Source organism: Pholcus phalangioides, unplaced genomic scaffold (genome assembly GCF_987345545.1).
Source record: "Pholcus phalangioides strain wild (caught in Gottingen) unplaced genomic scaffold, Ppha-v1.0 ptg000015l_1, whole genome shotgun sequence".
NCBI lineage: Eukaryota > Metazoa > Arthropoda > Arachnida > Araneae > Pholcidae > Pholcus > Pholcus phalangioides.
The window spans coordinates 62,674,550-62,727,313 of NW_028301608.1; the positions used below are offsets into that span (position 1 = coordinate 62,674,550).

Consider the following 52,764-nt stretch of genomic DNA (forward strand, 5'->3'; position numbering starts at 1 on the left):
CACACATACAAATGACAATCCTTTTGGCGATAGTTGATGATGTCCCGTATAGATCTTGATTTCCCGTATTTTTATCGAGGATGTATGGTCTACCTAGATATGTACTGAATAGTGTTGAGTTTATTGATACTTTTCTACCGGAACACATTTCGTGGGATAGAGGTTGTGCACCCCTGTTTCAACATGAACGTACGCGATTCAAGTAGTTGATAATTAAAAGTTAACCTTCTAGATTCTGTTTGTAAATAATAACTTAGAGGGACGACAAGTCTCAAGTTCATGTGTTTGAAAACAAAAGCGTCACGATGAATAGGCCACCACTACCTCACCGCACACCAACTCCGGTCATATAGCCATATGGCATTTTTTTACTGATAGAGTTGGGTCGGAAATGAAGGCACCATCTATCGGTAGTCATCCGAAGTTCAACGAGAAAGAACTTGTTATCAATGTTCTTTCCCCAGGATCGACTCCGTGGATCTGACGGAAATTTTCATGGTGGTAAACAAGCATCTTATCATCGGAAAAGTTTCTAGATGAATAGGCCAAGACGGTAAAGACTAACAGGGCATTGTGACATCGTGAAGATTTTTCCTGTTTTTGAATTTCAATCACCTACTGCCAAGGGTGGCTCCGGGGCTGTGTGACTGCTCTGGGTGCCCCGTAGAAGCGGGTATCGAATCCGGGATAAGTAAAAAAAAGTAGAAAAATCTGAGAAAAAAGAAATTTTTTGTCTGTAAAGGGAATATAAGTCCACCGGTTCGAGCTTTAAAGACTAAATAGCCAGCGTTAGATAGTGTTAAATAGCCAAATAGACATGCACAATATTAAGGATTATGCATGCGAAAATCTGTGGATTTCCCGGGGCGTTATTCTAGTGCGGCTTATACACTGGAAAGGCACTTAAAATTGTTTCGCAAAGGAGAGAATTTTGCCTCGAATCATCCCGCCAACTGCAATACTGGATATGCGTTTAAACATGGACGTTCATGCGTTCATGCAGAAGTTTGAGAATTTTTATTCACGGTGGACCCATTTTAGAACAGAAACACGTATGGGTTTGACTCTTTCCTAGTAGAGTTATTAGATTGGTGCCCGTTGCACTTTGACTTTAACTTGATTAATTTGATTCTTCTTTTTACATAATTTTTAATTTCCTTTCACTATATGTAATCTTTGAAGTATCAATAAATAATGGTTTTGCCGGAGATGCCCTGGACGGGGGTACCGAAGAGCTTACGTTGCTTCTTGCGACAGAACCTAGGTGTCTCGCGGTTTCTCCAGTCCGGGACCCCGAAAAATCAGGACAAAATGAAGAAATTTCGAAAACTTATGAAGACGTTCACAATGACGCCAAAAATGTTTCTTGTTCTCACTGAGATACAGCCATTTGTCTTCCATATTTGGAAGTGAAGCTGGTAACTGCTTGAATTATCATATTATGTAAGTATCATGCAGGTCTGCCTGCTGTCTGCGGAGAGTCTTTTCTAATGGGAGACTGGTTCACCTTCACGAATCGAAGTTGGAAAACCGCAGAAAACCTGTCGTTTACTGCTATTGCAATATTACTGCTGCAGTGTACAAACGTTGTAGCGATGCTTTTGTGTGTTAATCTAATTAATTTTTTCCTCTTCAGTGATTTATATACGATAATATATATTTATATAAAATTTTTTTTTTATAATTATACAATGGGTCCGTGAACCCCTGGGGGCCCAGGCACCCCCTATACACAACCCGCTGTATTATTTTAAGGGGCATGTAAATTTTTAGAGATTTGTCCAGCCCTGTTAATAACCCTAATATTTTCATACTTTCTCAAAAACAAATTAGTAGGTAAATTATCTTTAGTTTAGAAGAGCGACTTATTTTGCCTGGATAGCAAGGGGATATTGGGTTAGAATCCCGGTGGATGCAACCGACGTTTCTTCAAAATACGGGACGTTCTAGCAACATCCAGTCCTGATATTTCTACACTTGTGATTCCACTAATCAATCAATCAATGTAATCAAGAAAAAAGGATTTGTGAAGATGAATCATACACTTTAAGGTAGGTGTAATATTTTCTTATTGGAGAAGAGACCGCCATGCTTCTGCTCCGGAATATATTTCTGCCTTTTTTTTTTACTTCTTCAGAACTCAAGTCCAGAAATAAAACTCTGCGGGAAAAATGTTAAGAAAAAGATTCTTCATCTCAGCTCTCGAGGAAAAAGTTCTACTGTGCTATTTATTTGAGAGCATGCGCCATGTTGCGTCACATGCGACTCAGTTTCAAATCGTGGGTGTTTCCTCTTCTTCTTCGGCTTTTCTGTTTCTCGTCTATTATCGTCGACGATGATGACGTACGTAAAAAAAATATACATTTAAAAACATAAAACCAACCTTGAACGGGGTTGAAAACGGACGCTATGTTGAGAAGAGCCATCTGCTGAAGACTGATTATGAATCGGCCGATGATCGGTAGAGTCCGGGAAATTCTATTCGTTTGAAAAGCATTGCTTTCAAACTTACTCATAGTATCTGGTAAATTATCATTGCTATAAGAGTTATTTTTAATATCATAACTTATCCCGACCCATACGGGGGGGGGGGGGACATCTATCTTCTCAATGTACTAAAACAAATCACATCCTACCACAAGAACACCATTAACCCCTCGCGAGCAGCAATTTGGTGTCCCTGGGGCTTACAAGTATTTTACATTAAAGGAAAAAAATTAGCATATTATTACTTTAGCATATTGTAAGCATATTATTGCAAATGAACCTATGTTTGCTGTTACGAATTATGTATATGCAGGTTTAGGATAAAAAACAACTTTTCCCGAGTAGCAGGGCTGGGCAAATCCCCGACATGTATCAGGGACGTAGAAAATTTGACCGGGCATGTATTTTCAAGACCATTTGCCCGACGCGGTAATACAAGAAAAACAAAAATTTAAGCACTTCGTTTTTTAATGTTTCATCCACGATAATGCAAATATATGTTCTTATACACGTGTAAAATTCCACTAAAATGCTTTCTTTGGCAGCCAATGACACAAATGTGTTGTCAACGTATTTTGATCTATATTTTACGGTCCTAATATTTAGCAGCACAGTGTGGTCATGAATTCTCATATATACCACAATCGAGCTAGAATCTTTAGCGGGTACTCAGGCCAGGATTTTTTGCGGGTCTTTCTATAAAATTTCTCGGTTAATTTTAACTCTTCAGTACATTTAACTTATTTGGTAAAAATAGTAATAGGATGCATTTAAGAAAGGATGATTAGACGTCCCGGTTTTCGATCAATAAATACCACTGTCCCGAAAAATGCTCTTTCGGAACAATTATTTCTCCCAGATTTTCTCCGCCAAACGAAGACTCAATAAAGTCATTATTTTCAAGAATTCATTAGTTATGTTTTCACCTTTCTTGGTAATTCAAGAAAGCATGGATGAATTGGTTTTTTTTTACAATATTTTTAATGCGAGTCAAAACATATATTATATTACCTTTAACATATATTATATAATGAAAGTTTGAATTCCATTCTCTTTCCTGTACTAATAACTTTTTTATGAAAGAAATAAAAGTACACAAATAGGATTACCATATTCAAGACTGAGAAATGAGGACGCCTGCTCACGCACCCTTAGTGACATCACTTATCAAAACTTCCCAATAGATAACGCTACTAATCCGATCAATAAAACTGGCCACAGCACCAATTTTTCCCAATTCTGAAACTGAACCACTAAAAAAAAGCAGAAACAGAAAAAATTGTGGGAATTTTGACGGCTATTTGTGAATGCGTGGAAAAAAAACACAAAAACACTCGTATCAATGAAGAAATATATGTTTCAAAGTGGAAAAAAAAAGAAGAAAAATTTCTCTCCAGAAAAAACTTAAAATAATTCCGGAAACATATGAAAAGGACAAAAAGGTGAATTTTCCGAAACGTAGGAGGACGCTTGAAATGACATAAAAAAGATGGATATGTCCTCCTAAAGCAGCGGTTCCCAACCGGGGGTACGCGAGAGGCCGTTAGGGGGTACGCGAAAAGAAAATGGTAATGGCGGTCATCCATCTAAAAAAGAACAAAATAATTAAAAAACATTAAAAAGAATTTTTAAAAGTAGGTAGAAGTTTTTACTAATATTGCGAGTTGTAATATATTGGCCTTCCCTATCAATAAAATCTTCTATAACAGAGGGGTTTTGCCCGCTGGAAGATTCGGCCTTCCCTCCTCCCGCCCAAACTATGATCGGGATTCGAACTCCATCCTTTCGACTCACTTTTCTTCGGTGTTTTAGATTTGATTGTTGGCACATGCCTGGCTGTGCATAAAAGCGAAGAATTAATTCGTGTTGTGTTTAACTTTTGTTGTGGACGTTTGTATTCAGGCGTGTGCGTGTTATTCCCACAATTTTCCGCGTCAACTTTTCTCATATTTTGAATCTTCCAAAAGTGATTCTACCAAAGCTACCGAAACCTCCTACTACATTAGCTATCGTATTGCGAGAAGAGAAAAAAAATCACACTATTGGTAAAAATATGATGTCAGATGCATGTTTGCAGGGGAAAGTGCTCTTATAATGAGTTTGATACCTCTGTCAAATAATACGGTGTCTCGAAGAATACAGGACATGTCAGAGCACAGTCATAAGTCATGTCAAAGGTTGTGTCTATCCAAGTCGACGAAAGTATCGGCGTTTTGCGCAATATTCTGTGCTACTTGTAATTGCTAAGCACTTGAAAGAGAATTCGAAGTAAATCTTTTTATTTGTCACCCATTGAAGGGGTCGTACGACTGTTAAAGACTTATTTGAAGCAATTAATCATTATTTCGTTGAAAAAGAATTCAATGGTCAAAATGCATTGGGCTCACAACAGATGGAGGAAAATCCACGGAAGGTTGCTGCTACTCAGGCCGTCGTGCACGCGTGGCAGAAGTCGCCCCCAAAACGAAATGGACTCACTGATATATTCACGGCCCTGCAACGAAACCGTTGCCTGCAAATTTGCGAAACGTTCTTGATGTGAGCGATCAAGGTTTTCAACTTTGTCAAGGTGAATCCTATCAAATACAGGCTGTTTGAATTGTTGTGGGCAGTCCCGTCTTAACGCACGGCCCGGGGGCCTCAAGAGAAGAAGGGCCTCACAAAAATGAGATCTGGTTGAAATTTTCCAGATTGTACCTGGTAGGGTCTCAGAAAAACCACTTGGCCCGAGGGCCCATGATGCTCTTAAGACGGCCCTGGTTGTGGGAAGACATGGACATCCTTCACAACGCTTTGCTTTTTGTACACGGAAGTTACGTGGCTGTCTCGGGGTTAAGTCCTGATGTTGCTGTTCGAACTTCGGAACGAGGTAGCCCTTTTTTTAGGAAGTGTTTAAAACACTTCACGATTTGTTGTGACAAGCCGAGCTAAATTTAACAGTCGGCCACTTGGACGGATTAAAATCCTCGTTTGAAAAATATTTTTCAGAGCCGGAAATGGGTGATCGGTGGACATCTAATCCTTTCAAAGAAGACTATTTTGAACCGGCTTTTGATTGTCGATTCCAGAAAAGGATAAATTGCTAGAGCTCGCATCAGATACCCCTCTGAACATCCTCTTCAATGACGGGATGGTGAACTTAGTCAGTTTTTGGGCTTGCCGCGGTGACGAATACGTTGAACTTTCTAGGAAAGCCATAATGTTTTTGTTGCTGTTTGTTGAACGGTCGTTTTCTTCATATACCTTTTACATGAAAAATAAATATAGAAGCAAATTGAACGCAGCTCCGGCTTTGAGTTTGTATTTATCCTCTTTTGAGCTTAATTTTCCAAAACTTTGTAATTCAATACAGTCCCAAACATCACATTAATTTTTTCCCAATCTTTGTGTTAGTTAGTTTGCTTACTTGAAAAATAAAAAAAGCTAAATAATGAAAAGAAAATGGACCATTTAATTTAATTCAACATGTACCTTTTTTTTTACGTTTTCCGAAAACTGTAATGGGTGAAACAGATTAGGTGGGGGGGGGGGAAGTCCGGAGGATTCGGGATTGGGGGTACGCGGACTGAAAAAGGTTGGGAACCACTGTCCTAAAGGAAACCCTAACCGTATAAATATTGCTTGGATGACATGATTCCTGCTGCCGCCTATATCAGAATAACAGAATTCAATTTATTTCGTCGTTTCCTTTCTAAGGCGTTTTGAGATCTGCTGCCACCTATTGCGTAAAAATAAAACTATCAGTTATAATTTAAAAAAAAAATTATTGTTGGTTTTAAACCGATGCAGCATGAAGACAAACAACATATGGTATAAAATTATATATATATTTTTTGTTTTTATGCTGCACGACGGTGAAAATTTTATGCCCGAAAATATCAACATCGGTGTAAAACCAACAACCATTTTATTTTGAAAATTATAAAACATAGCCTTAATTTTTATTTAATAGGTGGTAGCAAGAGAAATCCAAAACTTAAACTTTCGCGCATTTATAATATAGCAAGGTATAAAATTCATAACGTTTTAGACGAAACTTTTACCTCCTAATATTTTTTTTCAACGGTTCGCAAATAATCTCTTCCATTCATGCCTGTTTGCGAAAATCCGGTCTGCAAATTGCTAGTTGTCACTAAAAACGATGGCGAAAGAAATCAAAATTGCCAATCAATGCTAAAATCACAGAAAAATCGTCAATATCAAGACACGAAAGCACTACAGGAAATTGCAGTGGATTTCAATAAATTCTAGTGAGAAGGAAAACGCGTTACAAGAATGTGTGTGTGCGTGCGTGCGTGTGCGTGTGTGTGTGTGAGAGAGACAGAAATGTGAGATGATGAATACTCATATTTATAATATAATTTATACGTTGAAAAAAATAATTTTAAACCTGATTTCAGTGAAGAATAGAAATTCAAGTAGGATTTGTTAAAAATACAGGGAAGAAACGGGAAATTTTTATTTAAGGAGCCCAAAAATAAATGGTAAATGCAGAACCGTTCCGGATAAAACAGATTATATGCCCATCATATGTATAAGAGTTTCATAGTATTCCAGTTTTCTCATAACCCCCCCCCCCCCACATCCTGCTGTGATCATTGGTGGGGGTCCCCTCTATGGTGAATTAACAGTGTGAAAAAACAAAAAATGATAAGAATCATCCTGGTACAGGGCTGAAGTCAACCGAAATAATCCCCATAGAAACCGACGATTACAAAGAAAATTCCAGTAAAACAGCTAACCTTTATAACCTTTAATTTTGATACTATAGAAGTTTACTTTTCCGCTGGCAGATGTCAGCACGTTTTCGTTGCAAAATTGTATAAGATAGAGTAATCAATTCCAAAACTTTCACCAACAGTCAACAGATGGCAGCATGCATGCAGTAATCGTAGAAAATAATCAAATCATAAGTATAATTATTTTAGTTGTATTAAATATACATTATATTACGCATAACAATAGATCAGTCTGGTCCACCTTTGACTAAGGAGAGGCACGATGATGATTGCTGGAGTGGGTTGGGGGCACCATGGCATTGTGATGATGATGATTAAGGCAAGTCATATACAATATACACATATGCGGTTGTGAGCGGTTCTATCTATCTATCTACACATATGAGTTAGATCAGTCGGGTCACCTTTGACGGAGGAACGGGGGATGGCGCGCTCTTCCTTCGAGAGACGAGCTCTTCACCCATTACGATACCCCATATACGGATAGATCCTTTTGCAGATCCTTCTTTCTTTAAATATTATTTGAAATTTCCTAGTCTATAATGTTGAACTCCTCTCGATACAACAATCACTATTCCGCTTATGTATGTACATGTACAGTTTATTTGTATTTTATTGTATTTCTCTTTCTCTTGTGCATCTCTATAATTGGGCTGCCTGTTGAGATGGTATAAATTAGTTATTCCCAACGTGGGCGTTAACGCCCCCTGGGGAGAGACTGTACATTCACAATAATCCTTCACTATAACCCCATTTTTTATTTTAAGCAGCTTTGCGAACAAAATTTTTTAGGTAGCAATTACAATGTGTCGTATTTAGGATTAACAGAGGTAAATAAGTTGTCGCCAAGAGAGCATGAGCATTCATCCACATTTCGCAGTTTTCGAATCTGTAGCTGTGTGGGCGTCGTGTGCTGGATCGTGCTGTCATCGTGAGGATCCAGGTTCGAACCCCACTGACGCACAGTGGTGAGGTTGACATTGGTTTTCTGCGGTTTTCCGTTGCGAGACGTAAATGTGTGTGTGTGAGCCGGTCTTCCATTTAAAAAAGTCTCTCTGCATAGAGCAGACAGATCTTCAACACGATACCAACATAACATGAAGGTTTACGTACTTACTTCAAAATGTAGAAGACAGATGGCAGCACCAGAAGGAACACGGAAGAGTCCCCCCCCCCCCCGTATCGATTCATCGATTCGTTAGAAATTCCGTAGAGGAATTGTACGAGGTGCATGTACAGTTAAGTAGTGACGGTAGCAGTTTTCGAATCTTTTCCACCCAGTTTGAATGAGAGATTCAGGGGAAAAAACTACTTCTTATAAAGCTAATGTAATATTGATTAGCTCTGTAAAACAGGTTACACTATAAAAATTTGACAAAAGATCTTTTAAAAAACTTGAAAAAAAAAATACAACCAATAAGTCTATTGGTTACATTCTCTTGTAACCGATACGATTATTGTTTGCATGTTTCAAGTTATGTAAAAGAACTTTCTTAAAGCTTGTTTTACAAGGTTTCAAACGAATTCAATTTCGCAACTGCTCTGCATTAACAAAAAAAAAAGTTTATGACTACATGGTGCTGACATCTTCCGCAGAAAGAAAAAAGTAATCTGAATCCTCTTTGTCCGCGAAATCAGGAGGGTGATATAGCTCTTCAACTCAATTTGCTTTAAAATTCGTTAATTTTCTTTTATTAAAAAATTTATAAAAGCTTATTCTTAGAGTTTATTTTTAAAAAAAACTTTGGAGTAATTAAAAACGTGCTCGGAAACAAAAGTATCAATTGATTCTGATGAAATATTACGAGTGTTTTCGTATACCCTGCCTTTGAACTTTTTTTCTTTTTTTGAATTGAATAAAATGCTGTTTTTTTGTTAATGTGGCAAAGATGTAAATACATATAAACTGTGATATCACAATCATTTCAGATGTTCTGAATTTACATTAATTTGATATACAAACAAATGGAAAATGCATATGCACATCTGTGAGCACTGCTGGAGGTTGTGGTAATCAAAATTTAGTTTATAAAAAGAGAATGAAAAAAAAATTAGGGGGGAAAAAATGACGTTTTTTTTTATTTATTAAACCAAGACGCGAAGAAGATGAAAGCTCGGTCAGGGCCATCTTAAGAGCATTATGGGTTTTCGGGCCAAGTGATTTTTCTGAGGCCCTACCCCCTCCTAACCAGAACATGGCCTGCCACTCTATCTCAACGAAGAGATTCAAGCAGGTGATCAAAGACCTGGGCCATGCTGGAAAAAATGCTTTCTGAGGTCCTTACCTGGCAAATTTTCGCAAAATTTCAACCAAATCTCAAATAAAGACGCTCTATTCCGTAAAAACGGAACGTGTATTTAATACAAAGTATTAAGATTTTTGCGAGTGACGCGTAGTTTATACGATCTTGATATATTGGCCAGCAAAAATGTTACCAACCCAAGTAATAAATAATCAGTAATACAATGATAATTGGATGTCAACTAATCATAAAACAACAACCGGTCCTAAACCTTTCAGATCTATATATGTTTCTCAAGAATTTTGGACCTGTTAAGTTTTTTCAAAGATGTCGCTCTCGATAGAACGAATATTTCGTCTCTGCCAGCAACAGTTGTTGCCATAGCTAAATTTTTCTATTACATTCATAATTTTTTTTCGTTGGATAATTTTGGCACGACTTTCACAATTTTGTTTGTCTCCCTTTTGAAGAAGCGTATCTGAAATTACGAGCGTGTAGATGGCAGTGATTAGTTGATACACCCTCTCCATGTGTTTCGCCCTCGTCAATCTACGTGGTTGTTATATTGGATAGTCTGAGATGTGAATGGTAGATATTATTCCAAGAAAATTTTGGCGAAGAATTGTATTTCGTTCGTCGCTAGTTAGCCTCTATTTTTCTCATTTGTAAAACTGTATCATGCACTCCCATTAATTTACAGAGAGTCTGTGTTCCTTTTTACGAATACAAAATAGAAACGTGTGAGTTTCAAGACGTGGCTGTCATTATTTTTATTTCATTTTATTAAACTTTGAATACAGTACTAACTTTAGCTCAAACACATGAATCGAATACAAGACAAACAAAACTTGAAGCATGATACAAAAAGAGTATTAGCCAGTCATCTGGCCAGTTTATTTCTCCTTTTTTCATTTTTTAAAAGTTTGAGGACTTCATATCATGATCTTAACTGTGTTTTTAACCACTTGACGTACAATATTTTGGCAACAAATTTGGATTGTCTTCATTTGACGAATCGTGATTAATCTGGTAACCTCGTCTTAACCTAACCACCGTTAGAAAAAAAAGATAGGAAAAAGTGTAATGTAGATATAGTAAATAAGATAATTTTTTTTTCGGAATCCTCTTTTCACCCTCACCCTACGTGCTCTCTTCCGCTCTTACATGCATATAGTGGAAATATGCATTACATGTGGAAGAAGAAAAAATTATTAACAGGAGTATAGGAAGAAAGGATAGAAAGAAAAAGCAACTTCAGAGAGAGAAAGTTGATAGGATTGCTATGAAGCAGGCATCTTCAACCAGTTGCTCGCGAGCACCACGGAGCTATCTTAAGCACCCAGAGCGCTCAATTCTCGTGTCCGATTTCGTGGTGGCGGGCACTTGATCAGCTTCCCAAGTAAGCATCTTGTACAAATTGTATTGAAGGATTGAAATCATCCTGATTTCATGCATTGCTATGTCAGACTTGTTGTAAGGGTGCTCTTCATTTGATGATGGGTACAGACAGTGCTCGTGACTAGGAAAAGGTTGAAGACCACTGCTATAAAGTTTCGCGATGGTGGAGAGAGAGAGAGGAAAGAAAGTTTATAACCCTTTAACCGGCATAGTAGAAATCACTGAACCCTCTGTAAAATGTCATATCTTTTCTTCTTTTTTTATGAAGTAGGAAAAGTGTGTGAAAAATGTGTTTCATTCAGATATCATCTTTACAAAATATCTGGCTTGTCATTGCTGAAATAAAAGGCTTTTTAGAAGGAGAGATATCTTGTCAATGCTGGTAAAAGTGGGTGAATTATCTGTAATATGCAAGGCAGTATTAAGAGTATCATGGGGCCCCTCGGGCTGGGGGATTTTCCGAGGCCCTATCTGGCAAAGTTACATACTTTCGAAAATTTTCAGATGTCATTTTTGTGAGCCCCTCCTCTTGAGGCCAACGGGCCGTGCCCGGGTGGACACATGAGTTAACTCATTTTTGACTGACGTTTAATTTTTTTTTCAATTAATTTCCGTACAAATTTTTGCACGAAGTTAGCATTTTCGGTAGTTAAATGGTCTGATGTGTGCCACAGTATTTTTTTAAATTTGTTTACAAAGAGATTAAACTTTTTATGATTTTTTCAAAAATGGAATTTTTTGTTAAGTTTATTCTGATTTCCGATCTGGAATTTTTTCTATGAACATGAACAGAAATAAATTTTTTATAAATAGAAAAACTAGTTTTGTCACATGATATATGAGGTTTTCCAAAATCATGATTACTAATTACTTTAGTTAAATTAAGTTGATCAACTTATGTTAGTTAAAAAGTTAATAAGTTGAAAACTGAACATTAATTACAAAGAAAAACAAGCTAAATTAATATCCAATTTTTTTAAACTTCTCAAATATGTTATTAAGGTACTCACCCAGTTGTCATGTACAAAAACATTGTGTAAGTTGGTCATGAATTGGAGAAGCGGTCAAAAATGGGTTAAAGCGTCACTAGTAACACAGTCAGTTGCATTCATTAAAGGATGATTTTTTTTACACGTATAAAACAAAGGTGATGTAGTTTTAGAGCAGCACAGCAATCAGATTTTGGTTCAAGAAATTTCGCTCTTGTTGCGAGAACCTCAAAGACCAGCAAAATTTAGCTGGGCCAAACTAGAGACCTCATGTCCGGCTATACAAGCAAATCCTACGATTAGCATTAGTAGAAATTATCTATCGAGCTCAGTATTTCACAGTGTGAAATTTACAGTGTGGTTCATCACATTTAGTGCGACCTCGTTAAAAAAAATGTAAAGTAAAAGTCTAAGATATTGCAAAACTTCTCGAACGCATCTCTAATAATTTTAAATGATGTACCGTATCTTCCTACGAAGTGGAAAATTTGGAATAAAAATAAATATTTTTCAAAATTAATTTCTAAAAAAATTATCCCGGGCGAAATTATTTCCGGGCCGACAACAACAAAAAAATCCACGTTTCTTAGTGCAATATTCGTTGAGATATTTGAACTCAATACCAGAGAAATGTTGGGAAAGACCAACATAAAAACTAACGGTCAATGCTTCTTTCCCTCGTTTATGCTGTTCTTTTCCAACCTTTCTCCAATTTTTCAAATAATATATCTTATCGAATATTGATTAGAAACGCGTAACTTTTTTTATTATTTACCTGAGAAGAGATAGGACAATAACTTTCTAATTGGATTTTTTTAGGACAGGGTGTCCGTATAAAAAGTCAACTTTTCTATTTTATTAACTGCCTACAACCCCTTGCTACATAAATGACGTATCTGAGGTCTATACTTTATTTGGATGCTTTTCATAATAGGAGGTATGCCTCTAAGACCAACGATTCGCCAGTAAAAGGCAGCAAGGGAATTATGAAATCACCTTGTATACTTCCCGCCATGATTTCTTATCCTAAATAATCGTATCATTAAATATCTAATTACATTAAAAAACCGTTCCAGTGTACACAGAGATTGAGAAAATAATAATAATAATTTTAGTAAGAGTTTTTGACGTATATAGACGGCAGCTTCCAATCTCTTTTTAATCTTTGCCCTACTCCGCGTACAGGACAGACGGCGTCAATGAGAACTCGTGGTCTAGTCTCCAGACTAATTGGCGAAAATGAAAGTGTTTGTTTACGATACATTCGAGCAATGCTAAATATCTGGGTATAAGTACATCATAACGCTGTCTTCGAACAATAATATGAAAAATAAAAGGCGAGAGGGAACAAATAAATAAAAGTCAATCTTCATCATTCCTCTATTACCTCGCTGCTTTAGGGGTAAAAAAGAAAAAAGTGTACATTCCCTCAGAAGATATTCTTTTCTTTCGGCTGGAATGTCTCGAATGAGAAAAGAAATTTGGCACTCATTACTTTTAGCGTCTTTCTTGAGCAACTGCGGGAGAAAAGATTTAAAAGAAAAAAAGTTCCAACTGAGAAATCGAAGAAGACGAGCACAAGGTGCCTGTGTCTCTTCGACCTTGAGTTGCTAGGGTGCTTTAATTTTTTTGTTTAAGCCTATAGGGAAGTCGCTGAGACAAAATACACCAAAAATCCGTCGAAGAAATAAAAAAGCTATTGCCGAGGATCGCCAAGAAACGGAAGGAGGAGAAAAGAAAAAAACTCGTGGCAGGAAGTAAGAAAGAAGCTCAAGAAGAAGAAGTCTTTGAAGAATAAGATCATTGCATACACACAAACAACACGTTAAACAACCACCGCCATCATCTGCTAAGAAATAACTCCGTCATAAACCCCGTGTGTTTCCTTTTCTGTTCCATAAGTTTGTGTTGCTTTTGGAAACCATAACAAACATTGAGAAAAAAACAGAAAATTATTACACAGTTCAATAGACTTTTTTTTTTTTAATTTTTTTTATAATTTAGCCCTGGATATTATGCCGATTTGATGTAGTTAGTAGTTGCACATTACAAAAATAATAATAATAATAACCCGGATCCGAAATGTCCAGGAAAATGATTACAGTCGATCTCCTAAGAGATGGACAGTGCACGCCTTGGGGATTCCGGATGGCTGGTGGATCGGACATAGGAATGCCGTTGACTATACAGAGGGTAAGTAATTGGTCGATATTAAATTGTGTGGTTAAAATTTCAATTATTAATGTTATTTGAATTTAACTGAAATATTCTTTTTAACGTTAAGGCTTTGAGTAGAATTTTTATTTAGAAATTTAACTAGAGCATATTGGGCAAAAGAATGTTTTTTTTTGGTTTTTTTTGTGAATTTGAAAAATTACATTAATGGCAATGAATTGGGCCATTGATCGTCATAAAAAAGTAGTATTGAACATTTTGGAGCAGGTAAATAAAGGAAACAGTGTATATAAATCACTTAAATTATCGCAAATATCGGTTGCTAAGAAATTTTCAGTAATTTTTGATCGATATCAAATGATAACACTAAACACTATGAAAAAATTATTTTATTTTTTCCCTACCACACGAATTTAATTGAAACATTTCCTTCAATTTTGAAGGCTTTGAATGAAATTGTAATTTATAAATTTTTGATAAACATTTAGCAAGAAATTGTTTTTTGAGAATTTAAAAATTGCATATCAATCACAACAGATGGAGTCATAAGTGATCAGGAAAGAGACAGTATTAAGACGGTAAAAGTGTAGCAAGTAAATCAGATAAAAAGTCTAAATCACAGTTTCCAAACCTTTTTATCCCATCGCCCCCTTCTTCAGAAATGTTTTTCTCCCATCGCCCCCAACGCAATCTAACCCATAGGATCCTATGCTATACCCGTAGCTTCTACCGCCTTTTGGAACTTTCGATAACCCCCAAGGGGGCATCAACGCCCACGTTGGGAATCACTATCTAAATCATTAAAACTATATAAAACATCATCCCCCAATATCCGTGTATTTTACAAAAACATTTTCGGTAATTTATGCACTTATAAAATATAAATAGTGCTGTACTATACAACTTGCCGTAATCATAGCCTCAAATTCTTAAGAAGGGCTCCTGGGCCAAGATATTTGATTATAGTTAATCTAAGACTTCTAGCGGGCTCCTTACGTAGATTTTTCTAGTAAATTTATAGTGCAATTTTTTTTCTTTTTAAATTATAAAGCCGATTTCCGGGTCAGTCTCCTCCTCGTGAACGCCATAACTTTTACTGTGCTGTACTATAATACAGTGAACCACGTCGCTAAAACGATACTCTGTACGACAAATCCCCCTACAACAATATTTTGTTTGGAATTGCCATAGTTTAATATTAAATTCCTCTCTATACAACGATATCTTTTACTACGATAAATCTCTTTTACAATATTTTTCATGCCCATAAAAATATGGATGTCAAATACAACTAAAATACAGCAACCTGATATAAAAGCATATTTCACGAAAGAAAAAAACTAATAATTGGTACCATATACTGCACTGACCATAAAAAAAGGTTATGATTGTCTTAAATCCAAGTATGGATAAGCTTCTCGATTTACCCTAATATGTTCATCGCACTTTTTTTTCACCGTGTAAATCATGAGAGAATTCACGACCCCCCGGAAAAGTAAGTTATTCCATTTATTAACAACCCTATTAGAGAAAAACTCCCTGCGACACCAGAACCTGGAATTGTCCCTTACTAAACTGGTTTTCCCTTGTCGAAACAGTTGATTGACGATGTATTAATAAGTGATGGCCCATCCTATCCATCTCGTTGAAATTTTTAAACACTTCCATCATACCCCCCCCCCTACAAATGCGTTCTTTTAATGCAGGCATATATTCAAGAAACTAATTCTTTATAGCTCTAGCCTTGTGTGCCAACAAGAGCATGCGTAGCTTTTCTCTGCTCCTTTTCAACCAAGTCTATATATGTCCCACTGTAGGTATAATTTCCAAAACCTGAAGGCATACCCTATCAAATTTCACAGAAGAATGTATACGAGGTGTATGTGAGGTTAAATAGTCAATAAATATGCCGCTGTGAGGTCGTGTAGGTGGCTTGCTGTACTCCCATCGTGAATATCGAGGTTTGAACCCCGTTGACGCACAGTGGTGGTCGGCTGAAATTGGTTTTCCGCGGTTTTTCAACTTCGAGGAAATAATGCGAGCCGGTCTACCATTTAAAAAGTCTCTCTGCAGAGAACACACAGACCTTCAACACGATACTGACATAACATGAAAATTCAAGATTTCCATCTTTACTTCAGTAAATGGGAGACAGATGGCAGCATGAACACGAAACAAGCGCAACTCTACAACATAGATACGTTAAGGCCACACATTTACTAAGAACACACATTTCGGCATGTGCCGATTCGTTAGAAATTCCGAGAGTGTACGAGGTGCATGTACGGTTAAGTAGTAATAGTAGACCTTCAACACGATGCTTGCATAATATAAAAATTCCAGCTATATCATCTGCATTTTAAAATATGGAAGACACCTTTCAGCACCAACAAAGAACATAAAACAAGCATAACTCTGACAACATAGAACACGTTAGAGCCATGCATATACATACACTCACACAACACGTTCGGCCATATACTGTCGTTAGAAATTCCGCAGAGGAATGTTTACGAGGTGCTTGTACGGTCAAGTAATAGTAGTCAATTAAACCAGTAATATACAGGAAACAGTGCCGTCTTAACGCATGGGCCTACCCGGGCACAGCCCGAGAGCCTCAACAGAAGAGAGGACCTCACGAAATTTGAGATCTTTCCAGGATTTTTTCCAGGTGAGGCCCACCAGAAAAATCAATTGATCCCGAGTGCCCATGATGCTCTTAAGACGGCGCTGACAGGGGAAGAAAATGTAATCATATTGTCCGATGAGATTGATTTTCTCAGACATATGGGTGTCTGTCACGGTCGGGTTCGACACGAGTACTTGAGGTCATAGGTCATGTAACTTTCCGTCCCCTCAAAAATGAGCAAATGAGCAGTAATCTTATTCATCCTGGAAGAATAGAGATAAAATCGCAAGAAAAATCAAAACATAAAATATATGAGCCACTCGTGTAGATTTTGATAAAAGTGATGACAGTCTGGAACAAAGTTGAGAGCATGTTTCGAGTAAACACACTCGAGTTTGGTTTATAAAAGAAGAAAACGCTGACACAAATCTCCAGACAGATACTCCCAAGCAAACACAGAAAAAGAAAAAAAAAATTTTTTTCCTTGTTTATAACTTTCTCACGATTACTATTGTAAAATTTTTTGCAATAATCAAAAGAGAATCCATCGTTTTCAATTTCGTTAGAATTAGAAGCGAAGTTAGTTTGAAATACGGTAGGACCTCTCAAATCCGGAATCCTCGGGACCTAGGTGATTCAGGATTAGGAGAATCTTTCGGATTATGGATATAAATTTTTGTTTATTTCCCAAGTTTTCAATTTAAAGTACTAATATACCTCTGAGCACTTTTATTCATAATTTCCTTTGAAAAAAAATTAATGAAGCAATAAATTGCAAAAAATAACACCGTTTCCTACTTTTAAACGACGACTTCAACAATACATTGCTAACATACCAAATATTGAAACTTATTTTAACACTCAGACATAAATTTATAAATTTTGATTGTGTTTCACTGAAGCGATTTGCTTATTTTTTTTACAAATAATTACCCGTCCGCCACCTCTATTTTTTATACTCAGTATGTGTACTTTTTTGATTTGCCGTTCACATATGTGTATATTTTTTCTTTCATACATGTCCTGTTTTTTTTTATTTTCACGCATTTAATATAGCAATAATAATTTCCCTAATGACTTTTAGTTTTAGCTTCATTGTATGTTGTCAGTACGGGTAACCACGTTACCCCTTGTCAACCAAGATTCTAGGATTTTTCTGTATGATCTTCTTGTGCGTTTCTTTTTTCATTTCTCCTCTGCTTTATAAATTTCCGAAAATTTTGAACCGGGTTTTTAACATATAAGTCCTGAAAATATGAAAATAATGTTGCTTCATTTTTAATCGTTTATCGACACCATTTCGGTAAAAAAGTAAGGCCTATAATATTTTTATTATTAAGAAATGAATATAAAAACATATTCAAAATCTCATTAAAAATGAGAGGAAATCAAAATTTTTATAATTTTTTTAGTAAACTTAGTTGATTGAAATTTTTAATTGATTATAAATATTGAAGAAATTAAATTTTTGTAGTGGTTGTAGATTACCTTATAAAGTAAAATGCTAACAGCTTATTTTGTTTATTAGTCGTTTTTTTAGCTTTAAAATATGTATAAATTTAATGGGAGTCAAAATGACCTAATCTTGGGATTTTATGGAATTTTTTTCATCTTGTGAAGTAAGAATGCGGGCTTTTAAGATAGGTGTCGAAGTGGAATTATTACCCACTACTGACCATACTTCATTTCACAACAGCGGGACGTTCAGCCAATAATTGCCAATTGGCTCATTGGCTCCCAGCAATAGGTTAAACCAGGAGTTCTCAAATCTTTTCCACTCGCGGCGCCCCTTACCCTAATCAACGCTTATCTACGGCTCCCGAGAGTGGTTAAACAAAATACTTCAAAAAAATATTTGTCGCGATACAAATGCCACACAGTGGAGGGGCGCCCCCTCCCCTGGCAAAGGTTGGCGGAGCACCAGAGCACCGTGGCATACAGTTTGAAAACCCCTGGGTTAAACTACTCGCCATCACCACAAAAAAAATATCAACGATTCGGGCAAATGGCCATTCTTGGTATAAATAACACACCACTCTGTCCTTATTTTGCGTTGGGGGCATACAATTACCCAATTTGCAGAATAATTAAAAAAATTCTGCAAATTGGCTATATGTATATATAACGATACATGCATATGTATTTATATAATATGTATTAAATAACGATTAATCTTAACGATATTTCAAAAATTGTTAATTAAAATTACAGAAATTACTAAAAACTACTAAATAAATATTTTATACGAGTACGGTGTGGGCATGGCAGGGTCTTCAAAACTCTTCCATAAGTCTGGTAGCCCATGAGAAAAATATCATTTTTCAAATAGGAAGGTAGTAGTAACCATCACGCGACATAGAAAATGCATAATGCAATAAATTGACAGCTACAGATAACACAAAACAGGCACTAGTTATCTATCTACAGGTACAGTTATGTAGCTGAAAGTGCTGACTATGACAATGGTGCGAATTCGGTGGCAAATTGCATTGGGTGACAAATTAATAGAGTAATTGAATCGTGAAACTCTTAGGCAGTTGAAAAATATAAAATAATATATTAAAAACAGAAAGTAAAAAAACATAGTGTTGTTGTGTTGACATGATTAGGCGTTGGTGTTAAAAGTATTAAAGAGCCCGTCTGTGGCACACCCCCCCCCCCCATTGTTTTAGGTTGTCACGATTCAGCACATTTTGCTTTTGCTTTTTTTGCCGCCGTTACAAACATCTAAGAGGCGACGTCTTCATTGCGCAATCTCCCTTCTGAGCCAGGGTTATTCTAAATTCAGGTTCACGGGTTTCTCGTGTGTGTGTGTGTATGCGTATATTCTGCCATTTCGACAGAACCCTCGTTGAAAGAATGAGCTTTCTTTACCGTGGTACTAAAAAAGAACCGATATAATAATGGGTTTCTTGGAGATTATGCACAAATACGATTGTCTTTTTTCTTTTTTTTAAATTCAAAGCTATGTTTGATTCAGACATACCTGAGTATTATATGAAAATGCATGGCACAATTTTCATGGGCAGTCAAATCCAAGATCGACTGAAATTTATCACCACCAGATGTAGTTTTTCAATGAAAGGGGGCGCCATGAAATTTGCTACTCGATTTTTCGTACTGAGTAAAATACGCAAGATCTCTCCGAAGATTTGTAATAGCGAATTCATTATATATATAATAGGTCTGAACTTTTATTTTTCAAAGTATTCTCTTCTAGCATCAATGCAGTCTTGCATTCTTTGGAACGAATTTTTGAGAGAATTCTGGAACTCCTCCAATGAGATTAAGTTATTCAAAATATCATTCATTCATCTCATAAACCGATGCTTTTGGAGTTTTTGGCAATGAGTTTGAATAATAAATAGTTGAAATACGAGAAATAAATTTCCTAAACTGGCATGTTTGAATACTTATGAAATAAAGATGGAAACAATATGAGTGAAGTACATTTTCTCTCTCCTCTCCTCTGTTACAACCACACTTACACCTACCTTCTGTCTATACATTTTACTTGTCGAACTATAATCCTCCCCTTCTCCCATGATCATCACTTCAAATAAATGATTTGCATACCACCAACGCTAGAGAAGAGATCGAGAGAAAACTTTAAAAAAAGAAAATGCCGAGGTAAAAAAAATCAATTTCTATTCACAGGGTTGCCAATGAAACGTCGCGATGATGAGAGGGAAAGAAGAGAGACGGAGCACTCTAATGTATTTCGTCCATCTACTCATGGACGAGATATCTCGCCCTTGTACGAGAAGGCGTGAAAACGCACATGAAACTCGTCAACTTTTCTCTGAGGAATTTCTGACGGATTGGTGCATGTTGGATAGTGTGTCGCGTGTATTTTTGTTGTGTGCCCTCAAAGTGTTTATTATTTCAGCGGTATGCGTGTTATGTGTTCTTGCCAGGTTGATAATTCTCTAAGTTTTGCTTCTTTTTGAGTAGTTTTACGAAAATAAATTTCGAATAATTTTGAATTTATTTAAAAATAATTTCGAAACTTTTTGTTTGAAATTCCACTCTTACGTGGAATATGTGATCGGTGAACGCGAAATCGAAAATACAAATTAGATTTTGTCATTTTACACCTTTTTTTTTTTAATTTTGTGCTATAGCGGAAAAAAAAGTTATTGAATAAAAATTTGAAAAGTTTGATTTTCGCATACAAATCATTGAATTTAGTGCTAAAAAAACAAATATTTTCATTGTGATATTTTGTTCAAAAAACTTTTGTATCATTTTATTATTATTATTATTCGTTCTGCGCATATGATGGATATATTATTTTATTTTGAGTACAATCAATCAAAAGCGTAACAAATATCAGTAACAATTGAAATAAATCTGATTGGAAAATGTAATTTTGGCTTTTAAATGCAGAGAATAGAGAACGCGATAATCGTGTTGAAATTATTTTAAAATTACCGAATGTTATTATTTTATTTATCTATATTTCTCAGCATGATCTATCTTTTTGACTTGGATCAAACGAATTTCTTAAAAATATTCATTAGAGAGAGAGAAAGTTTTTAGAAAATAATTTCTTCCCCCCCCCCTCCCCTAAATTCGCTATACGGACCACTGTGTGATGGATGGAAAGTTGCAAATTTGTATTAAGAATATACACCCAGACAGACGGATGAAAAATCGATTTCCAAACGTTTGATCTAAGATTCTAAGAGAATTTTTTTAATCTCGAGTAAAAAATGTCAAAAGTCATTTTCCCTTCCATAATGATAGGAAAAGAAGTATTCGAACCTTTTCTCTTGAGCATTGATATTTTTAACATTCATTTAATTGCGTGAAAATATCAGAGGTGACGGAAGTACGGTACATCAGACCTGTGCATGTTCGTCTTGGACCTTACATAGGAACTTTTCTGGTTTTGAATTAATTCAGCTTTAGAATACTGTTGTTGCTCAAACATTCAGCACTCTCGGCTTCAATACCACTGTTGATTTGTGCAATACTTAGTATAATGATATTTGTAGCTGTTTTGTGTGTGATGTTTTTTAATAATATTTGTAGCTGTTTACCACTATAATAATATTCGTAGCTGCTTTGCTTGACCCGTGAGAGTTCAAAGTCTGTTAAACCTGCTGATCATTCGAGCAAAGCCTCTTCATCCATATGTGATAGTGTTTAACAGACTTTGATCCCCTCACAGGTCAAGCAAAGCAGCTACAAATATCACTATACACTCGGAACTTGTCGAAGCAGATAAATCTTTGAAGCGCGCATAATATTATCATTACAATTATTAAACATGAACCACAAAAAATTTCTACCAATACAGTCTTGAGAAGCAGACTCATACGCTTCAACTCATCCAGAAAACGTATTAATGAAATTATCAGCTATACAAAGTGTTCTGTAAGTGCTGATGCGGCCTTTACTTCATCAACCATAAATCGTAAGGTCAAAAGGCGCTCAAAAGTTACCCTCTACTAGAAAGTTGTTTCTCTGTATGTCCTGTATTACACTGTATTTTCATTCTGAAAGCTGGTATAATTTTAATAAACCCTGCTACAGGGTAATTTTTGAACGCCTTTTAGGCGTTTTTTAAATTGGAATCATATCTCTACGACGGACATTTGATGAGATAAAAACCGAATTAGCACTTACGGGACACCCTGTATATGTTAGAATTTTTATCAAGGGAAATTAGGTTAGAGTTTATGCGGCCTATCTGGAGGCATCCAAAGTGAATGACTTTTCTAAAAGTAAACTTTGGTGATGATCCAATATAAAATTCGTAAAAGCCTCGAGCATATTCCCACGTGGCGGAATCTGCCTGACGACTTTGAAGTAATTCATCAGGACGATGATTCATTTTTGTGACAGCATCCCTTTTTCCACGAGTAAACGTCCATCTTCTCGACATGTTTAAGTATTACTGCACGTGGTTAGTTGCCATTACAGGCTGTTATGATTATCAGCCATGCATGCGTCCGATACCAAAATTGGAAATCAAAAATTCTCACGTTCTCAAAACTAAAATTAAATTTGACATTTCTTTTGGAAACGTTTCAAAGATACGTTTTAACCCCGGGAGATTTCAGAGAAATAGAACTACGATTGACTTTAATCCTATTCCAATACAAATTCAAATATTTTCTTATCATTTACACGTCATATAGTAAGGGTATGGGACATGAGGCTCGCAAAGGGATTCTATTCGGCCCCCGAAAAGTGTTCCAATAGGCAAATATCAGTTCACACAACACGATATATGCCTAGTCTGACCTAGGTACCATACCGCGATATATCCTCGATAGAAAATACAGGAAATCGCTATTTCGGTGTGTAACATTGCCAATTATCGCCAAAAAATTGTCGAAGGTAGTAAAGTTGCACTATGTCACTGAAAAATCACCAATGATGTGAACCGAAGTGCCACTATAAATAGCAGGGGAGTGAAATGTAATTCACGAAAAAAAGTTTAGTTTGACAAATAAGTGAGATGAATAGTTATATGAATATAATTAATTGTAGTGATTTTACAGTCATAATTGTAATACAATTTATAAGTTATGAAAGTACATATTCTTAATTCTCGATTTCAGTAAAGAATAGAAATTAGAGTAAGTTTCATTGCATATACGAGATACGGGACACTTATTATGAAATGTCGAGACAGCCAAGATTACGAAAATGTCCCGTAAAATAAGTCATATGATCACTCTATTTAAACAGTTTCCGGCTCTTGAGCCGTACCAATATCGCATATCTGGCCCGCTGACCGATAAGGTTGGTTCCTATTATATATAAGGAAATCCTATTGTATAGCTTTTTAGGCGCGCTTCATTCAAAAAAAAAAAAGAAGTTTTTAAACATTCAAGTTTGTCGAATCATATGAGTGATGTCGTGGGAACTAAAATGTGTTCGAAACAAGCGAATGAATGTTCCTTGTAATAAATGAGATTAACCTTATCAGAGCATTGCGCTTAAAATGAGTTCGGATTTCTTTTCCTCAGCTGGTACAAAGAATTACGGAATCGGCTTCAAGGATTTAAAGCCATATGTGTGTTTGAAATCGTTTTCTTTTTTCCTTTAATCATTTATATAAATGAATCTACGTCAAATTAGTCGCCTTGTAGTTCTTACAAAAGAGCCATTGACTGAAAGGCACGCTTTGTTCGAGATAAGGTTTCCTCGTAGGCTATAATTAGAAGAGTAACTTCTAGCTACTGTATATTGAGTGCTTGTAATGTCTTTTAATCTTTTTTTTCTATATAATTCGATTAAGTTTTTCTCTACAAAGAGTTCTACAAGTAATCATTTATATAAAACAAATGCTCATAGTCCGCATAAAAGTCCTGATATTTTAGCGGTGTATTTAGTTTTAACTTAGCACAAGTTAAATCTTTTTAGAAAAACAAAAACAAAACATTGAAATGTTTGAAAACCTAGAGGACAAAAGTGTAGCGATCTCGGAGGACGATAATAGGTTTCTCCATTCACAATTTATCTAATTTATTGAAATTTCATCAATGTCTTTAATATCAAATCTTTAATATAAAAATGAGAACACATCTGTTTAACCCATTAAGTCCTCATAAAATGGATTGCAAACAACTGCCCATCTGAACTCATCTATGACCATTCCCATGTAGTTAATTTGTGATTCCACATAATGTGCCAAGTTAGGGGCAGTCCTAAATCGTCCCAAGTTAGACAAACTTGATTTTTTCCACTCAAGCCGGGCTGTACTTAACAATAGAGGGAGATAAAAAAAAAAGATTGTGTGTGAACCAGCATTTTATAAGAGAAACCTTACCTAACATTGCCTTATATCAGAGAACCCCCCCCCCCCCCCCCCCGTCTAAACGTAACCGTGGCGCAAACCTTAAGCGTTCACTAGAAAAACTTACCAATTTTCGGAAAACACGTGAAAAACTTTTTTCTCAACCGAAATACGCCTTCTACACTTCAGAATCTATCATAAAATGTTAACACAACAACAACAAACAAACGTGATGATTTGAACGTAACTTTCAACAACCGTCAGGGCTACCTACTTATTATAACAAAAAGTCCCAAATCGTCCCAAGTATGGACACTTGACTATATTTAAATATTGGAATTTGATTCTCGAAAGCAACTACATTTTTTGTTTTTGATGAGGCAGCAATATTGGCTAATCTTGTAAAAATCCAATCACAAGCCTGATCATTATTACAATTAAGGGAATCCCATCCCTCAGAATAATATAATGATTTAAAACAGGACCGTTTTAAGAACATCATAGGGCCGAGTAATTTTTCTGAAGCCCCCTACCTGGCTAGAAATATCTGCCAACAAATTAGTTTAAATCAATAAATTAATGAATCAATTTTCGAGAACAAGTATATATATATATATATATATAGGCCTACTCTCGAAAATTGCGCCCAGATCTCATTTTCCTCTCTTCTGCTCCATGCGTTAAGACAGCACTGATTTAGAATGCTCAAATTTCAGTTAATTTACTCAAAAAATTGAAATTTCTTTACAACAAATTTTTTATAGCACAAAGTGACTCCGTTTATAGAAACTTGACTGTGCATTTGTTTAGAAAAACAAATAAGATTGTATTTTTAATGAGTGTTTAACTGGAGTATCAAAACCTAAAAAATGACACTTATGGGTTCAAATGCAGTTGTATAAAAAACGCAGTAAATATGTTTACGGGACACGCTACAGACATTTCTACTCGAAGTCCATCAAGTAAAGGGTTAACGAACTTGTCTTGCAAGCTTCGCAAAACGAGAAAGTGTCACTCTTGGAGATAATACCTAAAAAAATTGTTTTTTTTTAATACCAGAAAATTTCTAGACACCTTTAGGAGCGTAGATAAGGAGATATTTTCAGAGCCTCATCGGCAAAAGCTGCCAAGAGGAAGTTGTTAAATGTTGTAAAAAGGAAAGAAAACTCCATTATCTGTGTAGAAGCCAATTTTTTCTTATTATTGAAGAATCTTAACGGGAAAAACAGGAACAGGAAGATGGAACTTTTATACCCATAAATTTTGTGGTTAAGACATCTAAAAAAGAAACTGACTAGATAAACAGGTTGAAACAGACAAAATTTTTGTTTCCGACTAAAAATAAAAGGAGTTTGAAAACTTCCTGTGTGCCGAGATATTTTTATATTAGCATATGGAAAACTAAGAGACATCATCTATTCATTTATGTTTCAAATGTTAGGTTGAAATAACTTATAATATTAGCTACTTAAAAATTAAGCCTAGCTGTTATAAAAATGAACAATTACTTAATCATACATTGTAAAAGGTGTTTCTAGAAGAGTATTTAAAGCGAATATAAACTTTACGGTCACGTAAATTTGAAGTAAAATATGAAAAAAAAAAACCATCAAAAAAGAAATTTGGATTTGATACCATAAAGTTATATGTATGGGGGGGGGGGGATATTGAAAATTAAAAATTTTGTACTGCACTGAAGCCAAAATGTCAATTAGAAATCACAAAAATTGTATAAAACAGAAAGAAATACCGGGTTTGCACAAATGAATGGCACGATTAATTTTGTTTTACTACTTTCAAAACTATTACACATAATATAATCTGTGATGCATTAAAATAAAAAAAGAAACGTTCAAAGATTTTTCAACATCGTTCAATAGATGGAAGCACTTCCGTAGAAATTGGAATCCATCTGAATTCCATCTGAAATTGGAAATAGTGACAATGAGAGAAAAAAGTTTTTGTGTATTAGAATATGCAAAAGAATTGTTTCCGTTACTTCTGTGCAGCATGCATACAGAAATTTGTAACGGAAAAAAGCTAAAAGAATGGTTCAATCAATGTCAGTCACTGCTTTCTACGGAATTGCTGCCATCTGTTGAGCGATGTTTAAAATAAAAACTTTTAATGTTTTTCTTTATTTTCATGTATCACAGATTATATCATGTATAGTAGTTTTGAAATATAATTTTTTTAAATCGTGTCATTCATTTGCGGAAACCCTGTATATAAAATAAGACCAAAAATTCCACGAAATATCGATAGATGGAGTTCTTGATTTTTGACAGCTTTTACGACTCAGCTATTACCACTACCTCCTATATACATAGTATATAGGCGGTAGTGCTATTATTCCCTTCAAGACATTCAGCACTTGGTCATTTCAGCACTTCGTCGCGACACTTGCTCACTTATATACAAATACAAATACAAATACAACGCCACAACAGGCAAATTGCCCAACGAGGTGGCTGACTTAAGAACATCATGGATCCCCGAGCCATTTTTGGAGGCCCTACCTACTACTGCCACACCACACATGCAACCCCCCCCCCCGCGGAACCCCCCCAACGAACCCCTAACGAATCGGTACATGCGGGAACGTGCGTGCACGTGTAGTGCAACCTGACGTAAAGTTTTTTTTGTTTTTTTTTTTTTTTGTTTCTGTGTAATGCTTGTTATGTGTAGTGCTACCATCTGCCCCCAGTTTTTCTAACTATGAGTGAAGTGTTATGGTTGAATGATTTACCGTTCTAGGACTGTTGCTCTCTGTGGCGAGACTTTTTAACGGGGAGATCGGCTCGCATTTGCGCCTTGAAGTTGGGAACCACAGAAAACCAACTTCAGCCGACCACCACTGTGGGGTTCGAACCCGGATCCTCGCATCACGAGTCCGGCACTATAACCACTCGACCACCACAGCGGCCCGTAATAAAGTGACAAAAATCGAGAATTTCAAATATAAATGTCAACCAAATTTCATTGTATCTATAAATTTCTTTGCTTACATAGCGAAGGATAAAATTTTTTTTTTCAGTTGGGGGTAATACAAACATTTAAAATTTATTTGCCCTAATTACCATTTAATGCTAATGAAACTATCGCAGCTCGATTACTTCCGTTTTCGCTGATATTCTCTCGTATTGTTTTTAGACATTAACCATACATACTCTCTCAGACATACTCTGTAAAAAACTTCTTATATGTCGTCGGTGAATAGAAAAATCTGGCCACGCACCCCCGACTAACTGGAAAATTATCAAGTACTTTTTAATCAACTTAGTATTTTAGACCTAGCCCTTTGGATTTGTCCCGCCCTGCTTTAAGTCTATTAGAACATCTACAATTGGTTGCTCAAACAGTCCTGTTTCATCCAAGCCAGGGGTCTTCAACCGATCAGACATCGTGGACGTAATTGAAACTTCCCATGAAGCCGTTGGCCACCAACTCATTACTGAGGTATTTTGAATTATAAGATGGAAACCAGATTTACATGGCTCAGGGAAATCTTTACGGAAGCGCCAACGGGACCCCGAATCAAATAGGAGGAGCCCAAAATAATTGAAAACTTCATTTATTCTGAAATTACTTTTTGAAATGAAACTTCTTTACCGACATAAGAGTGAAATTTTGTGAGGGGAAAGAAAATCTCTCAATCACAGGAAGTGGAACGTTTCTTTTTCATTAAAACCGGTTGCGTAGAATTACTGATTGTGTGATGAAGCCCTGAGAAGCATGGTTTGTGGTGATGGGAGGGAGGGTGTCAATAGGGATTCGGCCGTGTTAGAAAATAAAGTTAGTTTGTGTTTGGCCGCTTTGTGACCGAACAAAGACAGTTTATTACCTTTACCTACCCCCCCCCCCCGACGCCGCTGCTATCGTAAAACGCCACTTGCAGTATGATGGGCGATGCACAGCACACAGTTTGGAAGAAAAGAAAATTCTATTAAGATGAATTGAGGAGTGTGTGTGTATTCCCACACTATTCCCGCAGCCAAGCTGTTAAACAACCTGGAAGTTTCACTTCTATGGTGTGAGATTCTCCCACTCAGATTTTTTTATTTATAATCAATTTTGATTAGTTTTGAAATAATTTCTTTCAGCAATTCTGGCATTACTTTTTTTTGTCAATTCCGAAATAATTTCCATCGCTAATGCTGAAATTATTTCTTTCACTAATTCTGAAAATATTTGTTTCAAAAATGACTTTTTTGAATAATTATAGAGAAATTCTTCCATTAATTAAAAAATTTTATCAATTACGAAATAATTTCAATAATTCCAAAATTATTTTTTTTATTTCCGGTATTTATTTATTTAAAAAGTCTCAAACTATTTTTCCATTAAGGTGTGTAACTTTCAGCATTTTTGTGAATTCTGTAATTAAGTACATCTTTCGGATGCCAAAATTTCCGTCTGAAATGTATAAAATCAGGGGCTCCAAAAAACTGTTAGGGCCTCGCGTGCTACGTCTCTCACTGGCCTGACAGCAAAATCAAATTTTTTTTCTTAAACCTTTTTTACATATGTCCTTAGCCATTTTCTAAAAATTGCCGACGGACCACGGTAAGAAAGCCGGAGGGCCAAATCTGCGGTCCATGAGCTGAAGACCCCTGATCTAGGCTTATTTGCAATAAACCGGATTTTTCAATTAGTCTACGGCATGTTTAACTTTGCTAATGTCTCGTATTCAATCGTCTTAACATATATATAGTTTGAAATTATTATATTACTCATATGAGTAAACATTATCTCTTTCAGACCCTGGTGCCCCAAATGTGTGGGTTGCGTTTTCTCATTGTAGAAATGTTTCTTTTGACCTCAGAGAGGTATGCATTGACTTGAAGGATTGAGTAGGTTTTGAGTTTGAAATATGGTGAATATGAATTTTGAAACCCTTGCATCAGAGGGCAGCACTTAAAGTTGAACCTTCAGCGGGTTTTTAAGATAGCTTCCAGCAGAAAGTGCCTCCGGGAAGAGTGCTATTTATTACATAAAATTTAGCAATAAAATTCTGGGAAAAATTGCATGGGAAGATGAATATACCCTGCATCATCTTATCTTGGCTGGAAAAAGTTGGACGAAGTTAATCATATTTCTTCACAAAGAAAAAAATTTAAAGAAGCGAAAATTTGAGGAAAAAAATAATAATAAAGATTTGCTGACAGTTATGTTTTTAATGCATTTTTTGAGTATCGGAAATGCAAAAACATTTTGAAATCACAAAAAAATGCATGCTCGGGTCTGAAAGGGTTATAGAGTTTTCATTCTTGAAATTTTTGGAATTCAATAGCTCATAACAACCAAATATTTACACATAAGGCACAGCCATTACACATAAGTTAATAGGTAAATATTTAAGAGCATGACCCAAGTTTGTGAGGTTTAAAAATTGCTCTTAAACACACTTGATGTACAAAGTATATTACAACATTATTGTGCAAGCAACTCAATGAATCAATGAATTTATACAAGCATTTTTTCCAGCATTCTATGTTATAGATTTTTAATTCAGAATATCACTGAAATAAGCAAAAAAAAAAAATTCTTTCGTTCATTGAATGAAATTTTTCTTCTATTTCTCTCGTAGATAAGTTTCGGTAGCCCATCCGAAGGAGAGCTCCATAAAGAAGATATAATAATCAGCATCAATGATAACGACGCGAGGAAAATGTCCCATTTTCGGGCTGGCGAGGTGATTGCGAAATCTGGAAATCACCTGAAGCTCATAATACTCAGGTGAGTTATAATATTCATGTTAGAACCCCAAATACAACTGAAAAAGTTTGATTTGATTATTATTATTATTACATCATACATTCGGTGTAAAATTTTATCAATAGATTGGTTTTTGCTTTGTGTAAGTTATCTCGCAGGAAAACGCGTTTATATACGGCAACCATTAAAGCCATTTGAGAGACGTAAATTAACAGTGAACATATTAAAAAAAAAAGTGAGAAATGTTATCCTTCATTGTTAACGATAGACGTACAACTCATACTCACAGGAAAAGTCATTTCAGACTCCAATAACAAATATCAAAGAATATGATTGTTTCAGTTCCAATGTTTGACTGTAATCATTTGGTTATTTCTGTCGCGTCTCGAACATTTCATTACTATAGTAATAAAAACCATGCCTCTGCAATACCATCGACACTTATTCGTGACTTTTTGTTACCTCCGTCATTTGACAAGTTATGGAGCCCAGGCCCGCCATGTTTTGGCAGACCCTTTCTCAGCTACCGTAAAGAATGTCTTTTCGAATTGCCCTTAGGAAAATGAAATTATATATTACAAATAAAAGAAATTATAAATATAAAGTAATATTTACAGAGTGTCCTGTAAGTCCTAATGCTGCCTTTTTCTCATCAGCCGTTCGTTGTAGAAGAATGATTCTAATTTAAAAAATACTAAAAAATGTATTCAGAAATTACTCTGTACTAGTGTCAAGAGAAAATTCAGTGTGTCTTAAAATAAAAAAAAATCTACATTTTTATACGGTCCCCCTCCTCTAACTTTAAATTGAAAAGTTGTTGCCCTATCTCTCCTTAAGCCAAAAAAAAAACCAATTATGTTTCTAAGTGCAATATTCGTTGAGATATTTGTATTGCACTTGGAAACTTGAATTTTTTTTTTTTTTTTTGGTGTCTGCAGAGACAGGGCAACAACTTTCTTATTGAGTTTTTGCGCACAAGGTGTCAGTATATAAAATTATTTTTATTTTTAATACCTATACAGTCCCTTGGAACATGAATTGAATGGCACACATCTAAGTTCTACACGTTATTTGAATACTTTCTCTAATTGGAAGTATGCCTACAGGATCAATAGTTCGCCAGTAAAATGCGGTGCATGCTGATATACAGGGTGCATAGGTAACAGGGCGTATGACATTTTACTGGCGAACCGTTGGTCCTATAGGCATTCTTCCAACTAGAAAAGGTATCCAAATAACGTGTAGTACTCAGATATGTCATTCATGTTGCAAGGGGTTGCATAGTTATTAAAATTAAAATTAATTAACTTTTCATACCGTGCCCGTGAGCCCGAAAGCCCAATTAGAAAGTTATTGCCCTGTCTCTCCCGATGCCAACTAAAAAAAGTTCCACGTTTCTATGTGCAATATTCACTGAGATATTCGAATTCGAAAAATTGAGAGAATTTGGGCGGGGGAGGAACAGAGTTAAATGCGCGTAAAACAGTTTTCTCACATTTAATGCTATTTTTGCCCCAACTTTTCCTCGTTTTTCGAATCCGAATATCTCGGTAATATTGTGTGATATTACCTCTAAATATATATATATATATATATATATATATAAACGTGGAATTTTTTTAGTTGACATCGGGAGAGACAGGGCAATAACTTTCTAATTGGGATTTCGGGCACACGAGGACGGTATAAAAAGTTAACTTTATTTTAATAACTGTACAACCCCCTTGCAATATGAATGACATATCTAAGTACTACACGTTATTTGTATACCTTTTCTAGTTGGAAATATGCCTGTAGAACGAACGGTTCGCTAGTAAACTGCCGTACGCCCTGCTACCTATGTACCCTGCATATATATATCAAAAATAAAAGAAAGCATCCTATTTCGTTTCTTCTTATTTTGGCGTAGAATCTTCCTGATTGGCTCACAAATACCGCATAGTGATTGGATGTGAGGCATAGAAATCACCAATTCTTAGCCCGATCATTTCTTTTCCTCACAACGATGATACTGACACGAGCAGGGAATTTTTTTCCCTGAATATTCCGAGGGAAAATGGACTACTTACTGAAGCTGAGTGCGGAGGCCGTCTATCTCTAGAAGGTGCTGGGTGAAGCATCACTGCATTTATGCTCACGAGAAGCTAATTAAATGAAAACCAAAAGTTAGACTCAAAACGGCTTCGTTTTTCACAAATAAAACCCTTCCAATCCAAAGATCGTAAGATGATGAAATCTAGAACGAAAAGAATTGAGATCTCAGTATCCTATCAAGTATATTCACCACATATTTCTAAATAAAATATGACAAACATGAAGATGTACCATAATTTCAGGCCTTCGCAGTCTGCTTGTGACGTAAGTATTCCATTTTCCCTCAGAATATTCAGGGGAAAAAAATTCCCTGATCGTACTAGTAAGGAAAAGAAATGATCGGACTCAGAATTGGCGATTTCAATGCCCCATATCCAATCGCTATGCGGTATGTGTGAGCCAATCAGGAAGATTCTACGCCAAAATAAGAAGAAACGAAATAGGATGCTGTGTTTCAAAATGTGGCAAACTTGCTAGGTAGTCTGAATGACGTTTATGGCAAACAGCGCGCAGAGGCTTTCTATCTCTAGGAAGTGCTGATATAATCCGTGAACTATACGATAAAAATATCGGAATTTCTTAGAGCGGATTATATGCCACTGTGTATTATCTGAAGCTTTTTTTCCCAAGAGGTTGGGATGGAAATTAAAACTTTCGAAATGTGTAATTTTTTTTAAAGATTTATAGAAAGTGTACAGATGCGAGTGTAAAAACCAACAATATTTCTACAAAAAACGGGACAGACAACACTTAAAATTATTCAAGATTTTATTATCGATGAATGAAATTCAAAAAATGCGGGGAATTATACACAGGAAATTATCGTGTGCACCGAAAAGAGATACCAATAGTATAATAAATTTAGTTTGATAGCCAGCTAAGAAGATAGCACATGCGCGTGCCTTGTCGCACCGTTGCAAATTCTATACAACCTGCTGCTCTAAAGCGTTAAAAAACTCTGCTGGCTCTGCCAAGGACAACAACAGCAACACGCTTCCACTATGGCAGGGAAAACAACGGCCCGGTAGGGGTGAGGAGCCAAGATTAGAAATTGAGATTTAAGCCAGGAAGAACCAAGTGGGAAATGGATGTGGTAAATACTTTGGTGGTTGATGTTGAGAGTGTGTGTGTGTGCCGGGTGAAAATATGCCAAAAACAGAAAGCGTCGCCTGTTGTGCAGGAAGTGGTTTATGTTACTAGCTCTGACAGTAAAGAAGAAAAAATTCCGTTGCGTTCACACATGACATTCGCGTGAATCTCCGATGCAATCATGATCAATTTGAATACAGCCAGTATTCAGTTGCGCGGGATTCGGGGTGTAGCAGCCACAGTATTTTGTAGCACGGGGACGAAAAATTCAGAAATCAAAATCTACAAGAAACTCAAGCCGAGCACCCAGATGTCCGGGACATTTTCTGCACGCCTCGCAGTGTTTGTAAGAGCACGCGCGCGCACACTAATCTCTTCGTATTAACATACTGCAATTATGCAGGGTGTCTTGTAAGTCCTAACACAGCTTTTATCTATCAACCGTTCGTCGTAGAGCAGCGGTTCCCTTGGGGTTCCGTGTGAACTCCCCAGGGGCTCCGTGGTAACTCGAGGAAAATATAAAAAAACTAAATTTGAAAAAAAAAATGTTTTTGAATAATAAAAGCAAATCAGTAACTTTGATAAATAAACAAAAAATATGCCTACGGGGCTCTGCCATAGACATCATACACCAGAAAGGGCTCCGCGAGTCAAAAAAGGTTGAGAACAGCTGCAGAGGAATGGTTCAAAATTAGAAAATGCTCAAAACGTGTTTGAAAATCACCCTGTACCAGTTTTGACTGCAGAGTGAAAGTGAGTTGACAGTGAAAATACAATGTGTCAAAAAATATAAACTAAAAATTTTTTATACACACTCTGTTCTATAACCCCAGTTAGAAAGTTGTTACCTTGAGGCCATCACAAAAAGAATTCACGTTCTAGTGTAATATTCGCCCGAAGAAGAGTTGGGAAAGAACAGCACAAACTAACAGACAACCTTCTTTCGCTCATTTACGCTGTTCTTTCCCAACTTTTCTCCGTTTTGAATTCAAATATCTCAGCAAATATTGCACTTGTAAACTTGAATTTTCTTTTCTTTTTTTTGGTCTCATAAGAAACAGGGAAACAATTTTCTAGTTGGTTTTCTAGAATGGTGTCCATAAAAAATTTTAATTTCTTTTAACACACTGTATTTTCAGTCTCAAAACTAGTACAGGGTGATTTTTGAACACATTTTGAGCATTTTATTTAAATTGAACCATTCTTCTGCAACGAACGGTTGATGAGATAAAGGCCGAGTTAGGACTTACAACACAATGTATATTATGATTATAACATCTTTAGAAATTAAGTAAAAAATTATCAACTTGATTTTCTATTAAATCATAAATTTCTTTAAAAATCTGTATTTTGAAGACAGGCACTTCACTAGAACGATTTATTTCTGGTCAAAACGGTTTTTGTAGTTCCCTAAATATTCAAAAACACGAACACAGAAACCGTATTTCAACGGCAAAGTTTTACGTGAAAAAAAAGAAAAAGGAATTAATCACCTAATTTTGTTGATGAAAATTATAAACGTCTAATGTACGCATTCATTAATTAATGACATGTTTTCTGGTTTGTGTTTTCAGGAGCAATGAAGCTACGGCAACATCGTCACCCTCGACTCCGTTAATCGCTCCTTTCCTTACGCAACACGGAAACGCAGACATTTTCAAACCACTTCCGCGAACAGAAATACCGAATCACGTCGGAAATCGAACCAGTGATCATCAGCAATACCAAGAGGATGAAAAAGCTGCTATTGCTAATCAAGTAATCACCATAAAATCAGTGGTTCCCAGCCTGTGTTACACATACCCCCGGTATACGACAGGCCATTCACGTGTACGCGAAAAATAATTTGTTAAAATGACGGGAAAAACTAGTAAAATAATTAATACAAAGTGCAAAAAATTCTACTACACTTGACGCACACTATACAAGGTTAACTACGCATTTCTAAGGAGTAAGCTATTCTTCCTCAACATTTCTATGAATACGCAATCTATATCTATGCATTCTAAGGTCTCAAAGCATGTTATTCATTTCTGTGGGTACATAATCATCTACGCGTTTCTAAGGCCACGTACACTTCCTAAACTTTTCTATGAGCACGCACGCATTTCTATGGTCATGTACGTTTCTTACTCTCATTTCTGTAAGTATACGATCCTCCTACGCGTTTTTGAAGTAACGCACACTTCGTACGTATTTCTAGGATCCCACACGGTTCTGAATCTATGAGTACGCAATCGTCCTACGCATTTCTACGATCACGCATCTGTCCAAGAGTGCGCACATCTCCCCCGCATTTTCAGGGAGTACTTGATGAAAGGTTGGGAACCACTGACCTAAACAATCCTAAATTTAATCTCAGTTTGACACCGTAATGAAATTTTAAATTTCCCTCGATTGCAAAATTCATCAAAAACTAACTTCTCTCATTTCTAGGCTTACCGAACGTTCCCTTTGATAACACCGGACCTTAAAGCTACTAAGGACTGTCCAACAGGGTCATACCTGAGGTTCAGCAGGGACACGAGTGGACGATCTGTGTATCAAAAAGGACAAAACGATCCGTACATGCTTAGCAAGGTAATATCTTCCATCTTAATTATTGACCATGGATCTGTTGATTTATCGAGTTTTCTTCAAACTTGTAAGTTTGTGGCACATGCTTAAAAAAAAGGTTCAATATATATTTTTGATTTCAAATACCATTCAGACGCCTCAAACGAAGTGAAAATATCAGAAATGCATGTATGTTATCTTATTTTCCTCACATTTGGCTGATTCCGTCATCCAATCCCAGGTACAAGAGGCTATACTTGAAGCTGCACTGTCTTCTCCAAGGGCGTCTATCAGCTCCAGTAGGACTTCTACACCGGACATATCCAACCAGAACATTAGCTTAAAGCAGTACAATTCACCAATAAACCTCTACTCGCAGCAAGCAATGGTGGAGACGTTAAAATCACAGATTGGAAACACAGCTAACTTTGCGTGAGTAAACGAATGATACACACACACACTTGTAACATTTTTTTAACTTTTAAAATAAGAGGAAATTACCAGAAGCGATATTTATAACAGAACCTAGGGCTGCATTCCACTCAGAATGTCAGAACTTACAGTTCATAGCAGATTCCAAACATTCCCCAATATTTTTCTCTCACCAAGATATCTATAATGTCACTTCATATCACTCAATGGCCCAGGTGGGGCGAGGAGCTAAGATTAGAAATGGGGATTTAAGCCAAGAGGAAATAAGCAGGAACTAGATGTGATAAATTGTGCTGACCACTCGTATTTGCAGTCCAGTAACATTGTGCTTTTTGCAGTCAATTTGACACTGTTTCTGTTGTACCTCTGTGTCGGGAATGCTTTGATATCTCCTTGAGATGGGAAGCGGATTGTGTGGGGTCCTTCAATGTACCTCTGTATCAGAAAAAATTCTAACAAGGACTCGTTGGGTATTGAACTCACAACTCCTCTGAACACATACTTTCATACTACTAGAAAAGTGAGTGTCTTATCAAACTGGACTACAGTTCCCTTCAGAAACTAAACCAAAATTTTGAATTCTAGTGTTGAGAAATAGAGTATACAATGATGACGTCACTCTCCGCTATCATATGAAGGTTTTAACAACTGGATATTGCAAAGATATATTTTGGAAAGAGGGAAAATTCAACTGCCCCTGCGGGGAATCAAACCCACGTCCTTTCACTTTCCGGGTGAACGCCCTAGACCACTAGACTACAGAGGCACCGAATTTCTCAATCTTTCCTTGGAGCTCGTGTACACTGAAAGGGACCATACATGGACGGCCGGACCAGACTCAGGCCAAGCTCACAACTGCTGACATTGCCACCAGATGGCAACTTACTTTCAGTGTACACGAGCTCCAAGGAAAGATTGAGAAATTCGGTGCCTCTGTAGTCTAGTGGTCTAGGGCGTTCACCCAGAAAGTGAAAGGACGTGGGTTCGATTACCCGCAGGGGCAGTTGAATTTTCTCTCTTTCAAAATATATCTTCGCAACATCCAGTTGTTAAAACCTTCATAAAATAGAGTATATACCAGAGTTAAAAAAAACTTATAAACTAATTTTTGTAACAGATAGAACATATAGTCTAGCTTTTTCTGTAATTATTCATATCACAAAAAAAAATTGGATTAAACAAAAGTACATTATAAATAAAAAAAAAAAGATATGATTATGATACATTCTAACTTGTTCAATTACACACTGATATCTGCCATCCTAATTCCAATTTCTATTTTTCATGAATTGAATATAGAAATAATCTCCCGAGAGGTCAAAGCCCTTCAGATTTAATGAGGTCACCAACATATCAACTAATCCATGAACAGGAATGGAAGGACCTCAACAAACAACGACTCCAAGAACACCAACCTGTAGAAAATAAAGTGCATGATTTGGAAGAGGTGCCTAAGTCTGGATTCGGATACAATGATGCAATCCAGCAGTCATATACATTCAAAACGCTGATGTCAACTTTAAAGACAACACCAGGCATATGAGCGATCAAACCAGAATTGTGTAGAAATGATGATGAAAGTGAAAAAATTTCACCTACATAATAAGACGACTGTTTTTATAAAGCAATTTTTCTTTTTGATCAGATTGATCAAATGGAAACAGAATTAGTTCTGATATTTAAAAAAAAATACAGAATTTTTGTTTGATGATGTGAGATGCATTTTTCCCCTTTTTTTGTGATCATTGTGATGTTCGACATGAATGTGTGATGAGAAAAATGAGTGAAGTGTTGCGTTTTAATATTAAATAAATAAAATGTGATCTCGCAAGTCATTCTTTTTACTAGTGATGCTTTAGTATCAGCAATAACAGCAAAACAAGCTCAGAAACTGAAAATTATTTTGCTTAATAAAAGTATTTAACTTTGTTAATCTGGTAATCTTTGCAAAATATTTGAAACCAAAAATATAACACTAAATAATTTTGAAAACAATACATAATATAGGAAAATATAATTCATTTATTTTAAAAATTGTGAAATCAGCTTAAATTTATTCTACCATGTGATATATGTTTTCTACTATTTATATTCCTTGTTGAGAGCTCTTCCAATCAGAAGTCTTCGGATTTCACTGGTCCCAGCACCTATTTCATATAGTTTGGCATCTCTAAGATATCGTCCAGTTGGATAATCATTGATATATCCATTGCCACCTTAAATTTAAATAATAATAGTTTAAAAAACTTAATTCAAATAAAAATAATTTGGTTATGTTGTGCTAAAGTTATTAAACATAAGAAATTTATTTATAATTTTTTTTTTAAACAAATACAATTCAACATCAAAATTTTCCAGGTGAAATTAAATATTACAGTCAGTTTTCATCATGTGTGTAGAAATTGCAAAACATAAGCAATTCTGTATTTGTTTTAACCCAATATTTCATGTAGGCTTAACCAAACAAATATCTTGTAAAATCGATATAATAATATTTTCAAAACTTTTTTGTTAATCATGATTGTGCTCAATAAATTGTGCATTAAAGTCCCTCAGGTTTTTTTGCATTAACAAATCCTACTCAATAAAACTTTTTACCAAACCTTCACATTGATCAATGCACAAAGTCAATCTTTTGCTCTCCAAAAAACATCTTACTGATAGTGTATCAGCACACATGGTCTCAGAAAGTTTATTATTGCATAATTATAGTAGAACTTTGATTAATCATGCCCTTATCAACAGAGGTGCATGGCTAGACCAAGATCGACTAGTCTCATACACATATCACTGGTGCAACATAGGTAAGGAAACCAATCAAATTGTGGATTTAAAAATAGTTTTTCATATGAATATTAAATTTACCATTAAATTAATTAGAAAGTTAAGAAAAAGTTCCCTTTTTATTTGCTTGTAAATAAATTCAGCACAGACTTATATTTACCATATTTTCAAGAATTACAGTTCTCCAAGCACGAGATGAAACTTGGTTATGTCACATCACATCAGATGATTATAATCTACTCTTTTAGGTAAAGTAATTGCTAATTGTGAGCCACTTATTCATGACTGAACTTTCATATTTGGCTTCTCCTTCCAGAAAAGAATAGAATCATCCATCTTGATATGATGTGAAGTAGCCAAGTCACATCTTGTGCTTTGAGGACTATATCTTCTTCAATTAAAGATCATGTTATCCAAGTCTTGTTCAAACTCTGGAAACCCTTGGTCATAATTGAGGTTCTACTATACTGAGATTAATTCCAATCATAGAACAAAATTGTGACCTTTTTAATTCAAAAAACAACAATACACAAAAAATGAGAACAACACTCAATCACAATCTTGATGTATAACCATAAATTAAGAAATGAAAACAAACCTAGACATTGAATCGCATCAAGAGCCAACTGTGTTGCTTTCTCAGCACAGTATAAAATTACTCCTGCACAGTCCTAATGAAATAAAAAGTATATAAAAATCATACATATAGTTAATACATAAGAAATTAAAAAAAAACAGATCTTACATATATGTATACAGGGAAAGGTATTGTAATTAAAATTAACCTTTGATGCAACATGGCCATTATCTGTAGCTTTAGCTGTATTGTAAAGATAACTTCGACAAGCATTCATTGTTGTGTACATATCAGCTAATTTACCTTGAATAAGCTGAAAAATTCACAGTTACTGACCATCAACAAAAACAAAAAATTAAAATTAAAACAGAGTATATTCAACTGATGATTGCTGCAACATTCATTTTTAGAAATTATGTGGTTATCGATAATACTAGAATATGCCAATAGAAACAAAACTTGACATTACAAAACATGAAAAAATGAGAAACAGCTGTATATACCTGGTTTTTTTTTAATAACTGATCAAGTATTTATGAACAACCACTACATTCAAGAAGTTTTAGATCTTATTTTATTACGAAAAAGTGAGTGCAGATAGAACCTGTATATTTGGTGTTTTCTTTGAAGTAACTACTCTGTGCAATTATGCATTTTTGCCATCATTCATATAAAGATGTGAATGCGGATTGCAAGACTCTTTTTTTCACATCCTTCGGTGCCTTCATCCCAGCTTGCTGTTTTTTTTTCAAACCTTAGAATTGCTTCCCCTTAAGCAAATTCTTTATCTGGGGACAAAGGAAAAGGTGACATGGAGCAAGATCAGGGGAATAAGTTGGTTGCTGAAGTATCAGAATGTGATGTTCTGACAGGTATTCTAACCTCTCTCTCTTGAAACACCTGGTGGGATCTGTAAGCTGTGCATTACTGTGATGGAGCACCCAACTTGGCTTTCTAAAGATCTGGTTGCTTGCACCTCACCAAATCATTCAGACTTTTAAAGACTCACAAATTCCTCCTGGTGTCAGATTACCTGTCAAAACATCACATTTCGATACTTCTACGACCAGCTCATTCCCCTGATCTTGCCCCATGTCACTTTTTCCTTTTCCTTGTATAAAGAATTAAGAGGCAACCATTCTCAGGTTCCAAAGAAGTGCAGTGAACAGCAACGAAGCCATTGGAGGATGTAGCAAAAAAAGGTTTGCAATCCGCATTTATATCTTTATATGAACAATGGCAGAAATGCATAATTGCACAGGGTAGTTACTCCAAAGGAGAAATGCCAAATAAATAGGTTCTATCTGTATCATTTTTCTATAATAAAATAAGTTCCAGAACTTTTTGAACAAATTGAAAACTTCATTCAGGATAAATTTAAGAAATAATATACCTGAAATTCGCCAATCATCTGACCGAACTGTTTTCTATTGTGGACATAGTCAAACACTATGTCACAGCACGCTTGCATTAGTCTGTAAAAGATGGAAAGCTTTATCCACGAAAATCAACATTCTGATGTCACACATATAAATTCAAATATAAACTATCACAAGTCTATTCTTTAACATCTATGCTTGAATGATCAATAATATAATTAACTATGAGAATTTGCTTTTTATACAGTAATAATATAAATGAAAATAGTCAAAACATATACCTGCTAATAATAATACTCAAAAAATGACAAAGTGACATACCCAACTGGCCCTGCAGCTAGAACAAGCCTTTCATAATCAAGTCCACTCATCAATACATACACGCCCTTATTTTTTTCACCCATCATATTTTCAGCTGAATCAAAAACAGCAAAAATTGATTTATGTATTCAAAAAAACATAATCTGAAGTTTAATTGAAAATTTAACTAAATTGAGATAACACAAAAATATATAATATTTTCTTATAGCAAATACAACAAATAAAACCTATGCTCTATATCAAGCTTCTGCAACCTATGAACTGCGGGTCACACACTGACCCCATTTCATAATTTGAAGTGCCCCACTTGAGTTCCGAAAATAAAGGAAATACCCGAAACGTCTTCTTAATACACACATTTTGGTTGATTTTTACTCTCAGCCAAAAAAGGTTGCCAACCCCTGCTCTATATATAGATTCATTATAGTGATTTAAGTCCTACAAACAAATTCATATATTCATTATGCATAGAAGTGGAGAAACTATTTGTGTTTTTTTTAACCAAAACAAAAATTTTTTTCTCAAAAATATGAGTAACATAACTAACTATCCGAAACAAGATCCCCCCCCCCCCTTTTAAGTTGAAATCCTTTTCTTATTCAGAAATTGTGAGAAGTTAGAATGGAAATGTCTAATGTGTATGAATTGCGATAGTTTATATAATGTATATTCCATAGATTCCTTTGCGAGTCTTCCAGTTAAGGAACTATGAATGTGGTCAGTTGAAAGAAATTGACCATGAACTGAAAGGGACATTTTTTTACATTATTCATGACTTCACTAAAGGAAAGCCAATGCAAAACAAACGCCACATGTATATGGATCAAAGTGTCTGTCATAGCCCCATTGTGAACTGAGTATGGAAATTTTTGTCAATAAGGAAGTCTTCTGATCTCCTAGTCTAGCAGGTTGATAACTAACTTATGGGGGGGGGGGGATGATTCTAGTTCAACCTTGGCTTTAAAATACGCAAAAAAGAAAAAAACTTTCTATTAAAAAAAATTAAGCCAAAGCCCTGATAACAATTAAAAAAAATTTTCCCAAGCTATGATATTGGTCTGTTACATTTTGGCAAAAGTGATAGCAATATCCAAATGATAACATATTCAGTGATTTTAATAAACAGCATCTACTGTATTTGTAATATTAAATTCTTTCCCTCATTTATAAAAATATTCTAGAGTACTATAGAATAATATGTTGTGATTTCTATATACTCATGAGAAGACAACAAACCTCCAACACAAAAAGAGCAGGAAACTTAAATTTGATCAATTCAAAAGAGAGATAAATAAAACAGCAATAAAAATTTTGTACCAGGCACCTTTACATCTTCAAAAACCAATTCTGCTGTAGGGGAGCCTCGCATTCCTAATTTGTCTAGGACCTTTCCAACGCCAAAACCAGGCATACCCTTCAGATATAAGGAATCAAAACAACTTTTTTTTTACAAATGCCAATATCTCATGCATGTTTATATAATATTGGAAGATGAAACAGGGATGTGGTGAATGAAACATATTCAGGAAATTTAGATTCAATAATATCATGAATACGAAATTAATTTTTGAATGGAATATTTAAGAGAACTTAAAGACAGTGGACAAGACATATATTTTTTAAAAAACAGATTATCATAACACTGAATGGGGGGGGGGGGGAAACAACTATATTTTCATGTCCAACAAACCTTTTCTATAATAAATGTACTGATTCCATGCTGAGGTTTTTCTGTTGAAGGATCAGTTTTCGCATACACGACAACAATGTCAGCTAATGTAGAATTGGTTATCCAGAACTTTGTACCATTTAACACATAATAATCACCTGTACAAAACATTAAAATACTTTGAAAAAATGACTATACATTTATTTAAAAAAATAGTTTAAATTTCTAAACCCTCTATAAAAAGTTTTTTTTAACAGATGTAAATGTAAGCTGTTACCATATTTTTAACTGACATAATACATCAGCACAGCAATTTAATTAATTAGGGTATTTTTTTAATTAGCTAAAATGGTTAATTGAGGTTAAAATTGACAGTTTGCCTTAATCTAAATGTTATTTATAAACAGACAAAATCTTAGAGATAGGCGGTTTTTCTCAGCTCAATATATTCCTTGTTTGCACTTCAGCGAAGTGCGTGAAACAAGGAAGGCAGGATAGGTCGTGTCTCTAGTGGTGTAGATGGTAGCATGCTTGCCTGAAATGCAAGAAGGCCTGGGTTTGAGTGGAGACCAGATGACTTTTCTTTTCGAGTTCACCTCGGCATAAAATCCAGAAAATATGTTTCCTTGAGACAAAATCTTGCTTGGCAACGATTAATAGTTTTTACCTTGAATTTTATTTTCAATCCTTAAAATTTTGTGAGATTTTAAAAATCACACAAAATTTCAGCAGCTACCGAAAAAACCAGGCCAAAAAGGAATTTCAATGAATTACAAAAAAAAATTGAGAAAATAAATATATACAATGGGTTTTTTGGCCATGTGCTTATTTCCCATGTATATTCAAATATGCACAGGACCTAGAAGGTTAAATGCTTTGAACATGTTAATAATAACAAAGTAAGATTTATTTAGTCTGCAACAATAACTAATTATCATTTTTATCCATGACAGAATTTTAATGGAGAAGTCCGGAAAAAGAATCACCTTTCTTTTCTGCTTTGAGTTTCATTGATACAACATCAGATCCAGATCCAGCTTCACTCATGGCTAAAGCACCAACATGCTCTCCACTGATTAACTGTGATTGCAAAAAATATCACAAATTATTTCAAAAATTAACACAGAAGTAAAAATTATTCATGTGAAAATCAATAAATATGAATTCTAACATAAAGCATTTATAACATGGGTGTAGAAACTTGAAGCTGTTGGCCAAACAGCCCATTTGAGAATTTTATCCAGCATGCAGATCGTTTATATATTTTATTATAGTGAAATGCTATGTATAACGTGAATTAAAATGAAATAGAATTAAGACAACTGCGGATATCAATTAACATTCTCAAGAACTATACATCTATTTTAAAATTTTTTACGATAGATTTTGTTAATGCTGTCCTCCACGTGTGGCCCTTGAAGAAATAATTTAGCTCTTGCATGGCCCGCAATAATATTTCTGGACATAAAATAGTCCACAAGCTGAAAAGTTTGTGCTTCCATGATTTAGATAGTTTGAGTTCTAGAACTATGAGTACATCAGGTCAGTGGATTAGCATCTCATGAAAAATTATCTGCATTTGATTGCATCAATTGCACCATGTAGACTTCTGAATATCCTAAAACTGAGAATCACCAAATCGACTCATTGCTTTCACTGTTTGACATACACTGCATTGGCAAACTTCCAAAACATCACTTCAGAGAAGATAAATATTTATTTATTTAAATCATTTGGATGTTTAAATGTTTTTTTGAAAAAAACACCAAAACATTTTTTAATAATTATCGTTCTTTGAAAACTGATGTTTACCTAACACTACAACATAATTTTTTAGCTACCACTGCTTCAAACCAGCCTAGACCTAGGAATGCTGACAAAAATCTGTGAATAACAAATTAAATTTTTTTGGCATTGAACAAAAGTTTGAATTACCTTCGGCAAATATTTCTGTTTCTGCTTCTCATTGCCATTTCTCGCTATTTGGTTAACACAAAGGTTGGAATGTGCTCCGTAACTCAGTGCTATGGATCCTGAAGCTCGCGACAGTTCTTCCATAGCAATACAATGCTCCAGGTATCCAAGCCCCATACCACCATATTGAGCTAAACAAGTAAAAAAAAAAAAAGATTTATATGAGTCCATACTTGCATAACCCAAAAAGAAATAATATTTAATAAACCAATAAAATTTCTCATTGGGATCTCAAAACTAATATTAATAAAAATTTGATTCCTTTGCATTGGAGCAAAGCTGTATAACTGAAAATTTCAAATACATACACTAGGATCTCCATCAAGCAAGTTTTGCATTAAATCTGAGGTACAACAGATTGAATTTTCATAGTTTACAAAATTTATTCAAAGGTAGGGTAGGTGTGATAAAATGACATCCAGAGGTTCAAGGTTGTTGTCACAACAAACTGATTCAACTACATCTGCACCAAGTAGCAAGAGCTTCTAAGGTTATTGTCAAGGTGGAGAGAGATACAGATTATATTAAAAGTGCATACAATCTTTGAAATGTTGCAAGTTGTATATATGTGCAGTACCATAAACTATATTACTTAATGTAACTTCATATTGATAACTTGACTTCATTTGATATTATTATTGCATTGTACAGTAATTTGAAGTAAGCTTTGAGTAAACATGATTTCCATATATAATGTCTTTATTTTATTTAACTTCAAAATCTAATACTATATGTTCCACAATATCCAAGTTTTAGGCTATCCGAGTCTGTTAGCTTGGATATTTGGATCCTTGCTGTAGACATAGGCCTATATAGTAGACAGAATAACATGAACATAACGTTGATGCTTACTTGGAACTGTAAGTCCCATAAGGCCCATATTTCCAAGTTTCTTCCAAAATTCCTGCAAAACAACATTTTGCCATGACTTGGCTACCAAAAATATCGAACAAAACAAAATCCATGCAATTTCTACAATTGAGAAAGAACATAAAGATGGTAATAAATAAACATTTACAGGCTCAGAATCTTATCACAGCTCTAACTTTTCTTAAAAGTTGAATTGGATCTATGAATCTCACAAAAAAAAGAAAAAAAATGAATCAGAAAAATAATAATAGAATTCATACTCTCATAGCTGGAAAGCTGTTATTTTTATCTATGTCATTAGCGAATGGAGCCAATTCTTTCTGAGCGAAATCAAACACAGTCTGTCGAAACTAAAAAAGAAAAAAAAATTACATAAAGAAACTTACTTGAATAGAATAGATGAAATTAAAATAATTTATTTATGTAAAAATACAACTTGAATAACTTGGTGATTTGCTGTGCCACAAAACTGAGATCAATGATTATTTATGGTATTACAGCAATCATAAGTAATAGCTTATTTTTAAAGATATTTTTACATTTTTTTTATTTATTTTTCTATTGATTAACCCTGGAGTTCTTGCCCAGTAAAAAGTCGTGTTTAAAATGCACAGGGAAGGTATCTGAACGATGCAGCACAAGCACTTCAGGATTAAACTAAAATTAACAACTCAGAAACCTAATGAGCATGTGTTATCAGTTCCATTAATTTCTTTTTTGATTAACATATATTTTTTTAATTAATATTTTTTTCCTTCAATTATTCGACTAAAATATTTTTTTAAACCTCCTTACAACTAATATTGTTTAGTTTTTTTGTCTTATATTTCCTTCATCAGTAAGAAGCATATAAAATAATGTTTCTTCAGCAGTGTCAATAACGAGTGTAATGTATTTTATGATAACTAATTTCAGGAACAAGAAAGACATCTCTATCATGTTTGAAAGATGAGAATAACTATGTGTGCAGCTTCCTCTGGTGATTAAATGGTAAACTAAATTCTAAGTCACGTGCTCTAAAATCTGTCCAAACATAAGTAACCAAGTAATGAATGTTCATTGGATAAACCATGAGGCCATGTCCACTGGCGAATATGCATAAAGCTTACTTGATCTAAAAAATAGACTGGACTGTATTCTACTTATCCACCAAATCACTCAATGCCAAACTAAACCTGTGCAAATGGGCCTTAACCTTGGTATACATTCTAAAGTAATTAATGACTTAAAATTTAATTAACTACTAAATTACGCAACCAATGTAAACAGGCCTTAACCCTTAAAGCAACAATCCTGAGACATCTGGTCAAACTTGATTTGCTTTATTTTTGTCACCCCAAAATATCTCAGGTTCTTAAATAGGCTTTTATTTCTAATGTAGCAGTTATATAATGCCGATCAGGAAAATTTTAAAAACCACTTAAAGGGGCTAAGTACAGCCAAACCTCTATAAGTGGATACTTGATGGGAAGATAATAATTTTGAGTGTAATTTCCTATGAATGATTTTCCATACTGATAATTATTTATTTATTAATGGGGGAAATTTTTAAAAAACAAAAATACTGATGAAATCAAAGTTTGACAAATGTGCTAGGCCACCATGAAAAGTGAAAAATATGTGTTGGGGATAAACTTTTTCACATGTGTGTGTAGGGTTACCAGATGTCCTTTTTTTTTGTTATTTCAAGCATTCTCCTATATTTCCGGAAATTTTCCCTCCTTTTAAGGTTTCCGGAATTATTTTTTCCCGAAAGTTTTTTTTAAATCTGAAACATCTCTCTTCATCGACATGAGAGTTTTTATGTGTGTATTTTTACATGTTTACATGATTTGCCCAATCGTCATCAAAATTCCTAGAATAAAAACTCAAATTGCCTCCAAGCAGGGCAGATGCTATTATAACCACAGCCTAGATTGCTCCATGATAATGACAATCCAAAAGATAGCTCTGGAAAAGGAAAAACGCAAAATTCATTTTGAGAATACTATCGTTTGCTCACCAACAGAAATGCCATGTACTAAAGTAAGGAGGGAGTGGGGTGTTATTTCTTCTATTCAGAAACGAAGAAAATATGATGAAAACAACATTCAATGCTGATTACTAAGATAAATCACCTTCGGCAAAGCAGTAACGCTGCCGAAAGAAAAAGATAACCTTCTGACGGTAGAGCTTTAACAAGGCTATGAAAGGTTTCAGAAATACAAATAAATGTAATAAAGACAAGGTTCTTGGCCAAAGAAAACCTCACCATGCTCCAGGCTAAAGCTGCAAAGCAATAAAACTGACCAGATGGTGGGGGACAATTCATTATAAGGGAAGGGAGACATATCAGTGTTGGTTCTTCCTTTTTTTATTTTTGCCGTTCTGTTTTAGTTAGAAAAGAATGACCATAGTGGCAGTTCTTTTTTCGTCAGTATATTGGGGCCATCGGTTATGAGATTTGGAAAAGTTACATTACGAAAGGTGCACGCACAGGCGTCCTCCTTTATCAGTTTTCAAATCTGGTAACTATCCAAGAATAACTGATACTTGCTCCAAAATTTGTGCTCGTTTGATTGGCACTTCAAATAAACCACTTCTTTTGAGAATTCACATTACGTTGTCTGGAATATGAATACATGTCAGACCATTGACAGAATATATATTGCCATATATTGTTCTTCTTTCTATGTAGGTCATAAATCAGACTGAAAAAAGCTAAAAACCCCTGCTCAAGGCGGATAATGAATTATTCTCAATGTCTTGTCTACCTGTTACACTACATGTGTAGAAAACGTGTTTGTGGTGACCTAACTTAAATTTACATATTAAAAGTTATGCATGGATAATTTCTTAATTGAATACACAGTAAACAAATTTAATGAAGCAGAATTCACTGTATTTTTCATGACTTTATTTCAAAGGGAACACACTTCTGGATCTATCGCCATGGGCAATTTGCTACCAAATGAATTACTAGAAGAGTTCATGTACATTTACCTACTAGCAGAGGCGCCAGCATGAAGAAAACATTGGGGGGGGGGGCTGAAAGTTGCTGATCATCCTATATATATGGGACAGAAGTGCTCATGCAGTAGAGCGGGGGTACATTGCACTGATTTTTTAGAAATTATTTGGGGAAGGACTCAAATGGCCTCAGCCCTTAGGTTCCATCGCCTATGCCTACCAGTCTTGAATTGATATCTACTGTTGTCATGAATTTTTAGTGTTGATGTCTACAGTGGAACCTCTCCACAATGGGACAAAAAGGTCTTGTCTGCTAACAGGGAGTGTCTATAAATATATTATTATTAATTTTGCTGTATACAGCAAAATTAAAAGTGTAAATCAAAAGTGTCCATTAACAAAAGGTCTCTGCTATACAAAAGTGTCCATTAACGAAAGGTCTCTGCTATACAAAAGTGTCCATTAAGGAAAGGTCTCTGCTATACAAAAGTGTCCATTAACGAAAGATCTCTGCTATACAAAAGTGTCCATAACGGAGGTTTCAGTGTACAGTGAAACCTCTCTTTTGTGGTCCACTTTTACTATAAAAGGGGAAATTACTATTTGACTGTAAAAAAGAGGTGACTGCACCTGAGGGGTGTCAGTTAAGAGGGGTTATACTGTATTATTACTTACCACTTTTTCTCTTTTTTATTCTTTTAAACTGTGCACAGCTTTGTTCTGTTGCCATGGGTGATTGGTAAATTCCCAATATATGGTGTATCAATGTTTGGTGAGTATTTCCGTAATTGGTAGACTTGATTTGATGCTATTTGCTAGGGTTTGAGAGAAGATAAAATGACCAGAAATAAAGGGGTGCAACTGCCCTGAGTGGCAAAATTTAGAGGGTGGCAGTTTTAGATGGGAAGAAATAGAACAGATGCAGTATAATCCAGATCGGCAAGTCAGTAGGCCTATAATCCAGATTGCAAAGGGCACCACAAGTCGCCAAGGCAAGAATAATGGTGCTGGGTTGCAGTAATTTTTCTAGATCTTTCCATTCTAGGTAGAGCTAGTAATGCAGGCTATTCAAAAATGGCACCTATTCTTATTATTTTTGTAATTTCTGCCCTTTTTTTATGTCCCGCCTTCCGTTTTCAATGTTGTAAAGATATATCTATAGTTAGATATTTTTTATACTAGTTTATTATTTAAAAGTGTCTGGATACCCAGAGACTTATACCCTGATCGGTTTATTATTTCAAAGGAGTCCGAGTTTTATTTTTTTAAACAGAGAATATTTATTTTTACTATTATTTATAATATCATTCGTTCACTTTCATTATGTTTTCCATGCCAGTGGTTTTTTTTTGGCGTCTGTAGTATCAGTTATGGCCTTGGTGACTTTTTTTTTTTGGGCTGTCAGCTGTGTTTGGTGCAGAAAAAAAAGTCGTGAAGGAGATCTGGATTATACTGCATCTGTTCTGAAGAAAGAACACTGTTTTTAAATGATCAAATTTTAAAGTTGTGGGGTTTCAAAATCATGCTTACCTTTCTCTCCCCCCCCCCCCCCCCCCGGTGGCAAAAAATCTTATTTACAGCCCTGTGTTGTAAATACATCACTATTTTGGTATAATTGAAAAATTGAAGACAAAAAAGGAAAATCAAAAATTAGGAATTAACTGGACAATTCACTACCGAATGAGTTGCACTGGAAAGTGGGCATGTGTACCTAACAGTTTTGCGTGTGCATCTAGTGTTGTGTGTGAAGTTTTAGTGCTGCACACCAGTGCCATCTTAACGCATGGGCACGGCCCGGGGGCCTCAAGAGAAGGGCCCTCATAAAAATGAGAAGTAGTTGAATTTTTCGAGAATTTGCCAGGTTGGGCCTCAGAAAAATCACTTGACCCGAGGGCCTATGATGCTCTTAAGACGGCCCTGCCCATAAGCTGCTTACGTCAGATATGGTGAGCGAACCCACGAACGTATTCAGCGATCAACTGAGATCCACCTTTTGTCCCCTCTGGACTCAGAGCCTGCATGCGTTTTTCACGATTTTCACCCTCTCAACGTGGTTTGCGACACCATGTTCCATAGCAATATTTGTTCCTCTTGATGTCTACTAACTGAGTTTGTCGGTCCATTAACAGAACACCCTGTATACTATCCCTTATAACAGCCCTTCAGATTTTGGAACGTAAGGGACGGGGCAGTGCTGTCTTAATGCATAGGCCCACCTGGGCACGGCCCGGGGGCCTCAAGAGAAGAGGGCCTCACAAAAATGAGATCCGGTTGAAATTTTCTAGGATTTACCAGGTAGGGCCTCTGGAAAACCACTTGGCCCGGGGGCCCATGATTGCTACCATCAAAATGTAACTGAAGTTTAATTTGATATTTGTACCATTGTTTGCAGGGTATGTTGCTCGACATGGCGAGATTTTCTTTAACGGGGAGATCAGGACACATTTTTGTATGACTAAATAAGCCAATAAACCACTGTGACTACATCACAATGGTATCTTAGATTTAATACTGGGCAATTTCAACACATGACCAGGGTTTTCAAGTGGGCCCTCGTGACTAAGAGATCTGATATGGTCATCTATACTCCATAATTATTTTCCCACGCTCTTCACTGACATGTAGAAGTCAGTAACAATATTTTTTTTCAGCTATAAATTTTATTATTACTTATTGTTTTTGAATGAGTCCTATAACACATAATGACTAATATAGCTCTCATTTTGAATATTAATAATAATTACCTGTTTCTGGTCTTCGCTAATCCCACTTACGTTATCGTCTACTTCATAGTAGGCTAAATTTCTCTTACAAGTGCAACCTACAAAATTTTTAGCCAGTCTGAAATTAAATCTAGCGAACAGCGCTTTCGCCATCTTGAAGTGGAAGAAGTAAACACGAACGGCCTTGACCGAAACTGCTTGTGCATTTTCAGCTGAACACACAAAATAAATGGTGCTGCCATCGGTCCTCAAAGTTTGGAACTACTGACGTTTCCCAGTTCGCTAACAGATGGCGACAGGTCATTTCACTCACTTTTCACATGATTATTCGTTTTCGCGCTGTTTGTTGCATTATATACACGTACAAATTTTCTTTACAGACAACGGTTAAAACCATGTGTCAGCAATCCATCACATGCTCAAAAGCCCGTTTCTCTTTAATACAATGGAGCCTTCGCCCCTAACGGACACCTTCCATTAACGGACACTGTTTTTGAATTATGTCAACGTGCCTCCGTGTATTTTACTTCTACTTAACCGTACATGCACCTCGTACACATTGCTCTACGGAATTTCTAACGTACATGCAGGAATATCTATTGTGAGTGTATGTGTTATCCTAACGTCTTGCTTGTGCTGCCATCTGTTCTCCCATATTTTGAATCAAGCATCATTGCTTGATTTTTTTATGTTATGTCAGTATATTGTTGTTGGTCTGCCTGCTCACTGCAGAGAGACTTTTCAAATGTGAGACCAGCTCGCATTCGCCCTCGAAGTTGGAAAATCACAGAAAAAACTACCCTCAGCCAACCAACACTGCGCCTCATATGGTTATGAGTCCCATATTGTTATCCACTATCAAGAGGTCCCACCATGGCTGAAACTGTCTCATTATACAGGGTGTGCAAAAAGTCCGTAGAAATTTTAAAAATGAATAACAATCGGAAAAATGACCGAAGTAAAAAACGGTTTGCAGGCTTAGCATCGCTAGGTCACGGGGTTTTTTTTTAAGACGGGGAAAAAATAACAAAAAATAGCCGATAGGTGGCGCTTCCTGTGACCTAGCGATGCTAACCCTGCAAACAGTTTTTTATTTCGATTATTTTTCCGGTTTTTATGAACTTTTTGCTCACGCTGTATAACCACAGAGGTTCGGAAACTCCAAAATGAGGACGCACTCTTGTGTCACCTAATTAAGACTCATTTATCTGTA

At 35.5% G+C, this 52,764-nt stretch overlaps 2 protein-coding genes across 2 annotated transcripts; one reads left to right on the forward strand and one right to left on the reverse strand.

Moving 5' to 3' along the window:
- The first annotated feature begins 13,435 nt into the window (after positions 1-13,435).
- Positions 13,436-38,140, forward strand: LOC149076439 (PDZ and LIM domain protein 3-like). The gene is made up of 6 exons (XM_089244007.1): positions 13,436-14,049; positions 30,007-30,155; positions 34,892-35,075; positions 35,754-35,897; positions 36,115-36,305; positions 37,605-38,140. Exons 1-6 carry the CDS (start codon positions 13,939-13,941, stop codon positions 37,846-37,848), a joined length of 1,023 nt encoding a protein of 340 aa, XP_089100133.1. The 5' UTR covers positions 13,436-13,938; the 3' UTR covers positions 37,849-38,140.
- Positions 38,141-38,309: 169 nt separating this feature from the next.
- On the reverse strand, positions 38,310-51,729 carry LOC149076440 (isovaleryl-CoA dehydrogenase, mitochondrial). Its single transcript, XM_089244006.1, has 12 exons — positions 51,573-51,729; positions 46,140-46,229; positions 45,862-45,913; positions 44,971-45,140; positions 44,022-44,115; positions 43,057-43,193; positions 42,684-42,780; positions 41,367-41,460; positions 41,060-41,141; positions 39,875-39,979; positions 39,688-39,760; positions 38,310-38,521 (listed from the first exon to the last, which is right to left on the reverse strand). Exons 1-12 carry the CDS (start codon positions 51,702-51,704, stop codon positions 38,388-38,390), a joined length of 1,260 nt encoding a protein of 419 aa, XP_089100132.1. The 5' UTR covers positions 51,705-51,729; the 3' UTR covers positions 38,310-38,387.
- Between the last annotated feature and the right edge of the window lie 1,035 nt (positions 51,730-52,764).

What these genes read in the sequence shown, in the direction of transcription:
- LOC149076440 (XM_089244006.1), bottom strand. Translation starts at nt 51,704, where the DNA reads ATGGCGAAAGCGCTGTTCGCTAGATTTAATTTCAGACTGGCTAAAAAT. An exon ending in ACTCAAAGCAGAAAAGAAAG is followed by an intron (nt 43,194 to 44,021) that starts GTGATTCTTTTT and finishes TGTTTTGTACAG; the next exon opens with GTGATTATTATGTGTTAAAT. An exon ending in ATGGCCATGTTGCATCAAAG is followed by an intron (nt 39,761 to 39,874) that starts GTTAATTTTAAT and finishes TTATTTCATTAG; the next exon opens with GACTGTGCAGGAGTAATTTT.
- LOC149076439 (XM_089244007.1), top strand. Translation starts at nt 13,939, where the DNA reads ATGTCCAGGAAAATGATTACAGTCGATCTCCTAAGAGATGGACAGTGC. An exon ending in ATCCGTACATGCTTAGCAAG is followed by an intron (nt 35,898 to 36,114) that starts GTAATATCTTCC and finishes ATCCAATCCCAG; the next exon opens with GTACAAGAGGCTATACTTGA. An exon ending in GGAAACACAGCTAACTTTGC is followed by an intron (nt 36,306 to 37,604) that starts GTGAGTAAACGA and finishes AATTGAATATAG; the next exon opens with AAATAATCTCCCGAGAGGTC.